This window comes from Pseudochaenichthys georgianus, chromosome 4 (genome assembly GCF_902827115.2).
Source record: "Pseudochaenichthys georgianus chromosome 4, fPseGeo1.2, whole genome shotgun sequence".
Taxonomy (NCBI): domain Eukaryota; kingdom Metazoa; phylum Chordata; class Actinopteri; order Perciformes; family Channichthyidae; genus Pseudochaenichthys; species Pseudochaenichthys georgianus.
The window spans coordinates 3,982,294-4,043,241 of NC_047506.1; the positions used below are offsets into that span (position 1 = coordinate 3,982,294).

At 42.0% G+C, this 60,948-nt stretch overlaps 1 protein-coding gene across 1 annotated transcript; it reads right to left on the bottom strand.

Annotated features, from left to right (window-relative positions):
- Positions 1-41,713: 41,713 nt before the first annotated feature.
- Positions 41,714-58,960, bottom strand: LOC117445386 (guanine nucleotide-binding protein subunit alpha-14-like). The gene is made up of 8 exons (XM_034081046.2): positions 58,665-58,960; positions 58,180-58,344; positions 52,272-52,456; positions 51,814-51,968; positions 50,688-50,816; positions 48,365-48,494; positions 46,944-47,097; positions 41,714-43,637 (listed from the first exon to the last, which is right to left on the bottom strand). The coding sequence occupies exons 2-8, from the start codon at positions 58,328-58,330 to the stop codon at positions 43,432-43,434; spliced, it is 1,110 nt and encodes a 369-aa protein (XP_033936937.1). The 5' UTR covers positions 58,331-58,344; positions 58,665-58,960; the 3' UTR covers positions 41,714-43,431.
- Positions 58,961-60,948: the final 1,988 nt, after the last annotated feature.

The following is a 60,948-nucleotide window of genomic DNA, read 5'->3' on the forward strand; positions in this document are numbered from 1 at the left end:
TGTCTTGCTTTGAAAGGTCAAGAGGTCATTTAACACTCTCCTAACCCCCCTCGACTCCCCACTCAACTAAAACCTCACAATGGCTCTTTTCAGACGAGGCGTTGACAAGTGTCTTTTGTGATCTGATCACACGAGGACAGCTGTAACACCGTTAGATCTCACGTCCCTTCTCTTTATGTAAATAAACACATACATAATTTCCTTTTGCACATAATGAGATGGATGGATTAGAAATATTCCAATGTATTATTATTATTATTATGTATCTAAATTATCATTGTTTACCTTTTATATATTATTATTCATCCATCCATCTTCTCCCGCTTATCCGTGGTCGGGTCAGGGGTTTTGTTATTTTATTTTTTATTTATTTTACATTTTCAGTTGAATTGCTTACCTATCCTGCACCAACTTTATTTCCCCCATATTTTTGCTCCATTTGCCCAATCATGTACCTGTCAATCATTTACCTGTCAATCATTTACCTGTCAATCATGTACCTGTCAATCATTAACCTGTCAATCTGTTCCATCTTATTGTTTGTCTGTCATCTTAACTTCAGTCTGTCTGTCTGTCTCGATACACGTCTATGCAATTTAAGATGTTTGGGAGGGTGGGATGGAGAGGGCGGTAAGGGTGAGAGAGAGGTGGGGAGAGACTTCACTTGTTTCTGTAAGATGTGCAAAACTTCAATAATAATAATACAAAAGTTATTGGCGTCGACCAGGATAACTTGACGCTGACAGACGATACAACCTTTTTTTAAAATGTTATTTATTTATTCTACTATTTCAACAATTAGACAGTTTATACATCCGAAAAAGAAACAAAATGAGTAGAAGCGGGAGGGCAGAAAGCTTAGTTTACAGAGGTCGCCCTCCCGTTAGTCATCCAGATGCAGGATAAAGAAAAAAACAATAATTCCATAATTAAATACTCACACAGATAAACACAATTCTATACATACATACACATACATATATACACATATACATACAGACATACACCGAAACCTCAATGCTTCCTCAATGCATCTTGAGTTCATTTTCACTAAATATACCAGGTATGAACAGGGCCATTGTTCCCCTCTCTCCCTCTACTCTCTGAATCTATATTTGTAGTCTCATTGCTTCTATCAAGTGTTTGCTGGAATCAGCATCAAATCAAGTAGCCTGGATTTGTCAAAAAGTTAAAAATCCAAAATGATAAAATGTGTTATTTTGACACTTTACTTTAAAGAGCCTGTGACACCATCCCAACAACTGTTGTGCAATGAAATATTGGGCTACTAGTAATCTCGAACCGTCAGTTTAAAAAAGAAAAAAGCGATACCGTTTCGTTAAATATCAATAATTTCGAACATCGCGGGGAAATTCCTTCACTCATTTTGAAGTTTTGGGGGAAGCCGGAAGTGACGTCAATGCGGGAACGCTTCGAGAGCCAAACACGGACAAAGTGTGTTGTGTCATGCGTAGAAATGGTGAATTACTGAGTTTAGGCACGTTAATAACGTTTTAATGAAGTTGACTACAGTATATTCATATGTGTCAGTGCTTTCATGTCAATTCGGCGACATAAACATAAATGATCGTGGTGAAGATGATGATTACATTAGGATTAAAAATCGGGAGTGAGAGCTGCTGAATTTCCTCCCGTCGGATGTGATATAAAAACAAATCGATTATTTTTGTGGTTGTAAACTCAAGTGGATGAAACTACATTTATTAGTGCTTTCATGTCAATTCGGCGAACATATGATACATTAAATGATGAGTGAGGATGATGATTACAAATCGTTTGAGCCGGTCTGCATTTACTGATGAGAAAACAAACCGATGCTTTTTGTAGTTGTAGTACACCAACGTGGATTAAACGTGTGGTTTTTTACCACAATGTTGGGGAAATTAATGGATAAAATGCACGGATTATTATTATTATTCCCACTCCGATCGGGACACTAGGTCCACCGTTTCCCCGCAGCGAGGCTCCCCCCGTTGACAATTTACGTGGGCTGGGTGCAGTGGCGGACTGGCCGGTACCGAAGTGGGCCGGTCGGATAAGTCACTAGCACATCCCCCATAGGCGGCGCGTGAGGCTCAGGTTTGAGAAGGCTAAATAACTTATTTTACCTGACGCTGCCCGCCTCCGGCGTCTATAGAAAAGAGATCCACTCAGTGTGCGGAGTTTAAATCTCTCAAGTCATATTACAGGATAAAGAAAATACAGTTTAAACTGCCGTATGCAGAGAAGACGCCGACGTGTCGCACTTATCATTCATATTACATCATCAATCAGATCATCGATCATATAATATCATAATATATCATATATTTCCTTATCTGAGTCAGCTTCTAAAGCCTCATCTGGCCGTGCAACACTCACAGTGTCACAGACTGTATGCAGAAGTATTATTTAACACATTATGTTGACGAAACACTCGAGACAAATGTAATTAAAGTCAGATCCACTCGTGTCTTAGACGTGAACGCGCTCTCAGCTGGAGAGAGAAACCCTGGCTTGATTTACCGAGTTGATAACCAGCGTCGTAGGACCGCTTAGCGAGATCTCGTTTGTTAGTTTGTTGTTGTTAGTTTGTTTGTTACTCAAACATATCCAGGGTCTGTTGAACTGGCTTCGTAGTACAGGGCACAGGTGGCTAGCAGCGCTAATGTCAAAGACACAGACATTATACATTATATTTGTATTTTACATCCCCCGCTCCCCCCGTTGACAATTTATTAGCGGTACCGAAGTGGGCCGGTCGAGAGTCCCGGGATGATTTTTAGTCCCAGTCCACCACTGGCTACATGACCATATGATCGCCCATATTGACGCACCTCATTCCTAAACTTCTAACAGATACAACATAAACCGATCCTTCAGCCTCATATGAGCTCTCAGACACGTTCAACATTAACCTGTCCTCGCTGTCTGAGCTTGCTGCTGTGTGCGCCGTCGTGCGTTTACATCTGACTGTATATATATATATATATAAAGGTTTACATGCAGATGCTGGGATCCTGGACGGTGCAGCTGGAGCGCTGTGCCCGCAATTACGTCACCCATCATTTGGCGGGACTTGAAGAATCCGCGAGAAGATCCAGAAAATTGTCAACATTGAAGGCAGATTAATGGTTATCAAAGTACAAATATCCAAAATCAGTTCAGTAACGGTTTTCAAGGGGACAATATGTACTCAAATTGATGGGTTTGGATGATGGGGGAAAACCGTGTCACAGGCTCTTTAAGTGAATTATCTCCTGGCTGTACTTACTGTAGACATAGATAGATAGATAGATAGATAGATGGATGGATGAATAGATGGATGGATAGATGGATGGATGGATAGATGGATGGATGGATGGATAGATGGATGGATAGATGGATGGATGGATGGATGGATAGATGGATGGAGGGATAGATGGATGGATGGGATAGATGGATGGATGGATGGATGGATAGATAGATGGATGGATGGATGGATAGATAGATGGATGGATAGATGGATAGATAGATGGATGGATAGATGGATGGATGGATGGATGGATGGATGGATAGATGGATGGATGGATGGATGGATAGATAGATAGATAGATAAATGGATGAAGGGATGGATGGATAGATAGATAGGTACTTTATTGATCCCAATTTGGGAAATGTTTGCGTTGCAGCAGCATAAAAAACAAGGCAATGTACATAAGAGAAATTAAGAACCTAGAAATAAACAGTCCAAAATATTTCTGAAATAGAAATAAAATAGCATTAAAAGTAAAAATATATATATGTGGATGTGGAAAATATACATGTGGAAATACAACTTTTCAGTAACAAATGTAATGTATTATTGTGCAATACATAGGGGTATAATAGTGTTATTAAACTCTGCAATAAATACCCAACACAGCAAATGATTAACTTAAAAATATCAGAAAAATGTGTATTTGTTCTTTTGTTGGCAAATTGCAGAGTGTTGATGAACTGGTATAAGAGTAAGTCTGCATGTATTCCTGCGTGACTCCTCTCACAGTATGGCGGCGGCCTCATCACAGCTCTCACACAGGAAGAAAGGTCAGACTCATCCACCCCCTCTAATCAAACAGCCATTAGTGTACAATATGTAAATAGGCAGCCCAGCTCTGCAGCCCCTCTGTCACAACCCCTTAATTCAGCCCCACATACACACATGTGGGGGGCTCGGTGGCAGTGAACCTTCTCTAGAGGTAATTACACCTTTATATTCATCTATCTCTGTAATTATATCCTCAGCAGACCGTACCCCTGAGCTGAGAGCAACTGAATCAGTGAATCAAATGTTTCCATTCCCCGTAGAGAAGGACAAAATCATTTTCTATTTATTCATGAAGAGCAACAACCTCATTTGATGTCATTCAATTGCACAAGAACTTGTTAATGCCAAACTTTGGAATAAGTCTGATTATCAATGCACACTTTCCTTCACATCCTTCCTTCTTTATATCGTGTTACGTCCCAACTAAGGGAAGAGGAAAGCAACATACACCAGTTGGAATTGGTAATAATTATAAGGAGTTTATTAAAGGTCCCATGTCATGGCCATTTCTACTGATCATATGTCCATTGTTGAGGTCTACTAGAATAGATTTACATTGTGCAATGTTCCAAACTCACATTGGTTTCTCACAGCATCTCTGTAAAGTATGTGTATTCACTCTCTGTCCTACACGGCTTGTTGGAGCTCCTGCCCCCCCTCCTTGTGAGCCCAGTGTGCTCTGATTGGTTGCTACGTTGCAAGGCTCGTTGCAAGGCTCGTTGCAAGGCTCGTTGCTGCTCGCCTCTGCTGCGAGGAGCGGACAGGTTTCCAGGTCGGCGATACAGCGAGAACAAGCGAAACTCATCCTGAGCACACAAACACTCACAGCCGAAGTGAAAACAATAAGTGTGGCTTGATGTTGAGAAAGAAAAAGGTTTTTAACGCTGTGAGAATGGGTCTGCGGAGAGCATTTCTCCGCGATCCCAACCCGTCTATTACCAGCGTTCAGGGAGCTCTATGCAAGTCAATGGGACTCCCTGTTAGTTAGGGATCCTGGTGTGTGAGGTGCTCCGCGGATCGGTCCATTTGGGCGAAGGAGCAGCTTATCCCCGGACAGCCCCAGCCCAATTTACCCCCTGGGTATTTGTGAGGGAGCTCCTATATGGCATTACCCCACTGAAGCTCACCAAAGTTAAATATATTTCTTAGTTCAAAGTTTTCTCAATTGTTTTGTTTATTGGTCAAATACTGGTTTCTAATGGTTTCTGAGGAGTTTGACTGGAATGAACGAGCACAGAGTACAGAAGCAACAAAGCAGCATACTGCATTAAACCTGACCTTCACAGAGAGGTTGAAGTGCATGTGGAAAGGAGGCTTCAGTAGTCTGTCTGCACTCTGTTTAGTTGTGCTATCTTACAATCAATACTGTATATAGTAAATGTGAGGTAAAGTGTGTTGCCAATGTAACCGGTTAAAACCCGAAGTGGCGATGAGGTCTTAAAATGTATGGAAAGGGTCTTAAAAGGAATTACATTTGACTTCAGGATTCCTGCATATACCCTGATTTAGAGAAATTAGATGTCCTTCAACATGGCGCGCTGAAATTAATTTCTGGTTCACTACCGGAGGACCGAGGATTCGAGGAGTCGAGGAGGGGAAATCCCAGAAATGAGACACGGCCATAGTGTGCACAAGATTTCGAAAAACCAACGATTTTTGCACTTCAGATACTCTGTAGCCATATGAAATTAATGAGACGAAAGAAGACAAGTGCTTAAACTTGTTTCATCCAGACACAAAAACAAAATCCACACATTCCGATTTTTGTACCGTATAAATACTAAGAAAATTGTAAATGAATTAAACATCTTCAGGAATGTATGTACCATGTGTTGCTGTCGGAATAGGAACATGTTGATTTTTGGGACGCCAGCCATAAACGTGCTCCTTTTCATTAAAGAAATTGTCTTCAAAACAATAATTATAACAAAGATCAATTGAATGAACTCTTTTACAATTAGAGATTATCTTTACACCCCCTGGAAAAGCTTGTTTTTGCCAACCTCCAGTAACGTTTCACTTCCGGCTGTGCAGCTGTGTTGTCGTTGTCTTCTAACAACCTGGGACTATGTTGGAAGTGTTTTCACTTTGACGTGCATCCATTTTGAATATTTTACTTTTTCTGATAAACCAAGGGATATTTTTTCTCTTCATGAATACACTTTCCGCTGGATGATGTTTTCTTGCTGCTATTATTCTTACATGTGTTGGTGACACTCAGTCAGCCTGATGTTGTTGAGCCAGCATGACATCCCATCACATCCCATGGTGTGTTTCAAAGGGACACTAATGACAAAAGACTGCAGTGAGCATGTCAATCGGAGTTCATGTATTCACCTTGATGTGTGGTCATGATTGAACCCCTTATGTCAGGGCTGTCAAACTCAAGGCCCGTGACTTCATTGTATGTGGCCCGCAAGAGCTTGCAAAGAATATAATATGTTTATTATACGGTTACATGCCACTCTACATGTCCCACAATGCATCTCGTTTTGTGACATGCGCACTGAAGAGACTTCAGACGTAGTTAATTACTAAGTTATTACCCTATCCGATAATAATCCAATTCAGAGGCAATAATGTAATATAATACATTATTTTATATATATTTATATAGTTACAACCGGCCCTTTGAGTGCAACCATAATGCTGATGTGGCCCGCGATGAAATTGAGTCGAGTAATGGGTTACACACTTATTGATTCTCTTTTATATTGTTCTAAGAGAGTGTAGCTGTTTTTCAGGAGAAATATACAGACTCTGTTTTACATTTTTTTAAAAGAGGCAAACTCAGGAAGAAGTGGTTTAAAAAAAAAGAATCTTACCACCATGATTGATGAGACGAACAGAAAGCTGCTGTATACTTACAGAAAATTGCACTGACTGAAGCTCCAGTTTAATTGCTCTGAGCTCTGGGAGGCAGCTCGTGTTGGAGCAGAGCCACCACGTCTGCTCAAATGACTCCGAACATCTGTGTTGTGTTCTCAAGATGCTCGCAGAGATACAAAGGGCTATTGCTGCACATGAGGCTCTACAGTATGTTTCTTTTTGGAAATCTACTTTTCCTCTTGAATATGATGGTTTGATTTATTCTCTATTTTCTTGGTTGCCCAGTGGGACTTTAATTGTGACCGTGGCAGTACACCAACAAGTTATTTCTCTTGGTAGTACGTTTATTTTTTTTGTATTTTCTTTTAGACAAGGACATTCTATCAAAAAGGACTACAACATGTTCAATGTGTCACTATAATTATGAAGCCTTCCACTTTGATCACACATGTGGGTGGAGGAACAGAAAACACATGGTCCAATGCCATCGGTGAATGTCTTGTTATTCCACGCTGCTGCAAATACATGTTTCTCTTCCTTTTTAGACAAATGTTTTTTATTTCTAAACAATCATCGGCCGACATCAGTATTGAACACAAATCTCACTGCCTTAGCAAACTGTAAAGCCAAATACAATACTCAACAGCAGTGGTGGAAGCAGTGTTCAGGTCCTTTACCTAAGAGTACTAATACAGTGATGTCAAATATAATATTTAACTCAATTCCATATTGTTTTTTGCTGATAAAGTGATCAAATTATCAGCAATATCTCTTCGCTGACATGCAGTGGGAGAACTGAGCTTCTTCTGAGAGGTTTTGTGAAATTCAGTGCTGCTTCTAGCTGTTTACTTACTCTCGTGGCTTCCTTCCTTGTTTTTCCACCAAGCCACTAGACGCCTTAAACAGACAGTTCTAACTCGTTTCTTTCCTTAAATTACTCACAGTTTGAAGTGTTGCTTGGCCTCCGATGGTTTAGAAGATGTTGCGATGTATTTGCTCAAAACAAAATAACAAACTTTTGCACATGCAACAAAGAAAAATAGGCCGTTACAATATTCAAAAGAAATAGGCAAAACTCAAATAAAACAACACAACTTAGGTATTCTTTCTTTCTTGATAATGCTTATAACTTCACAACTTAAAGGGTACTTGTACGGTTTGTATGTACGGTTACGAGTACGAGTACGGTTACGAGTACGAGTACGGTTACGAGTACGGTTACGAGTACGGTTACGAGTACGGTTACGAGTACGGTTACGAGTACGGTTACGGTTACGAGTACGGTTACGAGTACGGTTACGAGTACGGTTACGAGTACGAGTACGAGTACGGTTACGAGTACGGTTACGGTTACGAGTACGAGTACGGTTACGAGTACGGTTACGGTTACGAGTACGAGTACGGTTACGAGTACGGTTACGAGTACGAGTACGGTTACGAGTACGGTTACGAGTACGGTTACGAGTACGGTTACGAGTACGAGTATGGTTACGAGTACGGTTACGGTTACGAGTACGGTTACGAGTACGAGTACGGTTACGAGTACGAGAACGGTTACGAGTACGGTTACGAGTACGGTTACGAGTACGGTTACGAGTACGGTTACGAGTACGAGTACGGTTACGAGTACGGTTACGAGTACGAGAACGGTTACGAGTACGGTTACGAGTACGGTTACGAGTACGGTTACGGTTACGAGTACGGTTACGAGTACGAGTACGGTTACGAGTACGAGTACGGTTACAAACTGTTCCTTGACGGCGTCTCTCAACAGGTTGCCCATCACTGTGGCGTTAGCACAGGCGCCGTGGGAATTGTAGTCCTTTATAGTGCGTTGACTACAGACGTCACAATTAGGTGGCCTTTCTTATCAAATCAAAATACTGGCTCTAACACTTACCTTTGTGTGTGAATGCATCCCACTGTAGGAAGCCAGTTTATAAGAAGCTTTGTAATTGCCATATCCTAGCCTCCATATAACCATTTCCCCTATGCAGTACGGATTACGTTATTACAAGTACAATGGTTTACGCTGGTTCTCCTGCACCGAGGATAAACGCTTGTTGTTGTCAATCCCCCTCTTACATATCCATTCCTCATTCATACAAGTAGAAAGAATAAGAAAGTGGAAGGGAAATAATAATAATAATAAGGAAAGGAAGCCAGCTGCAAGGACAGACAGAGAAAGAGAAAGTGGCAGAAAAAGAAACGCCACTGCCTGAGCCCAATTAGATCGCCATTACGCTACATCGCCCCTGTAATGATGCATCATTTAGCTTGCTCTGATGGTGAAGTCGCACCTGTCCAGAGCTCCATTATTCCATAACGCATTGTCCACTTCCCCCCCCCCCTGCACCGGTGGACACGGACAAAGCGCAGAACAAAGGCCGAGTGTGGGCGCAACTTATTATCCTCAAGGCTAAAGTGCTGCTAAGATTAGGAGACCCCCCTCTGGGCCGGAGAGACCAGGTGATACAGTGATGATGATGATGATGATGATGATGATGATGATGATGATGATGATGATGATGATGATGATGATGATGATGATGATGATGATGATGATGATGATGATGATGATGATGATGATGTGTGCGACTGTGTTCAAAAGGAGATCTTTGTCTTATTTATATGCGTTTGGGTCATGAGGACACAACATGAAACCAACTGCAGCTTTATTTCCTTTTGTTTAATAGAAGGAAACGGTCAGCCCAGTCTTTAATCGTTACAAACTAGGGCTAACATATTTAATGCCGATAGTTTTGACTGATATTGCAATATATATGATTTGCAATATAGGAGAGAATGTTATTTTTATTTTTGTATACAAAGTGTGATTTTTAAATATACCAATCAAGGATTTTTCATTAAGTCTGTATACGGTTTGTAATCCAGGAACCACAATACTGCCTTCACCAAATATTGTGTTTTGAATATTGCACTAGTCCGTATTGGGAATTTTATAACATTTTGATTAGTTATTAGCCCAATAAAACCGCAAATGAAGACCGTGGACAAATAATTATATATTTTTGTTCAGTTATAAGATCAAAAGTGATGTTGCTGGTTACTTCATGATTATATTTGAAGTGATTGTCGCTTGTTTTTGCTGAAGGTATTATGGATCACTGAAATTGACAACAAAGGGAGAAACAATCAAGTAAACTTCAATTTGAAAATACACGCAGATAAAAGGAGAAACAGCCAAACTCAGCAGTTTAACACGTGTATTCTCATTAAATATTTAAACCCCAAAAGCTTTACCCCTGCAAACAGTGTCTTTGTGCTGTCCACTTGAGTTCCTGCTGCACAGTTCTGCCTCGGCTCCGTGCAATAACGTGCTGCTCAGGCAAATTGTTACCCGGGGATCCAGCGTTTGTGTCTCTTTCTGGCTCCCAGATGCTCCAAAACGCTGTTAGGAACATCAGCCGCCTCACACACGCCATCTGTCTTTATATTTCTCATTACTCCCCTCTGGATGCAAACAGAAGTCCCGCTAACTCCCCGCAGCTCCAGGCTAAACAAGCAGTCACACACTGAGGCTGGATCGCAGAGAGAAGGCTGGGTTTCTTTTATATTCTATGCAACTTACTCAAGTATTCATGGATATCATTTGTTGTTATCATGCAACAAAGGTTTGCACCACGAAGTGAGGAAAACACGTCAAAACAGAAAGCTGTGGTGCATTCTTGTCGTGCATCTTTATCATTTGCAGCAACAACAACATAATGGTGAATTGTTCGGAGAGATAAAAGGGCAAAAATCGTTAACATTAAAAAGTCAACATCAAGGAATCACTGTTGGTGATCAGATCTCATTCCCCACATTCAGCAGGAGTTGATTTTGCAAAACTAGATGATGAACATCTCAGATTATCCCCTAAAAATGAAGAGAAAATATGTTTTATGTTATCAGACCCGAGGGTTTTTTAAATCTACACTTAAGACTCACTTCTTCTCTCTGGCCTTCTAGTCCGAGCGGAGTACGACTCCTGACATTTCCCTGTGTGTGATTTTTGTTCTTGTAATTTATTGTCTTCTGTTTGCTATTGTAGTAGTATTGTAGTCTGTTTTTATTGCATGTGTACAGCACTTTGGCTTGACCAAAAATCGCTATATAAATAAAACTTGATTTAATTTGATCTATAAGTCAAGAACCTGCTTAAAAAGCTGAGGGTTAGGCTCGGTTTCTTCTACAGGAACAAGTCCTGCTTCTCGCTTGAGGCCAGGAAAAGGCTCTGTGACCTTTTTACCTGTGCTGGACTATGGGGATCTGATGTATATGAATTCACCTGCCAATTACCTGATCAAGTTAGATGCTGCGTATCACAGCGCACTGAGATTTGTGACAAACTGTAAAGCATTAACCCATCACTGTACCCTGTATGCAAGGGCTGGTTTGCTTTCACTAACTGTACGGAGGCTCAGTCCCTGGTACATTTTTATATACAAAGCCATGTTAGGGAAACTTCCATCTTATATTTGCTCGCTGATCTCACGGAGAATTGTAAGTGGCGACTGCCTGAGATCGAATGCTGTGGTTTTAACTGCTCGGACTGTCTTAGGGAAGACAGCTTTTAGATGCGCAGCTCCTCTGTCTTGGAATAGTCTGCAAATTAAATGGAAACTGAACAATCTGGTGCCACTAAATGTTTTTAAAGCTCGGTTGGATGCTACTCAATCGGAAGCTATTGGTACCTGCTTATGTGGATAATTATGAAAATGATGCTGGATGATGTCCTTTTGTTGTTCTGTTTATGTTTTATGTTTCATGTGGAACTACTTGAGCCGGTCTCCCTTGGAAAAGAGATCAATGATCTCAATGGGATTTATCTGTATAAATAAAGGTTTGAAATTAAATGAAATGAAGAAAAAAGTTGCATCCATTTAACGAGGTTTTTATTGAGAATGAATCCTTATCATCTGTTGGAGAAACCATTAGCTTGAAGCCCGTGGCACCGGCTTAATTGTTCTAATTACCGCAAATGAATTTGAACTCAACAAACAGAATAATAACTGTCTCTGTGAGCTCAACATTTTAAGAAATGATACATTAATAAAGGTTTGAGAATTTATTATGTTTTAAAAAGGCTGAAAAGTGAAACACTACCGTGACAACGTGCTACTGGCTGCACACAGCTTGTCTTCCTGGTTACATATATCGTCTTTTTATGTAAATGAAATGTGAATACCGAGGTTTAACACGCGTCTGAGGTGCCAGAAGCAGTTATGAACATGAAAGTGGTTCAGTGAAGGAGTGTGGTGCTGTAATTGTGCCGGACCGACAGGCAGAGCGACAGTTTAAGAGTTCTCTCAGAGAGCCGTTGTTATCAGCGTTCTCTACTCGCACCGCTGAGTGCCGTAATTACTTCTATCACATTTCAGGAGTCGAAGCAGCACTCACACGTGGAGAGGCTTCACTTCTGCTCAACAGCTCTGACACACACACACACACACACACACACACACACACACACACACACACACACACACACACACACACACACACACACACACGCACACATACCATGTATACATCACTTCAGAGGACATTACATTGACTTACATGCATTTCCTGAAGTCTTATCCTAACCTTAACCATAACCAACACATGCCTAACCCTAACCCTAACCCTAACCCTAACCCTAACCAAGTCTTCACCCTAAAATTAATGATTCCCCTTATGGGGACCTCCAATTTGTCCCCATAAGGGAGGCGAGTCCCCACACGTGACTATGTAAGTCCCCACAAGTATAGTAATGCTAGGCCACACACACACACACACACACACACACACACACACACACACACACACACACACACACACACACACACACACACACACACACACACGTTTTCTATGCTGGTACAACTTAAAACACCCATTTCAATGTTTCCTTCACTATGAGTACCTTCTGGTGAAAGGAAAGCTTGTTGTTGATCTCCGGATAAAAAAGGGAGGATCTGTTAAACACAATCCACTGCTCAGGTGCAATATACATGTGCGTATGTACAACTCATGGTTTATTACTTGTAATTTATTTACAATTTGTAAAATGTATCGGCTCTTTGTACCCTTTTTTTTACGTTTTATAATGCTATTTATTTTGTTGCCTATTTGGTTATATTTAAAAGTTTTAAAACACTTGCTTCATTAATACATACTCTTTTTCCTTGTGCCTCTTATCTTCACATGCTGCTGTTACCGCGTAAATCTACCTTCTGCAGGGCGGGAAAAGGTAATCTGAATTGATGATGTTCGAGATGAACCCTGTTCGATCGTGTTGGAAACGTTCAATAGGTTTATTTATTTCCTTCACTCTTGTAATAAGGAGAGTTTGCCTTAAAATAATGAATCCAAGTTTCCACCAGCAGCTGAAATCTGCAGGAACATTAATAACTTATTACTGTCTACCCCTTGACCGTCTCCACAAGAATATTAATCGTCCAATCATAGCCTAGCAACTGTTACCATGCACAGCAGGCCTGTCAATCTCTGCATTTCTTCACATGTGGAAGTGGTGTGCACCAAAAACACAAGAGCAAAATACAAATGAATTAAACGGCTTTTACAACTCGAATCGATCGTCAATTACACATCTGATATGGAAGGGTGTGCATTAAACTGCATATTGCAAGCTACACTAAATAAACCAATGGCTCACAATCATTATTTAAAAAAGGTTATATTGATTTAAAATGATCGTATTGGTTCTGCTAAGAAGAAATCGTCCGATCCATAGCTGCTTGAATAGCAACAATAGCAACGTAACTTCAAATGAAGGCAGCACTCATCAACACACAGCCTTTACACAGTACATGTATAAAATGCTTGGACTAACTGCTGATGCGTAAAACATATGTATCATTTAAAATCACTCAACAGGCTTCAACTTTTAAAATGATGGATGAAAAAAGGACAAAGTCAGATCAGATGGCGATTTCACCCCAGCATATTATCTTAATAATGTAACTTGCTGGCTACAGTACAGTACATGTGATAAAACCTGTTTGGGTTAGCGCTTAAACTGAGATAATGTACAGTCACTGCATAGAAATGGGCAGAAAAGGGCAGATTTGTTCTACCTTTTGTTTTAATAAAACATGTACTTTTCAAAAGCTGATGGTTAGTCTGCCACTGCTTTCATTTTAAACTTCACCTGTTTGAGAATGGAAAGTTCAACAGGCGTAGCAACAGTGTGTGAAAGCTAAGCGTGATGAGCTTTGGAGACATTTGGGCTGAAAAGGCTATTTGTCTTTTTCTCCTCTAGATTAGAAATGAAAGTGTATTTACTGATTCAATTTGAAAGTTCCTGTAAACATTTTGGGAAATCACTTTAATACGCACGTGTACTCACTCTCTCTGCCGCCGTCTCTCCAGACAGAGCGGGTTCCCTCCTGCAGATTACTGCAGCCCAGAGCTCTTAAAGTGTTTTACAGACTGCACCTGACGAGACAATGTATTCCCTCGGGGGGGAGGAGAGGGCGGCCATTATGAGAGCCGAGCTGCTGACCTGATGTGGATCTCATATCTCGGCAGCGTCTCCCCCGGCTACAAATATATGTGTGTGTGTGTTTTCCATTTGATGTGGTGTCAGCGGTCAGGGGCGATAATGGGGTAAACAGCGAACAGCTCACTGCTCGACTGGAAGAAAAAAATAAACTTTTGGAAAACTTTGCTGTTAAGTATTTGCGTGGGAGGAAGAAGGGGAGATGAAGGAGACTTACGATACAATTGCGTGTGTGTGTGTGTGTGTGTGTGTGTGTGTGTGTGTGTGTGTGTGTGTGTGTGTGTGTGTGTGTGTGTGTGTGTGTGTGTGTGTGTGTGTGTGTGTGTGTGTGTGTGTGTGTGTGTGTGTGTGTGTGTGTGTGTGTGTGTGTGTGTGTGTGTGTGTGTGTGTGTGTGTGTGTGTGTGTGTGTGTGTGTGTGTGTGTGTGTGTATCGCTGTAACGTTGAGCCCCAAGGGAGATAAGAGCAGATGATGGGCAGTCGGTCTCTTCTTTGGCTTTGAGCTCCATTAGGTGAAGTGGCACCATGCAGAGAGACACAAGAAGACACAAAAGGCTCCCGTGAAGCAGGGGCAATCACAGCAGGACAACACAACTTGATTGTCTATTATATGAAAATACATCGGACATGTTTCAGCTGTTAGGAGCAACTGACGGCTGACTAGTGGCAACAATCAATAAAGGTCCATCTTCAATCATCGTCAAACTTTAGGCTGTTAACTGAAATGAAATAGTTTTCCACACATCTGGATTCAGTGTTAAGATGACGTGTGTGATCTGAACTCTGGAGCAGCCTCTGTCTGTCAATTATTTCAGTGCCCACTTTATTGAAATGTCCACATTTAGATCATGACGTGTTTTTATTGGCTTGGCTTTCTGCAATACATTTGAGATTTTCTGTCGGTTTTTGATTTTCTGTGTAAAAAAAATATATTATATATATAGTATTATCCATTCATTGATTATCGTGCGTGTTATTGTTCAGGTGACCTGTTGCACAATAACACGCAAAAAAGAGGCAATTTTCAGCAATTAATTTGAAACGGTAAAGAATGATACGTGATTTTTCTTATAAGTAACGCCACATCACAAAGTTTCACCCAGGAGACGGAAGCAGAAAGTACATATTTTTGGATGTTATGTTTCATCAGCGTCTCGAGTTAACAAAAGTGCAACAAATATTTTTAAAGTATTATTATTCAACTTTAATTGAGCAGTTTCTCCACTCCTCTGTTATAGAAAATGATTCTCCTCCTCTCAAAATAAAATGAGTGATTCCTGAAAACCTTTGTTGACAAGTTCAAACTGCAGATTTTAAAGGTTCCCTATACTGTTTCCAATATATTATAGGTCTCAGGTATATACAGTATACACTCCAAGTAGGGAATGAGTCCTTACCCCAAGTGAAGGAGTTCAAGTATCTCAGGGTCTTGTTCTCGAGTGAGGGATCAATGGAGCGTGAGATGGGCCGGAGCAGCGGAGCAGCGGGAGCGGTACTGCAGTCGCTTTACCGCACCGCAGTGACGAAAAGGGAGCTGAGCCAGAAGGCAAAGCTCTCTGTCTACCGGGCCATCTTGGTTCCTACCCTCACCTATGGTCATGAAGGATGGGTCATGACCGAAAGAACGAGATCGCGGATACAAGCGGCCGAGATGGGTTTCCTCCGCCGGGTGGCTGGTGTCTCCCTTAGGGATAAGGTGAGAAGTTCGGTCATCAGGGAGGGACTCGGAGTTGAGCCGCTCCTCCTTCGCGTCGAAAGGAGCCAGTTGAGGTGGTTCGGGCACCTAGTTAGGATGCCACCTGGGCGCCTCCCTAGGGAGGTGTTCCAGGCACGTCCAGCTGGGAAGAGACCAAGGGGTCGACCTAGGACCAGGTGGAGGGATTATATATCTTCGCTGGCCTGGGAGCGCCTTGGGACCCCCAGTCAGAGCTGGTTGATGTGGCCAGGGAAAAGGAAGTTTGGGGCTCTCTGCTGGAACTGCTACCCCCGCGACCCGGCCACGGATAAGCGGGAGAAGATGGATGGATGGATAAATACAAAACATGTCTCTGAAGTGTTTGGCTGAAACACCAAACGGATCATTGCAGCATTACCCATAATCCCCTCTGTTTCAGCCCTGTTTCCAAAGTGCTGATTCTCTGTCTGTTACTTTAGATGAAAACAAGGAGCCCCTCCCCACGCCCCTCTGAGAGACATTTGGTTACAAAGAACTCAATGGTGCTCTAGAGGAGATTCAGGTGATAAGGGGGTGGGGGGTTACCTTGGTTGCTGATTGGCTAATGGTTACACAAGACAACACATCGTTATGACATCACAAAGTGACCAAAATCTGATCAGCTCATTTTCAGACAGGTTTTTACAGAAATGGATCAAAAAGAGAGAAAATCTTTGTTCCTGAAACTTTCAGAGTCTCTTTCCACAGAGGGGACACATGTTGATGTAGAAGAGACATGAAGAAGAGGGGACACATGTTGATGTAGAAGAGACATGAAGAAGAGGGGACACATGTTGATGTAGAAGAGACATGAAGAAGAGGGGACACATGTTGATGTAGAAGAGACATGAAGAAGAGGGGACACATGTTGATGTAGAAGAGACATGAAGAAGAGGGGACACATGTTGATGTAGAAGAGACATGAAGAAGAGGGGACACATGTTGATGTAGAAGAGACATGAAGAAGAGGGGACACGTGTTGATGTAGAAGAGACATGAGGAAGAGGGGACACGTGTTGATGTAGAAGAGACATGAAGAAGAGGGGACACGTGTTGATGTAGAAGAGACATGAAGAAGAGGGGACACATGTTGATGTAGAAGAGACATGGAGAAGAGGGGACACATGTTGATGTAGAAGAGACATGGAGAAGAGGGGACACATGTTGATGTAGAAGAGACATGAAGAAGAGAGGACACATGTTGATGTAGAAGAGACATGAAGAAGAGGGGGACACATGTTGATGTAGAAGAGACATGAAGAAGAGAGGACACATGTTGATGTAGAAGAGACATGAAGAAGAGGGGACACATGTTGATGTAGAAGAGACATGAAGAAGAGGGGACACATGTTGATGTAGAAAATACATGAAGAAGAGGGGACACATGTTGATGTAGAAGAGACATGGAGAAGAGGGGACACATGTTGATGTAGAAGAGACATGGAGAAGAGAGGACACATGTTGATGTAGAAGAGACATGAAGAAGCGGGGACACATGTTGATGTAGAAGAGACATGGAGAAGAGGGGACACATGTTGATGTAGAAGAGACATGGAGAAGAGGGGACACATGTTGATGTAGAAGAGACATGAAGAAGAGGGGACACATGTTGATGTAGAAGAGACATGAAGAAGAGGGGACACATGTTGATGTAGAAGAGACATGAAGAAGAGGGGACACATGTTGATGTAGAAGAGACATGGAGAAGAGAGGACACATGTTGATGTAGAAGAGACATGGAGAAGAGGGGACACATGTTGATGTAGAAGAGACATGAAGAAGAGAGGACACATGTTGATGTAGAAGAGACATGAAGAAGAGGGGACACATGTTGATGTAGAAGAGACATGAAGAAGAGAGGACACATGTTGATGTAGAAGAGACATGAAGAAGAGGGGACACATGTTGATGTAGAAGAGACATGAAGAAGAGGGGACACATGTTGATGTAGAAAATACATGAAGAAGAGGGGACACATGTTGATGTAGAAGAGACATGGAGAAGAGGGGACACATGTTGATGTAGAAGAGACATGGAGAAGAGAGGACACATGTTGATGTAGAAGAGACATGAAGAAGAGGGGACACATGTTGATGTAGAAGAGACATGGAGAAGAGGGGACACATGTTGATGTAGAAGAGACATGGAGAAGAGGGGACACATGTTGATGTAGAAGAGACATGAAGAAGAGGGGACACATGTTGATGTAGAAGAGACATGAAGAAGAGGGGACACATGTTGATGTAGAAGAGACATGAAGAAGAGGGGACACATGTTGATGTAGAAGAGACATGGAGAAGAGAGGACACATGTTGATGTAGAAGAGACATGAAGAAGAGGGGACACATGTTGATGTAGAAGAGACATGGAGAAGAGGGGACACATGTTGATGTAGAAGAGACATGAAGAAGAGGGGACACATGTTGATGTAGAAGAGACATGAAGAAGAGGGGACACATGTTGATGTAGAAGAGACGTGAAGAAGTGGATTTTGTATAACAGGCGACCTTTAATAAAACATGTTAAGTAACCCCTCCACCTCGAACTCTCCGACTCGCCTCCTCCTCAGAAAGGATGCCTTTAGTGTTTAAGGACCTGTCTGCAGCAGAGATTCAGAGACACAAACAAAGACCCTCTGCAATACATCTTCATTTGAATGGGGAACATTTTGTGTTCCACCACATTAATAAACCAAAGCCCTGCAGTACTTCCTTGAAAACGCATCAAGGCACAAGGTACAGTCTGAGGCAGGTGTTATAAAGAACACATATTCTCTTTTTCACCATCGTGATTTCCATCCCCATCATATCCTGCAGCTGAATTATTAGCATTGATGACATCCACAACAACGACAAACAATCCCATAAAAATAATGGTTTTAAAACAACAGCTTTATTACTCTCGATGAAATGACTACAAAAATAGATTCTTCCTAACAGTGCTTTTTTTAAATGGTTTTCGAGGACTGCCAGACACTCGGGCCGTCTTGGTAAACAAGGTCAAGACATTTGAAGGGTTTATCGATGCTTTCAGATTCGTGCCCCCTCCGAGTTGATGTTTAGAGGCACGCAGCGCGGCTACAAAGCGCCAGCTGCTGCTTCTGGAGCTGCTTATGGAAACAAAGTGAGGATTCATGCCGGCAAATTCATTCATTTCTTCTCCTGATAAGCACCTTTTTTTCCTTCTTTGTGCTCATATGTTGCAACGGCTTTGAAAAGACCCGGAAAAAACGTCCACCGTGAAAAGGTAAAGGGTGCTGAATAACATCTTAAAGTATACTTCTATGCAACGCAATTCAACATCGCAGCCACAACAATAACAACACATAAGCCTCACTGCTGCCGGGTTTTGTATTTGGTTTTTGTTGTGCTCTTCAGGTGTTTACATTATTGCATCTATTTTTACACGAAAAGCCCGACAGGTAATTGTTGTGATTGCAGCCCGGTAGAATCTGTGTGTGTCTGTGTGTGTGTGGAGCGAGTGTTTGATAAGTGCACAGCAGGTTGTTATCTGCTTTGAGGAACATTGGTGGAAATGGAAAAGCTTTGACCGCCTCTTATCAGCAATACACAGTCCTTAGCAACAAACCGGGCAGCAACATAGGTTTGAAAACACACACAGCGGCTAACCTGTGCTTCTGGGATCACACACACAGCTGTTTCTCACCCGTCGTTCAGCACCCTGGGGAGCAACTGGAGTTAGGCTGAGATGAAAGGGGCTGATGGGGACTAGGGATGTCACAATACCACACATGAAGTTGTAAATACCAACACAAGGGAAGTTCCTAGATTCACCAAACCAATTCAATACCATGGTGGACACAAAACAATAAATCCTTTGTACTTTTATGTCTTTCTACTTTACTTTTACACAGTTTATCATTGACTTATTCCGGCATTTTACCTATACCATTATGTCCCTGCACTATTTCAATTATTTTATGGTTTAAGATTAGTGTATGTCACAGTTTTTGAAGGAGCCAGGGACTTAAAGGTCACCTATTATGCAATATCCACATTTTCACGTCTTTCATACATGAATAAGTGTCCTCTGTGCTCGAAAACCGAAAGTCTCTGAAAAAAATATTCTCTCTCTTTTCGTCTGAAAATCAGATGATGGCCACTTTATGATGTTACAACGTTTATTTGGCTTGTGTAACCATTAGCCAATCACCAACCAAGGTAACCCCCCCCACACCGTATCACCTGGATCTCCTCCTAGAGCACCATCTACATCTACATCTCCACAGAGGGACGTGGCCAGCAGCAGCTCATTGGCATTTAAAGCTACAATGCATGATTTATTTGTTATTTCCAGCCAAACACTTCAGAGACATTGTCAGAGTCGTCCCTTGTAATGTCGTCCGGCTCGGAGCTGGAGCTGAAAAGTACCGGTTTTTCCTGTTCACACCGCAGAGGCGCCGCCTCTTAGCTCCGGAAGCCAGTTCACTTCCAGCTCCAAAGAATTGTCGGTCTTGATGCAAGAGCTTCGGAGCTAAGAGGCGGCGTCGCTTACATCTCTCTTACGTCGAGGCGGGTTGAAGTAGATGCTGAAGACCACAAAGAAGTCTTACATTTCGCATGTGATGTTTGTAAAGTTCCAAGTAAAGTCGTCCCTTGTAAAGTCGTCCCTTGTAAAGTCGTCCCTTGTAAAGTCGTCCGATGCCTTCCATGTCGTTTCGTAAGAGGATAACCAAAGCGAACAGCGCTTCAATACAATCGGCCATTGTTGTTGTCGTCGATGTGAGGGATTTCCGCGCAGTTTGGATTTTATGAAGCAGGCACGTAAACGGTGACGTCATGACGCAGCAGCGGCAGCTCTGGGCGGTGTGAACAGAGCGGGAGCAGAAAGGAGAGCCAGAGGAGACGGAGAGCTTTCCTCAGGTCCTTTATGGGGGGCTGATTGGGGATTGGGAGCACCTGGGGAGAGGCTGCACCTGGAGACAATCAGAGGGAGAGAGAGAGACACCCACACAAAAGCACACACACACAAGCACCAACTGTGGCACGTAACACCCCCCCCCCATAAAACACACCTTATATATACTGCTCACCAGCAGCCAACACCGGAGCAACACATGGAACACACACAACACACACACCACTCACTGAACACAGATCCACATCGCTCTGAGCTAGGTCCACACCCACAGAGATGGAACTGCAACTCACCACTCTGTCGCATCGCAACCGGGTGCCGGTCTTTTGGCTTTTCCAGAGCAGCTGCCACCTGCTCCTTCCGAGCTACACGCTCTGCCTCTAGATGACCAGGATCAAGACAAAAGAAACACAATCTCTTTTTCTTGGGTCCTGGAAGAGAAGCAGAATGAGAACGTGTGGCACGCCTGTTACGAGCTTTCCGGAAACCAAAACGATGAGGAGAATCGCTCCGAGCCAAAACACCACTGTGTGATAGCTCAAGCCCTTCCTCATCCGCCTTACTGGTGGCCTGCTTTCGCTTCCAAGCTGCACAGTCTGCTCTCACATGACCAGGGCTATGACAAAAGAAACAAGGCTTTTCTGGCTTGGGACCTGAAACTGGAAAACTGGCACGGGGAACGTATGTGTCACGAGCTCTATGGGAAAAGTCTCGCTGAGGGGAATCACGCTCTTGATGAGGGGGATCACGCTGGGAAAAAACACTTTTATGTGTAAGTGCAAACTCATCTGCGAGAGTGGCAGCCTGCTGAAGGGTAGACACTTTTCGCCCATTTAAATGAACTACAGTACGCTCTGGTACTCCATTTTTAAATTCCTCCAGCATCATTAGTTCACACATTGAGGTAATGTCATCAGCATTACAAGCTCTACACCACCTGTCAAAGAGGATTTTCTTCTCCCTCGCGAAGTCCACATAAGTCTGGCCAGACGTTTTCTTCAGGCCGCGGAAACGCTGCCTGTAGGCCTCAGGCACCAGCTCATATGCCCTGAGAACAGCACCCTTCACTTTGTCATACACCAAACAATCCTCAACAGAAAGAGAAGAGCAAGCCTCCTGAGCCTTGCCGATTAGCTTGCACTGTACAAGTATGGCCCACACGTCTTCTGGCCAGCGCAGAGCAGCAGCAATGCGCTCAAATGCACCAAAGAAGGTCTCCACTTCTGACTCACGAAAGACAGGGCCCAGCTGAATGTTGCTACCAACATCAAAAGCAGCAGCAGAACCGGACACTGGTTGCGTACCCGAAGAGGTACCAACTGAACCTGTCTGCAGCTCGAGCTGACGCATCCTGAAAGCTGTATCTGCATCTAACTTCCTGATCTCCAGCTCCCTTCTGAGCTGAAACTCTCGCTCCTCCTTCTCCCACTGAAGACGAGCTCACCTCACTTTCAGCCTGGCATCTAATTTAGAACCAGTATGAGAGGACTCGCTCCACACAAGGGAGGCCATACGAAACACACACACTCATTTTCAACACTTACGCTTAAATCACTCAACAGGCAACATATCCGAGGCTACATAAATATCGACTCTTTCTAATAACAAACTTCCTCAGATCCTGCCTACCACGACTTACCTACCTATCTTCTGGAGCGTGCCGGGCTCGAGGCGACTTTAAAAAGGCAAACATCAGCGGCCGAAACCCTGAAACGCCTGCCCCCAACAGGGAATAAATCCCCACCCAGGATTACCCCGAAAATAAAAAAGGCAAAATAAAAGATGAGTGCCTGAAGGAAGGCCAGGCCAGCTAGACACTCCCCTGTCTAAACTGAGGAAGTCAATGCTGCCAAACACAATAACACTAAACCACAAATACTCACTCTCTTTCTGAAAGATTGGACGAGCCCCCATGTTACGTTCCCTTCTAAATCTAGGGGTACAAAGGGAAGTAACAACACACAAAATAACCGGCCAAGATAAAAAGGAGAGGAAACTGAATGCTGAATCCACAAAGTGAGGTTTTAATAAATAAAAAAGTAAAGAGGCTCACCAGCCAAATTGCAAAACAAACTTAACTAAGGACAACTTTCTTTCAAAAGAATGTGACCAACATAAAATACACAAAGACACACTGGAGCACATCTCCTAACAATTAGCAGAACACAGGTTCAACCAGTGATGGCAGTTTGACACTGAAGCTTCGAACGGAGCTTCAACCCTGGACTTCCTATTCCATAGAAGCAGTGCTTCGAAGCTTGCTTCAAATCACGTGACATGTGACGTCCGAAGCAGCAACTGCTTCATTTCATGAATGAATCACTTGACTGGTTCGCGGTCCATTCACGAGATGCAATGCACTGCCTCGTCTCGATTCTGACAGGTGACAGGTTGAAACAGTTTCAAATTTGAGTGCTTCAACACTTTATGACCGCTCTAAACAATGCGCAATGTGTGGGTTGTTGTCCTAGTTTGCGTTGTTGCTGTTGAGTTGTTGTTGGTATTGCATTTGAATTGTAGTATCATTATAGAGCAAGCCAGGAAGAAAGATAGGTCGTTCTGGCTCGGGAAACACTTCGAAATGTGGAGAAGCTGTGAACAAAAAGACAATTATTAGTAATATAAAAACAGTTCAATATTTCAAGGAATAGATAGCTCAGTAGGTACAGCCGGCGGCCCGAATTCGACGTGTCCTCCGCGCAGCTGGTTCAAAGCCCGGAATGGATGTATTTAATCATTGCTTTTCAACTTTAATAATTGATAAAAGGCCCTCTCCTCCCAAAAAAATGTCCATCACTCTCTATTCTCTTCTCAATAACCCAATACACACAATTATCAATCTTTAATTGTAAATAGAACATGATATTCAGTCTTAGTGTGTGTATCGAATATTTTTCAAGGCAAAGATACGTTAAACCCACAGCAGCCTTGCACTTTGCCAGGAGAGTAGTGATGTTATGTATTGTGCCGAGGCTTCGGAGCGTGTGTCGAGCAATCCCCGAAGCTTTTTGTGAAGCATGTACCGAGGCTTGTATCGTTTTGGGCCAGTGACGTCACCGATGACAAACGAAGCCTCGCTGCCTGTCGATACCACGTGACTGCTTCAGAAAGCCATTCAGATCGGTTGAACCGTTGAACAACGACGCTCATAATACCCATGGATGTACAGTGATGTACCTGAACGCGTTCAATGAACGATCGTTCATGAACGCGTTCATATTTTGGGCGAACGTGAACTGAACGTACTGTATTTCCGCTAGATGAACGTAATTGAGAACGCGTTCATTCTCAGCGCTGTATAACGGCGTTCAAAAGTGCGTTCATTCTCAGAACTGTATTATAACGGCGTTCAAAAGTGTGCCAGATTTCATATGCCTTTCAGCCGAAATCCCAGTTAAAACACACCGTAAACAGGCTTCAAAATAATGCGGAAAACCACCCAATCTGGCAACAGCAAGCTGCCTGTGACGCGTACGCGCCTGTCACCCCTGGCTGTCGCACTAAAATATAAATATACTAAATATATCAGACTCCTCACAACAAACAATGTGGAACCGCGGAACCGGCGAGCATTGAATGAATGAATGAATTAGTATGGACGAAGCCGAGAGCAGCTGCAGCAGCACTCGCTCAGAGTGAGACTCTACGGCAGGGGAACCTCCGGCCTCCGTCCGTATACGGCCCGCGAGACAATTTGGTACGGCCCTCGAGGTAATTTATAAACACACGCAAAAAATAAAAAAATGAAAGAAATCTAGACCGCAAAAAAATTAAACAAGCGAGTGCCTGTTTTTCCTGGCCAAGGTCAGGGTCCTTGAACACAACACGAGCCTAACGTGTCATCACGTGGTATATGTCTCGACTGACAGGGTGCAGTTCTGACGGAGAGCACCAGAACGCCGCTCCAGCACTTCAGAAATTGCAGTACCGATAAGTCCATACACATGCCGCAGTTTCTGCGTGTCTGTGTCTTTAGTTGAAAGCCCAGTGGCGATCTACTCATCTGTCATACTGATCAGACAGTCAATAACTGTGTTGTTATCATTAGCATCTGGTTAGCTAGCTATGCTAACGAATATAAGAAGCTTTGTCTACAACCAGTGAGGTAAAGGCACATCTTTATATGATCATTATAGTTATAAAAAAAATAAGAGAATAAAGTAAACAGGTATAAAATACTATATGACAGTTATTAATAAAGAAGAATACAGTTTGAAAGGGTAGTGATTTGTCAAATATCCATAAATTAAAAGAAAATCTGCTTACAGTTGTGTTTGGGTGTTGAGAGATGTGTCCATAGATCTCCTAATGTTGCTCTCAAAGTGCAACACATCTTCCCAGGGGAGCATGCCCCCCGGACCCCTCTAGAGGAGGTTAGGTCCCCCCCACTTAAATCATGTTCACATGGATAGGAAACTAAATACATTTGCACACATCTTGTGTCCATATCTTTCTGTTTTGGTGGTCACGCCACACCGTGCACGTGCATGCATACGCGAGTCATGGTGAGATATCTGGATTCAGAGGTTGCTTTTTCTTTGCACAGAATGAAATGAATGGGCTGTGATTTTAGTTTTTTTAAGCAGAGGTCAATAACTTGTACGGCCCTCTGAGGATATTGTAAACATTGAAATGGCCCATTAACATCGTACAGGAGACAAATAATAGCTCGCAGCAACTTATTGAAAAAAGAACTATGAACTATAAATTAGTTCATTTTTGAAACCATGAACTTTAGTTCAACATTTTGAATTATGAACTATGAACTGAACTAGTTCATTTTAAAATGTGTGAACTGTGAACTGAACTAGTTCATGTAGAAAGTGAACTTTCCCAACACTGTGGATGTATAACAAGAACCATATTACCCCTCCTGTACCCGGGCCCGGTGACACGATGGAATCAAGAGAGCTCAGACCCTCACTTATAGAGGTCGGAACATGTCATAAGTATTACCAGATACACGCATAAATAAATGTAGGAATAAAAACATCAATAAATACAGGAATAAATATGTTGCAGTGTTTTCAGGGAGCTTTAGTGTGTGTGCTGTGGCTCAGCCTGAAAGCAGTTGACTCATGACGCATGGTCCCTGGTTCAACGACTGAACAATACCTATTTTTTGTTGTTTATAAAGCTACAGCTAAATGAGATAATGTAGTTAATAAATGTATTCTTTGATATGGTTTAGCCTTTCTCCGGCTACAACATGGTTAAGTTTACGAATATTATTAAGGACTATAAATCCCTCTTTACCAGCCTCCTAAGGATTTTCAATCACAATCATTAAACTGGAATAAATACAATATTGTTAACATGAAAATATGATTTAATGTTCGTTGTTTAGAGTTATTCTAAGGCTTTACTCATCGGGAACTCGGTATGAGATCGAGCATACTGTTGAGATGTCCAACCTGCCTGTTTTACACACTTTGACCAACAGGGGGTTTGTGTTCAAATGAAGCCCATGATGAAGCCTCATGAGATAAACCCTTTAGCGAACCAATTGGCTGGAAAGCTTCAAAGCTTCATAAGGCTTCATCTCGCCATCACTACAGGAAAGGTCGCTGTAACTGAGGCCCAATCCCAAACCACTCCCTCGACCCTCCCCCTCCGTGACGGAGTGAACTCCGTCTGTAGGCACACTCACAGCTGAATAAAGTTCCCTCCATTAAGGGTTAAGGGTATAAATACAGCGGCAAGCTTTGGGACGGCCTCCCCTCTCTCCGCAGGAAACGGAAACGGACGTCATGGTGTCCAACCCACATCTGTCGGCTGCATTGACCTGCGTTGCTATCCGTCGCCTGTTAGCGGGTGCAATGGCAAGATCCAACAGAAGGCGCAGAAGGTTGAGGCGCATTTTAGCGATGTGCCAGTGGCAGGTAAACATTTCAATATTGCTAATACAACAATTATCTTCACTTTATTTCTTATATAGTAGCCTATGAACTTTGTATGTGTAATACAAATAGATATTTAGATATATTGTGATATACATTCATTTATTCTTTCCTTATAAGCTATACGTGTATATCTGTATAGTGTCTGTAGACACAGAGAAATGTTGTCAGTAGTTTATAGAATAAAAAAGGAAAGGTTAATTTGACTTGGTCTCAGAATTGTTTACAGAGCTGTGTGTGTGTGTGTGTGCGTGTGCGTGTGTCTTTTACAGGGGGGCAAAGGTCTTTACATGCAGCTCAAAGCTACTGCCCCAATTCTCGCCGTGTATACCAGCCCTGAAGCCTGTCTAAAGAAGGACTTTAGAGTTAAGCGATCTAGTGTGGTGTATTTAGTGCAGATGCTTTCCTCCCCAAAGGACCACGGATGGGGACAAGACATCGAGGTGCTTGTTCTCCTCTACGGCTTGGCCCATGGACTATCGCTCTCTGTGGTGGGTTCAGCATTCGGGATTCCCAAATCGACGGTCCACAGGATCATCAAACACGTCACCGGGAAGATAAAGGCCAACCTGAAGACCCTCATTTCCCTGCCAACCGCAGATGGCTTCTGTCAGCTTGCAAAGAGTCCTGCATTTCACCGTGCTGCTGGTGCGATTGATGGATGCCATATTCGCATCAAACCTCCAGGAAACGAGTACCACAAGGAGTACATCAATTACAAGCTGTTTCCTTCCATCCAGATGCAGGCCATCTGGGACTCAACTGGGAGATTCCTGGATGTCTTCATCGGCTATCCAGGATCCGTTCATGATGCCAGAGTACTGCGAAACAGCCCCATCTTCTGGCACGGTTTCCCCCAGCTGGCTGGTTCCTCCTTGGGGACGGTGGTTATCCCTTTCTGGAAAAACCAGTGGGATTACTCACACCCTACAAGGTCCCTCGCGGCCAGGTGCAGGCCAGATTCACACAGTCCCTGAAATTACAAATCACACTTAAGTTTAAACCGATTTCGTAAGTGAATGGATACATGAATTGACACATGTGTTGTTAGTTTGATTCCGATTTAGATGTGTACATCTTCAAAATAAAAATCTAATGTAATCTTGGCAAATCAAATTAACACGTGTAGATTTATAAATACATGTTCACAAAGCAGGGCCGGCACTGACCAATTTGCTGCCCTAGGCAAGATTTTAGCTGGCGCCCCCCCCCCCACAACTGCAGACACTTACACTTACTATGACTCGCGCGTGCATGGTTGTGGTGTATATTGTGTAATATTGAAGTTGAAAGCATCAATCTGGTGCACTTTGAGGAGATCTATGGATACATCTCTCAACACCCAGATGAAACAGAACTGTAAGTAGATTTTCTTTATGGATATTTTACAAATCACTCCCCTTTCAAACTGTATTCTTGTTTATTAATAACAACTTTTTTGTACTGTCATATAGTATTTTATACCTGTTTTTCACCTATTCTCTTATTTGTTTATAACTATAATGATCATATAAAGGTGTGCCTTTACCTCACTGAGCTGAGGTTATCAGAGCCTCTCAGTCAGGAGAGAGCTCTCTAAAACTCTCCCCCCGCGGGCCGCTTACACAGTAAATTCCAATGTTAATAAAAGCACACACAAGCTGTTTACGTTTTTTGGGAGTTTGATTTATTTTAAATTAACACCAGCCAGAAGGGGAGAATGACTGCAGCCTTCCTCGGGTCCTTTATGGGGGCGCTGATTGGGGATTGGGAGCACCTGGGGAGAGGCTGCACCTGGAGACAATCAGAGGGAGAGAGAGAGACACACACACAAAAGCACACACACACAAGCACCAACTGCGGCACGGAACAGACATGTTTTGGGCAGTGAGAGACCCATAACCAAAAGTATAGTAGGGGACCTTTAAGATTTTCACTGCCCAAATCTATTCTTTGGCTTTTGTGAATGGGATGATAAAACTTTTGCGATAATTTGAATGCTGGCTTTTGTCAGGAAGTTACACAGGTTATAACTCCCTCTCTATTTTATATTCATTGCTATGATCAAATCTCCTTCAAACAGCTGTATCACTTCAAGTTTCTTGCCAAAAACGAACACCTCTTGATCAAGTTATTTTACCATCAACTGATTTTTACTAAATAGAGCTTTACGCGCTATAATGCAACTCTGTGGAACCGCCGTTAACCGAGTGCAGCTAACGAAAACTGGCTGTCCTCAGCTAATGTCAACACAAACTTGTTGTTCACAATAAAGTGGTTCAGGAATCAGTCCTACAGATTATCTGCGTCACACACAATTTTTGTATTTTCCCCAGCGCTCCCTATGATACTACTACCAGTGAAGATCGTGATCGTTGTTCTCACGTCCAGGAGGAAGTTAAAAAGAGACAATGTAGTCTCGAAAGGACAGAGGGTGTCGTTTTTATCATACTGATATTCTGAACAATCTGTGCTGTTGTATTTGCTGTAAGTGTCTCTACTGTAGGCTATTTTTATTATATGTACAGCACTTTGGCTCCACCAAAAATCGTTTATAAATGTGCTATATAAATAAAACTTGATTTGATTTGAAAAGGTTCAAATGGGTAATTTAATAAAGTAACGTGGTTTTGAAACAAACAAAGCAAATCAGGAACACAGCGCCATGTTCGGGAGGGAGGAAGAAGAGAGATCGATTCTACGGGCCCTTCTCACTTCGGTTAAATGGATTCCTTGCGTCCCTCACTTGCGTCGTTTCCCTGCGACTAGTCCCTCCCTCCAGGGAAGCATGGAGGGACGCAAGGAAACCACGAGAAGCAGGGAAATGAGTTTTAAGAGCAATGGGACGTCCTTTCCTCCGGAGCGTCACATGAAGCGACGTCCGTTTGTGATGACGTCGCACAGCTGTTCGTCTGACAGCAGGGCTGCAGTCGAATAGTCCAAGATCAGCTTCTAAGTTCTAACCCTATCGTCTATTCCTTGACCTCTGAGTGAAACGTCACGGGGTTAAGGGATAGTGGATAGGAGAATTCAAAAGGACTTAGGAGAAGAGACTGCGGTACGTTATCCGACGTGTATATGATGCGCCAGCGGACGTCATTGTGTGCGTCTGCTGCTGTGGGGAAACCATGGAAACCACAGTTTTCTATATAGCGGACTACAACATGGATGTTCAATAAGAACGAGGGACTCCTGTGAACTCATCTAGAGACTCTGCACCGTGCTCTGATGCTGCTTTGCTTTATGAACGTGGACAACAGAGAAACAGATTCTTCAGGACCAAAGTTGGAATTGAAATAAAAAATGAAAGTGAAACTTATGCCAGTCACCCTCTCCCTCCGGTCCACATTAATACAAATGATCCCAATACGTATGATTGTATGAACTAAAGATCTTAAAATCAATACAAATGTATTTATTATAAACGTTAGTCCTTAACATCTATCACTGTGTATATCACCATTCAAACATCTTTTAGAAGTTGAACAAACCCCACACAGCTCAGTGAAGACTGAAATGTTGACTTTATTTGATCATTTCAGTAAAAACTAACGTTCATATTTCTCTCTTTGATTATAATACTGATGAACGTTCAAAACAAAGCACTTTGGCAACTTACCACCTATGTTTTAAAATGCTTAATAAGCACCGTAACTTTCATGATATCATTTCTCGGTCATAATCGGTTGTTTCCGTGAACGGCCGACTGTTGAGTGACGGCAAATGCTGCGGCTGCAAGGCATTGTGGGCAGCATTTTCGCTTCTCCTGTCGGTTAGGGAGGTCCAGTGGTTCCTAAGCTAAAGGAGGTTATAAAGGAAGTTTGAAACCTCCTTTCCTATCATTCTCATCATTCTAGAGAATTCGAACAGCACTTATCATGGCTGCCACTGAGGGACTTCCGGGTCATTTCACTCCTTTAGGAAGGTTCCTAAGCTAAATGGACTATTCGACTTCAGCCCAGCTCTGTCCCCGTTATTTCCACAAACACCCCCGCCTCTGTTAGTACACATTTACTGACACAAACATTTGTATCATCTGTTGTAGACCCAAATAAATAAAATAAAATAAGAACTAATTCTCAAAAAAGATAAACGCCATTCTTAAAATGTATAAACGAACAATAGTTTGATTAATATTGATTAGAGTGCACAATAGAAATAAAATAATTGAGAGAAGAAAAGAGATATGTTATCAATCAAAACCCAGTTAGATTAACATTCATTGGATTGCACACTTGTTTGTTTGTTTGGATATGTAGCACATTAACATTTTAATAGCACTTAATGACTGAATGGAAATGACGATAAATGAAAATGTAAAACGAAAAAAGCGATCATGAAAATGTTTCCAATAAATTAAGAAAATGATTTTTGACCACTTTGTTGTTCAGATATATCACATATTTGTAACTAAATGAAACATTAATTGAAACAAAACACGGTATAAACTGAGGAGTGACTCCCGTCAGGTTCATGTATTTTCTTCACTCCGCTGCGAAACTGCTCTCATGTCAAGAACATAGGTCAAGAAGCATCAGATCAGTGCATACACTGCATCGTCCAATCAGTGAGCGATACACAGTAACGGCCCCTACACACGGCGGCGTGCGTTGCCGCGTGGCGGTGGGCGTGTCTTAAGCTTGGGGAGTCAACGCGAGCAGCCCGACCAACAACCAACCACATGAATGTCCCGCCCCGGACATACAAAGCAAAGCATTCATGCTACATCCATGCTGGCTAAATATACTGTCTATGCTTGCTAGCTGTCCATTCAAACGAAGTACACTGGATATAAACTCCCCAAGCAAGCGAAAACCTACCAGTTTCCCCCACTGTCTCTGCCACCTCCCCCCATGCCTGGCTCCTCCGGTTTGTATCCCTGTATGTTCCCTACCGCCACGATCATTTTCTCCTCCTTTTGTTGACATATGGGAAATAACTGCGGTCTGGCTCTCCCAACTTTGAAGGAGTAGATAGCACTTCTCCGCGCCGTTCCTATGAGTTTGCTTTAAAAGAAGGAACACTCAAAACAACCAGGACGAGGGTTAAACAAAAATCTGTTTTAATCATAAAAGGTAATAATGCAATACAATATAATACATTACCATACCATATAAAGCCATATCATATCATATCCGTAATGTAAAGAGTAGGCCTACTCCTGCCCTGATTCACGTGCTGCAAGACCCTCCGGTCTGAGCAGCGCGAGAAGAGAGACAGAACAAAAGGATGAACAGGCTCTCAATACCAACACAGACAGGAAGGGGTGGAGTTTAACGGGTCGTCTTTTCCGGTCATCTCAAACAAACACCTCTGGCATTCACTGTCTCATATTTCTGCAGCCTCCACACACACATCCCCCTACATTCCAGAGATCACAGTTGGGTCTAAAGGATCTTCCCTTGCTCACAAAGATAACTCAAAGATTTCATCTCTCATATCTCCAACTTCTGGTTACACAGACTGCTTATTATTAATACAAAGTAATTAAACCCACACATATACTATTCAAGATATGTAGACTTCCCTGAAACATGAAATGCTAGAGATCTTAAGCAGAATATACTCTCATCCACCCAGCCCCCTGTCCTGCATACCTACACCTCCCCCACAGAGCAATAAAACCCTGTTTACTCTAATCAGCCCTTGTTTATAGCCATTTTAGTCCTCACATTTATGAAAGGATAAAACAGAGAAATCAATATAAAACACAAACACAGGTATTGTTTGAACAGTATTCACTTAACTGCTACTATTGATAATTACCAGAGAAACTCAATGGACCTCTTTTAATATCTGGAAATTGCAACAAGACTTTCTGCCATTTCAAATGTAACACACTTAAATATCAGATGATAATATTCTGCAACATACACCCGGTTTGATTGGCTACTGCTTGTACTGTCAGATTTACATACGAGGGATTTGATTGGCTGACGCCTCCGTCGAGGCAGCGAGCACCTCGAGAGAAGCTACGCTTTGCTCCCACAATGCAGTTCGGCGAATCGTGACGTCACCCCATTCAAAGTGAATGGGCAGAAGCGTTGAAGCGACAACGCACGCCTCCGTGTGTAGGGGCCGTAAGGGGGCGGGGCGAGTGTCTGAGGATTTCATCCAAGGATGGTCTGGTGGTTCCTCGGTTATCGCTCCTCCATTATCGCTCCTCGGTCCTCCGGGAAAAATAAGGCCATTGGGACGCTACCATAGACTGTATATATACGCTATACTCAGACGCTACTCAAGATGGCGCAGACAAATCAACTTCCGGTGAGACCGAGACAGAGGAGCGAGGAAATGAAACATAAGAGAAGTGAGAAGGGCCCTACGTGTAGCGAGCAATGGCGGCTCTGACGAAAGGGAGTCCTCCCTCCTCGAGTTCTCTGTGTCTGATATCGCGTAAATCAGAGGATTTAGACGTTGTGTGTTCATTGTATAACTCCACACGCCTTTTATCCTCGTATTCTCATTCATGCCTTTTTATTTAATGCATTTTAACGGCTGTAATCATTTTTAGCGTGAAACCGGAAGTGAGGTTATTGTAAACAGCGGGGACGCCTTTCAATAAAGCTTTTCAAAATACAACTGTACATTCATTTAACGTTAGCCACAAGCCAATGCTAACCGTAAATGAAGTATTTTCAGAATAAAACAGTTTTAAGCTTACAGTATGTTTAATCTAAATTTCGTCATTTAAACATTGATTTTAATTTCTTACACCAGTCACTAAGTGACACCAGTAACTGTAAAAAAGAAAAACTGTCAAGAGTATCGGTTCTCAGGTCCTCCCTAATGAGAACAGCTGCAGTTGTGGTATCTGAGATAATTTCATTTTTGATTTACATAAACAAATTCCTAATTATCCGCAAAGGCTACCACCTTTTGTCAAATCCTCTCAGTTTCTCCAGCACAGCCAATGTCTAGCAGACTGGCTCCCTCCGTCCCAGAGGAATCAATCATTTTAAATGTCAGACATGCAAAATTGGGTCTGCTCCAAACTCGAGCTCAGTGGCGGCGGCTTCTTCCAGGTGAGAACAAAACGAATACTTTCTCGCCCCGGGTTTTTAATACGGTGGTGGATAGATTTGCACATTGGGTCAAACATATAGGACAGCTGACACACCATGAGTGTTAGAATGAGCCTCGGCTCTACGATCATTATTATGATCATCAGTCCGACTCCGATCTGAGTTTAGTTTCAGTGTGTGACTCGATGACAGCTGATAGAGAAGGTGGACTCAGGGGAAATATATTACATGTAACCAGTGGCGGCTGGTGGAAAATATTTTTGGTGGGGCTGTTGATATAGTGAGTAAAACATTTTTTTTTGGGAGAAATGACCCCTTAAATTAGGACTTCTGGTGATGTAATGGCGCGTTTCCAGTGCAGCGCGGAGCTCGCTTTAATGCTGCGTTCAGACCGGACGCGATGCGAATATTCGCTTCGCTCTAAACGCTCCTATCGCATCGCTCTAGTCGCTCGAGTTTCACCGCGGCTGCCAGCTGTGTTTACTCGCATCATTCAAACAAGACGCGCTGGCTCGGGAGCTACAACTAAAACAACATGAACATATTTGACCGTGATTAAATTGTAATACACGTTTCTAAATGATGCCGACGTAACAACATACTGATACCGGTTAGTAAAAACCATGAATTAATGCTTTGACAAGTCTGCAGACAGACGGCAGGCGAAAAACCTTTTAGAATGCTTGTTTTCTGAATGGAGCTTGGCTAAGCTAAGGTTATATCCGACCGTCCACACTCACAACAACGGCCTACAGACATAAATAAACCAGCGACTGTATTCTCCATGACACAGACAGTCTGTGGTTTGTACTTGTTTAACTTTGGTCTAGTTTCTGAACAGATCGTATCTGTCCCCGGCTGTTTGAAGAGCAAGCATGGGAAACAAAAGACAGTATTTACCTGTTTGCATTGTTTGCATCCAGCTAGCCATGTGAGAAGCCTTGTTGATACGTTTTGTCTTTTTCACGAGCTTGCTGTGATATATACAAATCGGGTTGGTCCGGTCCAAGGTCTTTAAGTATCAATTTATCTCCCAAACTTCTCCTTTCGAAAGGATTGGAGAGTAGCTCTTGCACGGAATTGGGTCCACCTGCACACCATTCTCATCCAACTACTGCGTCACCTTGGTCACTCACGAGTCTAAACAACAACTCACGTAAGCAACGTGGGCTCCAACGTGAGCGCCCTCGTGACCAAAATATTTGACGGCGCTGATTGGCTGAAATTATGTTTTGGCGGCACAGTTTACTATTGAGACTTTTGCAACGTGCTGGTTGCTGCTGTTTGGCTCGGGGGCTCCGCCCGGTAATGATAAACTAATGCCATGGGCAAGGCCAGGCAGGAAACAGGTGACTTATCAGTAACTTTAGACATCGTAACACAATTTTAAACGAGATTTTATTGTAGATCATACATTTTAGTGATACCAATTGTATGATATTTACCTTTTTCATTAAAAATAAAAATATAAAATATATATATTTTTTTTAATATATTTTTTTTAATTACATGTTTTTTTTAAATATATTTTTTTGTATGTGGGAAGAGGTGGGGCGGCACCCCTAGCGCCCCTATGGGCCGGCCGCCACTGCATGTTATGCTCCGCTATTAAAGCAAACAAGGATTATATTTTCATAATCAACTGCAGCGGATAACTTATTATTAAATTAGTAAAGTTTTGCACATTTACAATCATATCACCATATGTTTGTAGTATTTTTATAAAAAACAACGGAAAGTTCATACACATTAACGTGCAAATAACACCAATGATGGGGCCTGCAAGCTACATAAATGTCATATGCTAACTTTAGGTTGATTTATGCCACTGTTCTTACTACCTTCAGTAGCTAACTAAATGTATTCTTTGATAGCATTATCACTGCCACAAGTTGAAAAAAGTCTAGTGTGTCCCATACAGATTTAAATGAAAAATAATTGTTATAACTAAAGAAATTGTCATGGTAAAGAGGCAACATGTTTCCTCCTCGTCTGTTCTGCACAAACCTTAGTCTTGTGCTTTGTTGTTCAGACCATAATTATGTTATGTTATGTGACTTTATTGATAAAATAAGTATAATAAATTGCAATACAGTTGGTGAATGTGTTAATGTAGCATTAGTGTCTTCTCTAGGAGGGAGAAAAGGTATTCCATTATTTTAGTTTTGTTTAATTGACAGTGTTTTAGAGTCTCTTTATGTCCTAGAAAGTGGTTTGTGGATACGTCATCAACTTCCACTCAGTCACCACACTTCAGAATGTCAACTTGACTGACAGCCACCAGGGCCACAAAATCACACTCTCACACTCCCGTGGTGTGGAGCTTTGGCAGCCATTACATGCCACAGTGTGTGTGTGTGTGTGTGTGTGTGTGTGTGTGTGTGTGTGTGTGTGTGTGTGTGTGTGTGTGTGTGTGTGTGTGTGTGTGTGTGTGTGTGTGTGTGTGTGTGTGTGTGTGTGTGTGTGTGTGTGTGTGTGTGTGTGTGTGTGTGTGTGTGTGTGTGTGTGTGTTAATTTGTGAGTATTACAGGGACACGCTTCACTATCTCAATATCCGTATAATAATTGTAATGTAAACACGTGTCATGCAGCGGGTACTTTTGCTGTCATTGGATTCCCACTCTAAGGAAACTCATTTGTCACTCTTTAATGAGGAAATACTTTGCCTCTGCCAGCAGGATGGAGATCATATAACAGTATACATACATGTATATCATCTGACTATAGCCTGACTGACTTGACTATATAGAGTAATTACGTTCCAATCAGTGTCCTCGGAAGTGGACCAGGAGATGACAGCCAATGACGTTGGGGCAACCACACAGCTCATTTACATAATCACACACACAGCTGCAGACAATCCCAGACAGGTTACGGAGCAGGCAGAAACAGCAGCCGTAACAAGAGTTTTCACAGGTCTCTGTACAAAATCAAGAAAACAACTCCAACTCATCCAGAACGCTGCTGCCAGAGTCCGCACCAAAACTAGGAGAATTTACCCCAGTTCTCAAAAAGCTGCACTGGCTTCCTATTACACAAAGGATACAATTCAAAATCCTACTTTCAACATACAAAGCACTTAATGGATTGGGACCAAAATACATGTCAGAGATGCTGCACTGTTACGAGCCAGCCAGAGCTCTCAGATCAACAGGAGCGGGTGTACTCGCCCCCCCCCAGAGTCAGAACTATTTGCAGAGGCAGCTTTTAGTTTTTTGAACCATAAGCCTGGAACAAACTGCCTGAAATTCTGAGGTCTTAAAAACCTTTGTTTTTAATGCAGCCTCAGTGTTTCCCACAGAATTTGATTCTATTTGTGGAATCCCCCCCCCCCCCCCCCCTCAAATAACAAAATACATGTGAGTTCATGGCTACTGTAGCAGACAACGTTCTTCTTGCTCTGTGTTGCGTTGTTAATGCGTGAGACACACCGGAGTTGAGGATCTGTGGGGTTTATTCTCCCAAAAATATAATTTACAATTTAGGCATTTAGCAGACGCCTTATTCCAAAGCGACTTACAATGACCAATTACAGGGACATTCTCCCTGGAGTAACTGAGGGCTAAGTGCCTTACTCAAGGGCACACTAGTGGTGGTGTTCCAGGCGGGATTTGAACTCGCAACCTTCCGATCATCAGCCCACCTCACTATCCATTAGACCACCAAAAAAAGAAGAAGCCTATCCCGAGATCCTTTAATCGTGCCTTATCATTGCACTTTTAGTTGTAGCCAGTATTTTATCGCTTTTATGAATCGTCATTTTGATATAGTGCATGTGGACTTTTAATGGCCGGTTGTGTATGTTTGATGTATCAGGACTGTTGAGTTATTATTTGACTTGACGTAAAGCACTCCTATTTATTCAGTTTTGACTTCAGTCTTATTTGTCTAAAACGTTGTTTTTTTTTTTTAAATCTTTGGCGAGGTTGTATTAATACTCATACTATCTTGTCTGTTATGATCTTTTATGTAACTTTATGCCTGTACTAATTCAAAAAGATGATTATAACATGTAGAATTTGTCTCTTATGTTTAGGTGCATGTTATGTTGCTTTAGTTTGGTGCATTTACAGTGGGGCAAAAAAGTATTTAGTCAGCCACCAATTGTGCAAGTTCTCCCACTTAAAAAGATGAGAGAGGCCTGTAATTTTCATCCTAGGTACACTTCAACTATGAGAGACAGAATGGGGGGAAATAATCCAGGAAATCACATTGTAGGATTTTTAATGAATGAATTGGTAAAATAAGTATTTGGTCACCTACAAACAAACAAGATTTCTGGCTCTCACAGACCTGTAACTTCTTCTTTAAGAGCCTCCTCTGTCCTCCACGCGTTAACTGTATTAATGGCACCTGTTTGAACTCGTTATCAGTATAAAATACACCTGTCCACAACCTCAAACAGTCACACTCCAAACTCCACTATGGCCAAGACCAAAGAGCTGTCAAAGGACACCAGAAACAAAATTGTAGACCTGCACCAAGCTGGGAAGACTGAATCTGCAATAGGTAAGCAGCTTGGTGTGAAGAAATCAACTGTGGGAGCAATTATTAGAATATGGAAGACATACAAGACCACTGATAATCTCCCTCGATCTGGGGCTCCACGCAAGATCTCACCCCGTGGGGTCAAAATGATCACAAGAACGGTGAGCAAAAATCCCAGACCCACACGGGGGGACCGAGTCCATGACCTGCAGAGAGCTGGGACCAAAGTAACAAAGGCTACCATCAGTAACACACTACGCCGCCAGGGACTCAAATCCTGCAGTGCCAGACGTGTCCCCCTGCTTAAGCCAGTACATGTCCAGGCCCGTCTGAAGTTTGCTAGAGAGCATTTAGATGATCCAGAAGAGGATTGGGAGAATGTCATATGGTCAGATGAAACCAAAATAGAACTTTTTGGTAAAAACTCAACTAGACGTGTTTGGAGGAGAAAGAATGCTGAGTTGCATCCAAAGAACACCATACCTACTGTGAAACATGGGGGTGGAAACATCATGCTTTGGGGCTGTTTTTCTGCAAAGGGACTGATCCGTGTAAAGCAGGGGTGCCCAACCTTTTTTGAACTGAGAGCTACTTTTAAAGTTGCCAGTCTGCCGAGATCTACCAGTCCAAATAGAGAGGCATAGCCATTACTGACAGCCTACTGCCAGGTAAATACACACTTCCACTTGTATAAAACTGACCTTTGTACGATTAATACTTCATAAAATACTGCAGATCCTTTATCTTATTTCTACACAAGTATTTAACTGAAGTTACACAACAGTGTTGTTGATACAGAGTTGGAGTTTATTCACACGTCACTACAGTGGGTAATGTTTTCAAGAAACATTGAACTGTGCTGCCACATATGACACAGGAAAAAAAGAAAAGACTCTGAACCCTTTCTTTGCCATTATATAAAAATAGTGTTGCGACAAAAGTATAAATTAGGCTTACTAATAAGACAACTCAGATCTTAAGCTACACAGGAATCTGCTGCCAAAGTGTAATAAAAGAGACAAAGATAATAGAATAAAAACCTTTTTTTGTTGCATTTTATTAGAGTATAAAAAGAAATGCCTTTAAAATAGGATGCAATCAACACTAGTTTCTTAACCTGAATTGATAATAGACTATAATCAATTTAAGTTTGCATTCTTATACCATTTTGTACAATACTTATAATGAATAAGTTCAAACAAACTAAAACTTACAGCTGATTAATAACGGTATCTAACTTGAGTTTTTATTATATCAAAAACCTGTTGAAATGCTGCTGTTATTTTTATTACGCGTCGGCAGCCTCCAGGAAAGCTTCTTTCACAACTTCGCCAACTTTGAAAGACTTCATGTGTTTCGCAAGAACGTGACTGACACGTTAAGATGCTATGGTAGCAGCCTTGCTCTTGTTGTTGGGCCTGGTCGGTGAAAATGGACTGCTGTGCATTTAGCTGTCCTCTCAGGCCCCTCCCCTTTTGGGAGCGTAGGGCAGAATTAGGAGGGAATTCCGTCTCGTAGCGTTTGTGCACGGTTTTGAAATGCCGCTCCTAAATTACCCTTCTTCGATAAAGCCACGCTCACATTGCAGATGAGACAGATGGACTTTGAATTGGAATAGATACAAAAATAATCATCCTCCCACTAGGAGTGAAAATTATATATTTTGGATTTCTTTTTTTTTTCACGGACAAGTCAGCGCCTACTGCCCACCAGCCACGCCCCGACACATGGGGTCACGCCGGCCAATCACAACGCTTTGATGCGTTCAAGTGCATTATTCTGGTTCAGGAAGTTTATGTTATAGGACATTCATTTCTATTTTTAGACACATCTCGCGATCGACTGGGAATCTCACGGGTCGATGGCGATCAACCGGTTGGGCACCCCTGGTGTAAAGGAAAGAATGAATGGGGCCATGTATCATGAGATTTTGAGTGACAACCTCCTTCCATCAGTAAGGGCATTAAAGATGAAACGTGGCTGGGTCTTTCAGCTTGACAATGATCCCAAACACACCGCCCGGGCAACGAAGGAGTGGCTTCGTAAGAAGCATTTCAAGGTCCTGGAGTGGCCTAGCCAGTCTCCAGATCTCAACCCCATAGAAAATCTTTGGAGGGAGTTGAATGTCCGTGTTGCCCAGCGACAGCCCCAAAACATCACTGCTCTAGAGGAGATCTGCATGGAGGAATGGGCCAAAATACCAGCAACAGTGTGTGAAAACCTTGTGAAGACTTACAGATAACGTTTGACCTCTGTCATTGCCAACAAAGGGTATATAACAAAGTATTGAGATGAACTTATATATACTTATTTTCCACCATCATTTGCAAATAAATTCTTTAAAAATCAGACAATGTGATTTTCTGGATTTTTCTTCTTTTTTTCTCATTTTGTCTCTCATAGTTGAGGTATACCTAGGATGAAAATTACAGGCCTCTCATCTTTTTAAGTGGGAGAACTTGCACAATTGGTGGCTGACTAAATACTTTTTTGCCCCACTGTATAGGTATTTAGGCATTTTGAGGAGAGTCGCTTGGTGTGAGACATTTTAGACTCGAGTGTACTTGTTGTTTTGTGTATTTCCTGTATATTTGAAAACAAGATGTTTGTATTAAGGTGTTCACCCTTCTGACAAAAGTCTAAAACAATTTGCGAAGTGCCAGTCACAGCGAGTGTGTGATTGCAGCCTTTGAGAGGACTGAGAAATGCCTCGCACACACTCTGTCGCTCAATATCTGCCAGGCAAACAAAACCAAGCCGCATGGTGTGTGTGTTCCAAGTTTTTTATTGTTAACTAGAAAAAAGTATTTGCCCACTTCCTCCACCCGAGTCTACATCAAATAAATCCACTGTCACCGTACGACAAGTCATCTCCCAATGCAGAAACAGTATTTCACTACAATCACAGTGTGTGCTGTGGGTAAACAGTGTTTCAAAAACAGCAGATGAAACTCAATCAAATAGTAGTCATTGGTAAATGTACAATACAACTGTGTAGCAGTATAAACTCTATATACATTTAACAAAAGAGCAGCCAAAACTACTTAACAAACACATGGCCAGTTATTTAAATAATTTCATTGTCTTTTTTTACTTAATGCTCAATAGTAGAGGAGCTCTCGCTTCTAATCAAAAACATGTTTAAATCCCCCTTTTCCACACAATTGTATAAATAACACGCACGTATTTCTCACTGCGACCTCATTAATATTCTTCACCCAGCTTGTCCACCGTCTCTGATATGAACTCGCCCACAAATCGGTTTTTTCCAACAGTTCTCCGTTCCTTCCCTCGTGACCTTTTCCAACCCGTCAGCCTCTAACTGTGAGTTGTGCTCACATTTCTGCTATTGATTTTAATAAAGTGTGTTGCATTGAGAGATGCAACATCTGCTGTTGGCTTTATTGCTGTCTGTTTAAAAGTACAAAAGAGGCACATTTCAGAGACTATGACCAGATGTAACTTCATCCGGTGTGCAAACAGTGGCTTATTTTCAAATCCAGCCGTTATTTAACAACATGAGCATTTATTTTGCTCTTATCCTAGCGATATTCACTCTCCTTTTCGCTTTGTATTTGTTCTCCACCAGCTCCTGCAGAGAAGACATTGCTCTCTAGCTGCTCAATGCTCCACCATAATCACAGCTAGTTGCTAACTCTGCTGTTCAAGGCTTGGCAGGTGATGAACAGTGTTTTTTATTCAAACTTTTGTGCTCAAAAGCTGCCCGTTGCGTCTGGAAAAAACGCTACGAAGGCGGAGAGAGTGAACACAACACAAGTTGAAGTGGAGAGCTAAAAGATGCTAACAATGTAGCGTTAGTACTGTCTCATGCAAGAAGTCAACGGATCCACTGTTTATCCATTGATTAAAGGCACCTTAAAGGGTTTTCTCTGCAGTGTTTCCAACCAAAGCCACACTCCTTCATGAGCATTTCCTCCCACACAGCAATGATGAACACTTTGGAGACTGTTAACAAGCCATTAATCCATCGGTATTTTTCTCTCATTAAACAATCTGCAGTGTGTTGAATCAACGCCAACAACCGGTAGATCTACCTATCACATTCAGCTGAATAGGTGTTTGACTAAGAACTCAACATTCAAATCAGTTTTCTTTTAATTGAATACTCTATTGTGATTCTCTTGTTTATCTTAGCAGTGTAACACATATGTTTCACCATTTCCATCCAAGTGAATCTCCTACCTACATAGCCTAATGTACAAAAGGTTTCTAATACCCATACTATTAAGTATGCGAGAAATTATTCTAATATGCCAGTAATACCAGGAAGTCCTTGATGCATTTTGATTCAGGGGATGTTATTTCATACTTCTGATATGGCACCATGAGAGGGACTCACCAGGTAGTAACACAAATGTTCTGCTCATAATAATTGAGGGAGACGGTGCTGAACAGATAGCAACACGGCCAGTGTGAGATTAACTGTAATCAATAGGGATTTTGGCTCTCTGTCAGGAGTGTTTGTGAAACAATCGAAGACTGAGGTGACGTTAATCAATGAGAGAAAATCCCCGATTTAGGTAGTCTGATAATAAAAGATACCGTGGATTTGAACTCATGGAAACAGTTTGTGTGATTACAGTTTGAACCTGAAGCCCCCATCTCCACTTGGAAAAGTTATTACTCCGTTAGTGGCCGCACAACACCTGACTGCATCTCTGCTCCTGCTTCAATTATGGAGTCACTGCATGTTTTCCAAGCACTCGAAATTGGGGAAGAAAGCTGCTGGCTGTGAGACAAGTGGTTTATTCCTTAGCTCCCTGATCAGAAGTCACATCATTATTGTTATTTCTCCCAATTTCCATTCCATTACAGTGTGTTGGTGAGAGAAGACTCCTCCATCGTTATTCTTCAATACACCCTGTGCGAAGGGGGTTAGAAAAATGGACGACAGTGTAGTTGTTGTTGTAGAAAAGTAGAAAAAGAAGTCTGGCGTTCATCAGTAAAGGTAAAATAGTGCAGACAGAGTCAAGAACCAGCAGAGTTCTTCTTCCAGTTCATCCAGAGCTGTGGAAGAGTTCAGATGACCCCGTAGTCCCGGAGAGATTTGAGCAGCACCGTGTCCTTGATGTCGCTGAACACTCTGCGGATGTTGTTGGTGTCGGTGGCGCAGGTGAAGTGAGGGTACAGCGTCTTCCACTGGTCCCTGTTGTCCCGGTTGATGGCCTGCTGCTCGTACAACTTGCGGATGTAGTTCTTAGCATCATCCGGGTCGTGCCGCTTGCCTGTAAACAGACGTGAGAAAGATACAAGAGATGGAAATAGTTGTGTTGTCAAGAACAAATATTCCTGCTTTTCACTCGTGCACCATTTTGTGACTTTTAATTATTTTGTTCTTTTTATGTTGAGTATCTTGTGTGTTGCACTGGATTTAAGATTACCAAAAACGTCTCCGTAATCGTCTGTTGTGTCTGTTTTTTTGGCGTTTGTGTGGACTCAGAGCCCAGTCTGCTTTGATTGGTTAGCTGGTCGCCTCTGTTGTGATTCGTCCGGTCCCTTGGCCTATCACGTGCAATGTATTGGAGCGCTCGCCGATAAGAACAGAGGCCTGTACTACGAAGCCGGTTCAACCTGGATATGTTTAAGTTAGCCGGTTGGCCTAATCCAAAACATACGCGCTCTCGCTAAACTGTCCTACGACGCTGGTTATCAAGTGGATCGCTCAAGCCAGCCGTGTCCTATCTAGTTAGGTGCGCGTTCACATGAAAGGGGTGGTATTTGGAGCATTCGACCAATCACAAACATGGAGAAGCGCACTGACAGCGCAGCGTCATACTTCCTGAATGAAAAGTTAACTATAATATTAGACAAAAATGAAGAAGTTAAACTTTAAACATCCATGACTTAAACACTTTATCCAGGATAAAGGCCACAGAGCTGCACCTGCAAGGTGAATACAGCTGGGAACAGAACAAGCGTTTGAATGCGTGCATTAACAGGTTTATGATATCACTGCCCCGTCTAAGACACGATCTGACTTTAATTACATTTGACTCGAGTGTTTCGTCAACTTATGTGTTGCTTAAAATAATACTTCTGCATACAGTATGTGACACTGAGTGTTGCACGGCCAGATACGGCTCAGCTGACTCAGATAAGGAGATATATGATACATTATGATATGATATTAATGATAATGGGACACATCGACGTCTGCACTCACAGTGCCACGGACTGTAGGCTACGTAATGTTACTTTGATCCGGTTACTTATGTTGTGGCAGATATTTAATTAAGCTTTCTTAACGCTAATGTTATAATAGTCAGATTGCTCTGAAGATGGGAGGTGATATTCTATTCATTTTCACGTTCACACAATCTGTGATTTTTGCCGGCCGTCTTTCCTGCAACGGCAGTTTAAACTGTATTTCCGTTCTCCTGTAATATGACTTGATCGCTTTAAACTCCGCACACTGAGCTCTGATTGGTCAGCAGGCAGTGCTTTCACTGAGTTGATCTCTTAGCCTGCAACCTAACCTGCTCCGGAGCAGGTTAGCCGCTCTGCATCAGTTACCATGGAGATCTAGCCCGTTAAAAAGATAACCAGCGTCGTAGGACCGGAAACCCTGAGTTTCCCCTGAAGTTAGCTCGCTATGCGAAAATCCTGCTTCGTAGTACAGGCCTCAGGTGTGTTACATAATGATGTTATTATCTAACGGACCCTGAGTCTGTAATAAAGTTTTCATTCATTCATTACGGAAGTAAACAAAGGCCTATTTGTAGGCAAGGGGGGGGGGGGTGAGAGAGAAACTCCCTCTCTGATGTAACACACTACAGGAAAGGGATAACCACTAAAAGCATAATATGGCCTCTTTAAGTGAAAGGAAGCTGCAGCTATAAGCAGTGAACATTGACAAATAATTTACAGTAAGTGCTGGTCCAGTTGCTGCTCGCTGTGTTAACACGGTAAAGGACTGGGTGGCTTCTTAACAACAGGAGCCTTCACTTTACAGCAGCGATAAAAAGGGCCAAACGGAAACGCAGCATTAGCAACAGAGGAAGAGCTGCACAGAGTTGTTGTTGAGGTTAAACTGAAGGCGCTTCACACACACACACACACACACACACACACACACACAATTAATCACTCACGGTCACACATTTTCCCCTTGCACTCATAAACCTCTCACAAATGTACACCTGGGGGGGTAGCGGGGGGTGCTTGCGTGAAGCACAATATCAGTCTGTGGTTGTTGCCATGGGTAACAGAGCGAGGGGGGGGGGGGTCATGGAGGGGAGGTTAGGGCAACGCTGTTCAGCTTTTCACACCAACAGAGCTACAGGCTGCAGTCACATCATTAAGCACACTAAGTACCTGGAAGTGACTCTGTGTGTGTGTGTGTGTGTGTGTGTGTGTGTGTGTGTGTGTGTGTGTGTGTGTGTGTGTGTGTGTGTGTGTGTGTGTGTGTGTGTGTGTGTGTGTGTGTGTGTGTGTGTGTGTGTGTGTGTGTGTGTGTGTGTGTGTGTGTGTGTGTGTGTGTGTGTGTGTGTGTGTGTGTGTGTGTGGATTTTATTGTTTTGTTGACTCTGATTTGGGTTCAGAGTCAGGATGACACTGAGGTTGAGACTGCGCTCCAATCTATAACATATATTCTTAATGATACATTCTTTTTAACAGCGGGTGCATCAGGTTGGGATTTACACACTTTTGAGACCATATCTGACTTTGTGACTCGGAGGATGCTGGATCTGGCTCACAAAAGATTTTACACAAAGTGTGCACCTTTCTCATATTTGGAATCCTTAGCCAACCAGGCTTATATTTGGGATTTGACAAGCTAGCATGCCATGCCTTTCCCCATTGTGATCATTCAGTCCAAACTCCTATGCATGAAGTAAGGCGGCTTCCACTTACATACATCTTGCATATGGGGCGGAGCTTCTATGCAGGCTGTGACATACAGGCAGGGGTGCATTTGGTTGCTCTTGCCAATCCACAGCCCTATTCAGCATGCTAACATTAGCTGATGAGCACTGATACAATACAACTGAGGCTGTCGGTGTTGTCAGTAGGCTTGCAACATTTCAAATGATATGTTGCCTGTAGCTATCCTGGCTCCAAGATGGTGGAATGAGCTCCCCATTGACATCAGGACAGCAGATAGCTTCCACAGCTTCCGGCGCAGACTGAAAACTCATCTCTTTCGACTCCACTTCGAGCGATAGAATTATTAACAAAGCACTTATATACTAACAAAGGACTGGCTTATCTAAAGCCAGTTGAGTAGCACTTGAAATGTTTGGCTCTATGAAGCCTGATGTACTTTATGATTCTGTTTTCTTCAAGTTTGTATTTTGTTGGTCGAACGCACTTGTTGTAAGTCGCTTTGGATAAAAGCGTCAGCTAAATGGAATGTAATGTAATATGGGTTTTTGGTGCTGGAGTACAATTGATCATACGAGGGGCCTGAACGCTGGAGCCAAATGTCCTTGCAGTCAATTCAAAAGTTGTTGAGACTCTCCCCTAAACAAATGTAAACGCTGACCTCATGCCTCAGGTGTTTACTAAAAGCAGTTCTATCCAGTGTTTACCTGCGAAGTTGGGGAAATATTTCTGCAGGTCAGAGGTCATGATTTTGTCAGCCAGGATGTCAGTCTTGTTGAGGAAGAGGATGATGGAGGTGTTGAAGAACCAAGGAGAGTGGATGGTGGTGTAGAAGAGAGCCAGACTCTCGTGCATTCGGTTCTGAAGACGGAAACAGAGTCACATTTTATACTGGAGGATATTTTTTATAAATGAACAGAACTTTTATGATGTGAGTAAAAGCTATCGTAGTAGAAAGCTAACGCCAGGCTTAAAGAAAAAAAACGCTTTCGCTTTTCCTTATGTCGGCATAATTATGTTATAGTCTCATTAGCTACTAGAAACTTTTTGAGGACACAAATTTGGTATTTTGTGTGGAACAAAACATTAAAATCTCTTCAGCTTGTGTTAACCACAGATCTTATTTCAGGCACCTTACCAAAACACGTTAAAATGATTTTGGGATTTATGTTGTTCTAGATACATGAACTACACCAGTGAGTTTCTGAGAGATGATTTTGACTCCTCATGGATGGAAAGACAGATTGTGATTGTGACGAAGCCGGGAGGAAAGCAGTCCTTTAAAGAGAGGAGGGGGGTTTATGGGGGTCTGGAGCACACGGGCCTCTGTGGAGGTTAATGACTGTGTTTGCAGATGACAAAGTGGCTGGGAGAGATAAACAGCTTAGAGACAGGATGGGAGGGAGGGGGGAGGGACAGAAGGCGAGAGAGAGAGGGGGAGGTTTTGTTGTGCAAGAGTGAAACCTGCTGGAGGAAGTATGAACTGACTGCAGTGAGAAAACATTCGGAAGAAAAGAACAATGCGTTTTAATGGGAAATTAATACATTTTTACTCCATTTAATTAAGCCATACTACTGGCTGTGTATAAGGCATTTACATTTATTGTTATTTAAAAATGTAAAGGCTTTTTTGTATGCTAATGTAACGGCAACAATAATCTATATATGTGGATGCGACTAAGGATTATTTATTAATAATTAATTAATTGATATTTTGTTAGGAATCCATTATAGCTTAGTCTATAAAACATCATAAGATAGGGAACATGTCCACAATGATGTCTTTGAATAACTTGTTTTGTCTGACACATTTTCCAAACATATTTAGTTTACAATATTAAACATAAAAAAGCAACAATATCAAAAACACAAGATTTAAATCAGTATTTGTACTTGAAAAGTTACTAAAACCTTCAATTGATTTTAAAAGCGGTTGCTTATAAATATAACTATTTATTTATTTTAATTCATTACATTAACTCGATAATCAATTCATTGTTGCAGATCTACAATAAGCTACAGTATGTTGTGTGTGTATATATATATATATATATATAAATATTGGACTGTTTAGGCTGTTTCTGTTATTTTGTCCACGCTCTGCAGTGAGGTTAGACGTGTCTCTTACGATGGTCTCTCTCTCCTCCAGGACCTGGTCGTACTCGCTGAGCGACGCCAGGAAGATGAGCGAGGTGACGTTTTCAAAACAGTGGATCCACTTCCTGCGCTCCGACTTCTGACCGCCAACATCCATGATCCTGCCAGAGAGGAGCAAGAGTTAGAAAGGCAAGAGAAAAACAAACAAGTAAACAAGGAAGCCGTGCTAATGCTGTTCAAATGAACACACTTAAGATATAAACAAAGCAGGCGCTAGTATTGAGTCCTAAGGTCGACATATTCTCTGTTTAAGGACCTGTACTTCAGATAAGGAGGTGCTGGGTGAAGAAATACAAATATCACTATATTTGTATTCTTCAAATAGACTCGGTTAAATGTATTTTGACCTTAAAAATCCTGACATATGAAAGATAAACTAAAAGCGGTACGGAGGTTTGATGTTGATGCGTAATACGTTTGTTATCTTTGCCTATCAATCAATCAATCAATGTTTATTTATATAGCCCAATATCACAAATGTTACATTTGTCTCAGTGGTCTTCACAGTGTGTACAGAATATCAGTATGACAATACGACACCCTCTGTCCTTAGACCCTCACATCGTACAAGGAAAAACTTCCAAAGAAAACCCAGTTTAAAGGGAAAAATGGGAGAAACCTCAGGGAGAGCCACAGAGGAGGGATCCCTCTCCCAGGACGGACAGACGTGCAATAGATGCCGTGTGTAAATTGAAAAGATAATACATTTGCAACATAGGTAGTCCAAATGTTTGGAAATGCATGTGTGTATAATAGGAAGATGAATCCACGAGGATATCCATCCTAGGAAAGGATTCAAGATTTAATTTGATTTTCTATTGATTTTCCAATTATCACATAGTGTATGTTTTTGTAAGTAATTAATGATTTGGTTGTAGACAACGAAGGCCTGCAAATTCAATTGTGACAAATATTCAAATTGACTTTGTTGTTGTTGTTGTGTTTGCAATGGAAAGCTGGATCTGTCTTTATGAACTCCTGCTGTCTTGCTGCAGGCTGGGCGTAGCCGTGTGAACGACACAGAAGCAGTACCGTCCATCATTAATCTGTCAGTTGTGCCGGAGCACAGAGCCAAAACAAACCTTGTCTTCAGTCTAGTTTGTTTTAATTGTGTGGGTCATTTAATTTGGGAACACACAAAGCAATGTGATCTGTCTGCTCAGCTGGAGTCAGGTCTTCCTCTGGTTTCAGAAAGAAACGACGCAGGTTCAAAATAAACCTTCCCCTGAAGATCTATAACCTCCATCATAACTCTGATCCTGTCGCAGACAAAGCCTCTGCATCAGTCAATAGTGAGCTTCCCCTCAATGCAGTGAATAGTGTGGGTACAAGCTTCTCTTGTGCTGCGTCTCCATTCGGTTCATCTCAATTGTGTGTGCATTTTGACTGGGTAGCGTAGTTTATTAACGCTAGCTAGCTAGAAACATTATCGATTTCTGCACCGAATCATGCCAGACTGCTCAATTAACCTTTCAAAATGATGGCCTCTTTAGTGTAGTGATACCATTTAGTCAATATTATATAAGAAACACATGGATAACTTGTATTTGTTCAGCGAATCAACCCCAATCACGGCTGGTCCCAACACTTCAGAAGCCGAGATGAAGTTCGTTGAGAGTGAGAAGTGTCCCGAGTTTCACAATTACAACTTGTAATTGTCATAATTCACCCATCCCGGTTCTCATAGTGCACGGCGCACTTCTCAGTATGGACCAAGACTGCAGGAAGTGCGCGGTGAAACACATTTGAGTATTGGCCAACCTGTGGTATCGTCTTTCCGTGTCAGTCAAGTGATGCCACTGGGCTCAAAATGACTTTTCCCATTGACGTGCATTGAGAAAGAGACCTCAGTAAATCTGTGTGTCCATCGACGAAGTAAACCAACTTCTTCCCTGCACTGACACTTGAATAGCCCTTGTTTAAATCATAAGGTCCTAACATTGTAAATCAGAAATCCTTTATTTGTCCCACAACGGGGACATTTACAAAAAAATAGCCAAACTAGCGGAATCCAGAGTTATTTCCCTCTTCGTCCATTTGACGGACCCGAGACTGGACTCAGCGGATTGGAGGCGTGGCTTAAGGCAAAAGCAGATGTAATCCTTTATTCAATGAGTGCAGGAGATTTTGGTCATGGTACATTTTTGTTTCATCTGGCAGTGAGCAACTTTAATCCGATTAATCGACCCAGCTTCCAACGCTGTATCCAGAACCCACATGAACGCACTTAGGCACTCAAAACAGCAAGAGTCCAGAAGTAAGGGAATTAAGACGAGTGATCTGAAGGCCGTCACCTTAGCGTGATGGTCTTGATGGTGAAGGAGTAGTCGTGGATGCCCGTGGTGGGGAATCGAACCCGCAGCACGTCCTGCTCCGTGGGGATGTAGTCCGGGGCGGAGATGCGGTCCAGGTTATTCATGTAGCTGAAAGAGAGAGGAAGGAAGTTCCATATTGTCTCTGTTTACTCCACAGGTAAAGCAAACTGAAGGGACACGAGATATATGATGATGATAAAAAAAAAAACAGTGATTAAAAATACAAGAAGGGAGTGGAGCGAGTCCATATCGCCGTGTGCACAGATGACGGCTGTGTGGCTCGTGTTGATACAAGCTGTCATTAGCTGCAGCCTGTCTCTTATCACACAGCGCGATGATTGAGCTACTGGGTAAACAGAGGAAATAGGAAACGGAGCTGGCTGAGCCTTTGTTCTGGGACACGTTACATACTTTGAGCGTGAGGCTCACTACATGCTTTCATGATGATTTTCTTTTTTTAAATGTCTGCGGTATTGTGACATTCAGGTTCTCCGAAACACTTTAAAAGATGATTCATGTTTCTTCCGGCTCACAGGCGTTTGATGTGCTTCCGTAGTCACTCTTTGATCAACTGGTGGTTTCAACATGGCTGGAAAATGGCTGAATAAAGACCATTGCGGGGAACTAGCCCCCTCCAGTGGTCTCAGTACAAAAACACATAGTATACAACTCATTCTGAGGGTGTGTGGCAGAAAATGAGGGACATATCAATACAAAAGGATCCTTTCTTTTATGATGTCATCAAAAGGTTATTGTCTTTAAATGAAAAGAATAAATTAAGAAAACTACAAATAAAAATACAACTTTTAGATGACACAGCGAAGTATGATGCAAAGCGCAGTGCAGGCATACGTCATCAAAAAGTCCCATTTACTGTAAGTGCGTAAACCAGATGCCTATTCACAGACTTGGTAGCCCCATCTGACATGTATACTGTATACTGTATAGAAACTATACTATTTAGTTTAAGAGGTGAGTTTTTGCTTTACTCCCCTGACAGTTCGATGTCAGACACCTTCTCTTATAGATCCCGTAGTGTGACATCATCTTGGACAGCTTGCAGTGACGGTGTTTGCTGACATGACGCTCTCATACAGATACTCACTACTCAGTGGAGTCCAGGAGCTGGTACTCGCAGCGTCGGCTGTAACACACCTGCACCCCCGAGTCTGCCCAGAGGCGGCAGATGGCGTCCACGTAGCCGCGCTCCAGGTGGCTGATCTGCACCGTGTTTATGTCATGCAGCCACTTCCCGTAAATCTGAAAGGTGGGTGTGACATTCGGCATAAACACTCTGTATAGGCAAGTTTAGTTATAGAGCACCTTTCAACACAAGGCCATTCAAAGTGCTTTACAAAAAACGAAAGACATTAAGAAAATGGCATTTAAAATCAGTCATTAAAAAGAAAAGATAATAAAAGAAACATTAAAAGAAAAAATACATGGATAAAAGTATCATGTATCGACTGCATCGTGCTGCTGAGTGTGTGTTTCTGTGTTTGATGTGGGCACGATCTCTGCCCTGATGCCCGCACCACTCTGTTTGTTTACGTGAGACTTTACCTCGTTCTCGGGGTTGAAGTAGGGGATTTTGAGCGTGGCCATGGCTCCCGTCATGGCCTTCATGGCTGTGAGGATGTTCTGGAAGATGCATTTGGCAAAACTCCTCCTCTCCTCCTCTGAGAAGCCTCGTCCGTGGATGATCCTCATCTGCCGGATGAAAGTGGTTTTTCCACTTTCTCCAGTACCTGAGGAATTGATGATGTCTCGGGTTTATTTAATTTATACTGCGTTAAAAATCACATGTTTTGCACCAATTACAGACATGTGCAGCACAATGTCAACCACACAAAACGGTTATATGAAGTACACTTAGCGTCATCGCCTCGCTGTTGCATTATCTCTCTGTTTATTCATGCTCTACCTGAGTCTTGATGGGTTCCCTCCCACAGTCTAAACACATGCAGGTCAGCTGGAATGAAACCTTGTAGGGGTGAACATGTTTAGAATTTGTTTACGAGAGTGGATAAATGTCAAGGGGGATTTCAAAAAGGTGACTCAAAGACATACAGTCACTTTTAACGAGAAGGGTTCTTCACTTCAGGATCTGACTGTCTGTTATATAACAATAATAAGTATTATTATTATATTTTATAATATATAATTAGTATTCCAGACAGGACGTTAAATACTAATAACATTTATTAATAATAATAAAACGACTTTAAAATAACCTTTCATTTCAAGAAGTTTTACAATAAAACAATAATAAGACTATAAAACCCATGTATGGTACTGGATATAAAATCATATAATTCAAGTTTAAAAGGCAAAGTTAAGACACAAACCGTAAAAGTGAGTTTGAAGAATCGTTTTTAAAGAGGTCAGTGATTCAGTCATGAACAAATGTTTGAAGACTTGCTGAACTTTTGACCACGGTTTAAGTTCCAGTTTTTTGGGGCTGAATATCGTGAAATAGCTAGATTCTGCTCGTAGTGATGAACTCAAATAATGATTGTTTCAGCGTCATTGGTTTTAAAGTTCGGTGTTTGTTAGATGATGAAAGCTCACACTGTACACATCCTGCTCAGCACCAAACAGTAACTAGCTGGTAAACATAGTGGAGCATAAATGAGCTACGGAGCCAAATGTGTCGGTTGCCAGTTGGTGGAGACCAAAAACAGAGATAAAAGTAGAGTGAATGCTTCCTTTTCGCAAAAAAACACTACCAAAAATATTATATTTAGGAATGTGATCTGGACGCCATACTGCAGTTCCACAGATACAAATCTAAAAGAAGATTTAAAAAAAACCATTGACCTTTTAACACACATACGCAGTTTGCACAGACACGTCTACATATACACAACTACTGACAATGGCAACCTGTTGCATCACCCTCATGGCCAACATCTACTTCATAGTAGACAAGTATTGAGAGGATTAACAGATTTAGTTTGATAAGACTGTTTGTAGCAGTTCAGCCTGCTCATTTTGTGCCGTGGTTACAGTCTGTAAGGCCACAACAACAGGGGTTAGTCAAATGTAGGTGAATAAATGTGCAGAGTATTATTAAATGATTAATCCCCTTCTTCAGGCTCTAGTCTAATGAATTTAATTAAAACCATTATTTTCCCTTTGTCATATATATGTGTTTATTATATCTTACCAAATGTTGACCAAATGTTAAGATTGATGAGTTGGTGTTATATATATATTATTTTTTTAGGTTATTTGGTTGGTGTTAAGGTGTTTTTTACTTTCTTTTAAGTGTCCTTTTTTAACCTATAGATAGCTTATCAAGGTTTCCCATTCACTTATCTCCATTTTGTCTTATGGTTTTACTTGTATTTTAAACTTTGTGAGCAAAATGAATTGAAAGAACAGTATCGGTAAAATACAAGTTGTCAGAAGCTGAATTTCAACAATACTCTGAGTCATCTCAGCGCTGTTTCTCAGCTACTTCTGCAGTTAAGTGATTAAAAAACGCCCTTAAAAGAAAACCAATAAACCATAAGGTGACATAACCAGATGTCTGCCTCTCACACATGTTCACCCCACGGTTCATTGTCAGCCTTGGAGATTAATATTACATTTGAAAGTCATCCAACCAGCCGCAGGCCTGTAGGTTTCTGTGGCTTTCAGGTACAACCGATCCTCATCCGAACCATACTTTGCATACTGTGACAGTGACACATGCTTCACATAGTTTTCACACTGTGCTGCAGGGCTGCCAAACAGGACAGGCAGTGTTAAAGAAGGGCGTTCCTTTATCATGCCCTTTTAAACTGTCTGAGTTCATTTATTTACCTTATAAAATTGAATTGCCATCACTGCTTTTTTTAATGAATTGATCTCATATTAAATCAGAGGTGCAAGAATCAAATCAAGTTTTATTTGCAAGTTTTTATTTATCTGCTTCTCAAGACCGATACCGATAATAAAAAAAGATTTACGCCACTAATTATTTTAACGCGATTAACGCATGTGTATTTTATTTTCCTTGGCCGCCCCGTAGTTTCAGAGCGCATCGAGTTTAAAATACCATCTACAAGCTGATGCTGACAGCCCCGCTCCTGCCGCCCGCTTGTGGCAGACAGGGGCGGCGCCAAAGCACCCCCTAAGCACCCCCAAGAAATGGTTTTTTTTGTTTGTTTTTTTTGAAAATTATTATTATTTTTATTAAATTAAATCAGAAGAATTATTGATTACATCAATGCAAATGTGAAACAAATAAATGTTTGACCAAAAACATAAAGCCAACACAGGTGATATGATTAGGCCAATGGCCAGCACCCATTCGATTTTGACCTACCCATAGACTAAATTACTTTGTGACACTTGAGTGACTTCCTGTTAGCTGGAGCCCCAAATGATTTGCTAACAGCAAAGTGACAAATGGATCGTTTTTTAGTCCTTACACGTCCACGTGTGGACACTCAATCAAAACCACCTGAAAGCGAGAGGGATTCTGCACATAATAGGCCTCGTGAGTACAAGTAGCTTACTTCTGAGTCTGTTTCATTCAAGCTCTGCTCTGTGTGTGTGTGTGTGTGACACGAGCCATTTTGTGTGCGTGCGCAAGCGAGCGAGAGAGAGCTCGCGCACCGGTGGGTATCTACCGGAGATCGTTGTGGTTAGCATCTGGTGCTAGCTAGCCAAGCTAACGGATATAAGGAGCTTTTTCAACAACAAGGTGGAGAGAGAACTCTCTCCTGTCAGACTGAGAGTCTCAGATAACCTCAGCTCAGGTGAAGTAAAGGACTCTCAGTGTTTAGATAGTTATTATTATTACTTTTACACGTCACTTGTTAGACGCTTTTATCCAAAGCGACTTACATACTCAATACTGTGGACAATCCCCACAGGAGCAATTTGGGGTGAAGTGTCTTGCCCAGGGACACAACGACATGCTGACTGCAGTGGGGTTTGAACCTGTGACCTCCTGATCCGAATACCAACTCACAACCCTAATGAACTACAACTTTAGTCTAGTTATCTCAGTGGGTCTCAAACGGTTTGTTTTAAAAGGGGAGTGATTTGTAAAATATCTATAAAGAAATAGAAAATCTGTTTACATCGTAGCGATGGCGATGTTTCAGGTGACTGATCAGGTTCGAAGTATTAGGGAGCGCTGGATTTGTGAAGAACTCCCCTCTTCCTAAACCACTAATACAGGGGTGGGGAACCTTTTTCCTCTCAAGGGCCATTTCAATTTTTACAATATCCTCAGAGGGCCGTACAAATTATTGACCTCTGCTTAAAAAACTAAAATCACAGCCCATTAATTTCATTCTGTGCAAAGAAAACCTCTTATTCCAGATATCTCACCATGACTCGCGTATGCATGCACGGTGTGGCGTGACCACCAAAACAGAAAGATATGGACATAAGATGTTTGCAAATGTATTTAGTTTCCTATCCATGTGAACATAATTTAAGTGGGGGGGACCTAACCTCCTCTAGGGGGGTCCGGGGACTCCCCCGGGAAGATTTTTTTTTAAATGTTGAAGTTAAAAGCATCAATCTGGTGCACTTTGAGAGCAACATTAGGAGATCTATGGACACATCTCTCAACACCCATATGAAACAGAACTGGAAGCAGATTTATTTTTTCTTTATGAATATTTGACAAATCACTCTCCTTTCAAACTGTATTCTTCTTTATTAATAACAACTTTTTTTTACTGTCATATAGTATTTTATACCTGTTTACTTTATTCTCTTATTTTTTTATAATGATCATATAAAGATGTGTCTTTACCTCACTGGTTGTAGAAAAAGCTTCCTATATTCGTTAGCATAGCTAGCTAACCAGATGCTAATAACAACAAAGTTATTGACTGTATGATCAGTATGACAGATGAGCAGATCGCCACTGGGCTTTCAACTAAAGACACAGACGCAGAAACTGCGGCATGTGTACGGCTTCTTATGGGTAGGCCTACTGCAGTTTCTGAAGTGCTGGAGCAGCGTTCTGGTGCTCTCCGTCAGAACTGCCCCCCTGTCAGACGAGACATATACCACGTGATGACACGTTAGGCTCGTGTTGTGTTCAAGGACCCTGACCTTGGCCAGGAAAAACAGGCACTCGCTTGTTTAATTTGTTCGCGGTCAAGATTTCTTACATTTTTTTTCTTTTTTGCGTGTGTTTATAAATTACTTCGAGGGCCGTACCAAATTGTACAATTAGGTAATTAGGTTCCCCACCCCTAATTAGGTTCCCCACCCCTGCACTAATACCACAGTACTGGCAAAACGGGAGGAGCCGAGTGAAAAACAAGCGCCCCTCATCCCAATCCACCCACACCGCAGTATTTTTTTCTTTTTTTTTACCCAAAAAATATATTTTATATTATCGGGGCTATTAATACTGGTATCGGGTTTATCGGGATGACGTCATAATTCCTAATATCGGACCGATAATTATCGGGCAGTGATTTTTGGTCGAGCCAAAGTGCTGTACATGTAATAAAAATACATTACTACAATCACAACAAAAGACAATAATTTACAACAGAAATATAAAAAACAAAAATACAGGGAATAGTTAGGTGTCGTGCTCCGCTCTGACTAGAAGGCCAGGGAGAAGAAGTGTGTTTTTAGTGAGGATTTAAAAAACTCTAGTGTCTGGGCCGACCTCACATGGAGGGGCAGAGTGTTCCAGAGCCTGGGGCCAGCTGCTGCGAAGGCTCGGTGCCCTCGGGTTTTGAGCCTGGTCTTGGGCACTATCAGCAACAGCTGGTCAGCAGACCTTAAAGCTCTGGCTGGGGTGTAGCGGTGGAGGAGTTTGGCTATATAGGCAGGAGCCAGCCCATTTAGGGCTTTGAAGTACTGAGATATTTTACTTAAGTGAAAGGAGTAATAATAGAGTGTGTATAAATGCTGTGTCACATGTGAAATTCCTGCATTACTCGGGGAGATTGCAGACAAAACATAGTCTGCTCCAAGTACTAAGAGTAAAGATACTCTTATGGACACAGCCCATTCAAAAAGTATAACAAATAATGATAATAACTATTTTATATATAATTGTATTTATACATTTGTATTAATGCATTAATGTGTTCATTACATGAATGCTGCAGCAGGTCAAATACAAGCTAGGCATTACTATATAATGCCAAGTAGCTTGTAAATGTCGTCATGGCATCAACATTTTTTTTATATTCTAATCAATCTTATAATTAAAATATATATATATTCTCTTATAATATATGTTATTGTATATTAATAACAACGTTTTAAATACAGTGTTAAACCTATAATAATTGGCATTTATTATCAATTATTTATCATTAAAATGTGTTTTATTAATCAGAATTTGCAAGTTGGAAATGTAATGGAGTAAACAATTATTATATAAGTAAATATTTGCCAATGAAATGTAGTACAGTAGAAGTATAGAGTAGCAGATAATGGAAAGTAAAGTAGCCTACATTAGTGAATAAAATAAAAATGTGTCACTGACCCAGCAGGAGGATTTTAATTTCCCTTCTCTCCTTCTTCTTCTGCTGCTTGAGGATCCTCGCGATCTCCTTGTCCACCGCGAGGCCGGTCTTGTCCTCCTCCGACAGGCAGCACACAAGCAGGCTGGGGCAGCACGGCCAGCAGCCCGCCATGGCCCACAGAAACCCTGAGCAAAACACTGTTAATGAATAATCAGCTGCACGTTATGAGCCGATAAGGACTGACAATAAACTCGTTGTCAAGTTCGGGATTTTCTAATTAATGGACCTGTCAGGATCTATTCTAACACTACACACCCCCCTCGGAAATCTTACTTTTACATAGACAGGTACACTTTAACAGGTGTTTTTACACTTTTACAGGTGTTTAAATGCGTTTTTCGCCCCTTTGCAGTGTGTTGACATCATATAGACCTTTAAATAAACGTTGTGCTAATTCAAGAGAAAGTCAAAGTCATAAAAGTAAAAAAAAACAGCTTTCTTTTACCTGTAAATCAGACCGTCACACTCCCTGAAAACGAGCAGGTCCAGTCTCTGATTTCTCGGTATGCTCCATTTCTCCACCGGGTCCCCCGGTCCACCTGCGGCTAACAGCTAGCAGTTACTGTCGCTGAAGCGCACAGACAGCGTCATTGTTTAGCCCGCTGATACGGAGTTAAAACTACTTTCTCAAATCTCTTTCAGCCCACTCTAAACAACCTTCCGCCCGGGAAAGTCCACACCGCACCTTCAGAGGAATGTGCAGCTCCGTGCTCCGCTGGAAACGCTCTGCGGTAGGAATGCGCTCTGGGCGGCGACGCGGCAAGAGAGCGGCAAACTACCGCAGCAGCGCCGGAAGTAAGAGGAGTGTGCGTGTAAAATAAGAGCATTAGGTTGTAGCTTATTATGCATATTATACATGTTCCATATTGTAGTACAGTGCACAATTCAACTTAAATATGTTATTTTGTATTCATATTTTACTTGATCTACTGTAAATGATCTTTTTTGGACATTTTATTTCCCCTTATGTATATATAAAACCCTCTTTTTATTCTTACTTGATGAATTTCCTATATTTATATAAGTAATAAGGACATATATATATTATCCTTTTATTCGACATTCTTACTTTTATTATTATTTTATTTGATCTTAAACTGTCAACAAACCCAATTCTCACTAGATAAATAAAATATTCTGACGATAAGGATTCATAAAAGATTTTACATGCAATTCATATGATCAATTTGTATAGGATGATTTCATATAACAAACCAATACTTTATACAAAAATGAGCCACACCACTAAGGCTTCAAATGTAAACAGTGCCTAGCTAGTAATATACTAATGCTGCATAATGATTACATCTCATAGGAGCAATTGTCTATAATGAGGAGTAAACACTTTTGATTTCTTTAAGTACATTTTGTGTTAAATACTTCATTACTTTTACATAAATGTCATTTTAAAAGATTGACTTCCGCTTGTAACCAAATATTATTCATGCTTAAGTTGTGTCCACACATATTTATATATATACAGTGACAGTCTATGGTCCACACAGAGAAGTGCTGCAGTATATTTTTCCACCTGCAGTGTGATTCAATGTTGATATTGACCACTCCTCATGTATATTGTTCCAAAGTCAATAAGCTGCTCACGAGTCTTGCCTGACGTTTGCGGGACGTAAACGGATATGACAGAATACACAAAGCTGTAGGAACAGGGGGGTATACTGCGAAGCAGGATTTTCGCTTAGCCGGCTAAATTCAGGGAAAACTCCGGCTTTCCGATCATCCGAAGCTGGTTCTCTTTTTAGCAGGCTAGATCTCCATGGTAATATATGCAGCTAACCTGGTCGGGACCAGGTTAGGTTGCAGGCTAAGAGCTCAACTCAGTGAAAGCACCGCCTGCTGACCAATCAGAGCTCAGTGTGCGGAGTTTAAAGCGATAAAGTCATATTACAGGAGAAAGGAAATACAGAAAAACTGCCGTCGCAGGAAAGACGGCCGGCAAAAATCACCGACTGTGTGAACGTGAACATTAATAGAATATCACCTCCCATCTTCAGAACAATCTGACTATTATAACATTAGCGTTAAGAAAGCTTACTTAAATATCTGCCACGACATAAGTAACCGGATCAGAGTACATTAAGTACAGTCCGCGGCACATCACTTCATAATGTATCATATATCTCCTTATCTGAGTCAGCTGAGCCGTATCTGGCCGTGCAACACTCACAGTGTCACATACTGTATGCAGAAGTATTATTTTAAGCAACACATAAGTTGACGAAACACTCGAGACAAATGTAATTGAAGTCAGATCGTGTTTTAGACGGGGCAGTGATATCATAAACCTGTTAATGTACGTATTCAAACACTTTTTCTTTTGCCAGCTGTATTCACCTTGCAGGTGCAGCTCTGAGGCTTTGATCCTGGATAAAGTGTTTAAGTCATGGATGTTTAAAGTTTAACTTCTTCATTTTTGACTAGTATTAAAGTTCACTTTTCATTCAGGAAGTATGACGCTGTGCTGTCAGTACGCTTCTCCATGTTTGTGATTGGTCGAATGCTCCAAATACCACCCCTTTCATGTGAACGCGCACCTAACTAGATAGGACACGGCTGGCTTGAGCGATCCACTTGATAACCCGCGTCGTAGTACAGTTTAGCGAGAGCGCGTATGTTTTGGATTAGGCCAACCGGCTAACTCAAACATATCCAGGTTAGGTTGAACCAGGTTCGTAGCATAGGCCCCAGGCCAGACTGCTGCGTGTGTTGAC

Coding starts and splice junctions, on each gene's coding strand:
- LOC117445386 (XM_034081046.2), bottom strand. CDS start 58,330: ATGGCGGGCTGCTGGCCGTGCTGCCCCAGCCTGCTTGTGTGCTGCCTG. Junction 51,969..52,271: donor ACTTCAACCCCGAGAACGAG/GTAAAGTCTCAC, acceptor CCCACCTTTCAG/ATTTACGGGAAGTGGCTGCA. Junction 50,817..51,813: donor CTCCTGGACTCCACTGAGTA/GTGAGTATCTGT, acceptor TCTCTCTTTCAG/CTACATGAATAACCTGGACC.